This window comes from Pongo abelii, chromosome 8 (assembly GCF_028885655.2).
Source record: "Pongo abelii isolate AG06213 chromosome 8, NHGRI_mPonAbe1-v2.0_pri, whole genome shotgun sequence".
Taxonomy (NCBI): Eukaryota; Metazoa; Chordata; class Mammalia; order Primates; family Hominidae; genus Pongo; species Pongo abelii.
The window spans coordinates 88,000,133-88,072,221 of NC_071993.2; positions in this window are offsets into that span (position 1 = coordinate 88,000,133).

Consider the following 72,089-nt stretch of genomic DNA (forward strand, 5'->3'; position numbering starts at 1 on the left):
AAATAGCTGAGGTAAGAAGAAGGATAAGATGAGAAAGACCAAGATATAGAAGTATCATCAATATGAAGACTTAAATCACCAAGAATTATGAGGGGATAAGTGATAGAAAAAGTGACATTTAGCCAGGAGATAAAATGAGCAAAGAATAGAGGAAAGAACTTGAAGGTATGTACTTGGCTGATTGTATAAGTATGTCAGTTTATTCTCTTACTGAGAAAGAAAAATAAAAGTCTTAGTATCTTCTCTGCTCAATTTTGCTATGAAACTAAAACTGCTCTGAAAAAGGAAGGCTACTTAAAAAATACAGTCCATTTGTTTCCACTTACCTGAATTTATATTCATTATAATTTTTATTTCAAAAACTCTGTATCATATAGTTGATTAAATGAATCTTTTTTTTAAATTTTACTTTATGTTCTGGGATCTAGAACCAGAAATACCATATGACCCAGAAATCCCATTATTGGATATATATCCAAAGGATTACAAATCATTGTAGTATAAAGACACATGCACACATATGTTAACTGCAGCACTATTTATAATAGCAAAGACTTGGAACCAACTGAAATGAATCTTTTATCCCCAAGTGTTTGTTTGTTTATTATTATTATTATTACTTGGAAAAAATTTTTCTTTGTTGCTTGACATAGTTTACTACTTTGTAGGATTTAGAAACACAGAGAAGTAAAATAATCAATACTACATTAGCATTGCCAATAGTTTAGCACACATGATTTGGAGTAAATATTAAGTGGCAATTATGCCACAAGTAATAGAGAAAAAAAGGACTTCTTGTCTTTAGAGGTATTTCAGTGAAACTTTTTTTAGTGTACCTGAAAAACATATCAACTTATGTTGACTATAGAAAAAAAGTTGCTGGCAATGAAACCTACCTTTATAAAAAAAAATACAAGTTTGACCTCACCAATGACCATGATACATGATTAAAATAAATAAAAACTTTCATCAGTTCTGTTTAAAAAAGTTAGAGTTATTTGAAGTATTACAGTTTTTACAAATATACTTAGTATAATAACAATTCAATTTTTATTTTCAAAAACTTTTAAACATTTGGTTATATATAGTCAGACAATTATTTCTATTTTATTTACTTTTTACAGAATTTTTCAGAATTCTTAGCATAATTTGCATAACTGCATGCTAGCTTAAGTTTGATTTTCATTCTCTAGGAAATGGATACAAAGAACATCTATAAAATACTAATTTTTATTTTATAAAACATTTAGAACTTTTCTATTTTCTTTATGAGGCAAATTTTTTAATATATCATTTTCTTTAAATTTTCCTTTCAAATTCATTTTTTACATGGTTGTTTCACTAAAATAATTTTGGTTACCTCTTTAGCTATAAACCCAATTTCCTTACTGTGCCATTCTCAGAAAAACTTGAACTATTTGTCTAAGAGTTCCCTGTTTGCTACACCTCTCACCTCAGTTTTCTAACCCCCCTTGATTCATTATATATAATATGTCTTATAAAGCATATTAATGTTTTTTAAACTAAATGTTAAAATTCGCCCCACCAATCAGAATGAGGATGGAATATTTTATAGTTATTTCACTACCAATTTTTGTCAGGCTTTGCCATATCCTTAGTTCTTTAATAACAGTAAGAGAGCTCTGTTATTAGAAGTAAATATGTGTCATGCTCTAGTCTTAATAATTTATATTTACTCTTCACCAAAACTTTTTGAGATAAGGTAACTACCTACTTTTACTGAAAACTTAGTTTCAGTATCATGATCTGCTTGTATTTAAGGTATGACAGTGTTTGGGATTCAATCATGAACCCTGCCTGGTTTCAAAGTCCACCTCCTAACCACTGACCACATTTACCAAAATATGGTCTTCAGTTATGCAACAAACTTCTTTAAATACAGTTTCCTGGGTCCCAGTTTAGATCTAGTGAGTCAGACTCTGAAAAGGGGTGGGAATGGGAGTCTGAATTCTTACAATGTCTTCCAAGTAATTGTTCAACACCTGAAATTTGAGAACAATTCCATTCATTTTACCATCTTGATTCCCCCAGCCATGCATGGTTTGGTTCCATACTCTGCTTCATCCTATCTCATTTCTAAAAGTTATTCTCACCTGGAGCAAAAGTAATGAAAAACATTGACATCAAAGAAATTAGTGACAAGCCAGTGCTGAGTCTACCGTTGCTAAATCAACTTCTGTCTAGTCCCCTAGACAAAAAACAAAACAAAACAAAACAAAAAAAACCAGGAATGGGTCATTGTAAAGATTTTACAGCCTCACTTATTTGAAAGGGCTAGGCTGAAGCTCTACTATTTTTAGTCAGTTTTGATGCTATATTTAGTAAATTTTGGCCCATTTACTTTTGGATGCATTGCCACCACTTTCTGCCCACATTTGGCTAAGTGCTACCACCTGCTATTGTAAACTGAAGGTTTGAACGTTTTGTTTGTTTGTTCTTTTGGCTGAACTGACACTTCTTACCACCACATGCAGCTGAGTCTACCCTACTCAGCTCCAGTGACCCAGATCTGGATGACTTTTATCCTGTGATGTGTCAGGTGTCATTTGTTAAACACAATCCAGCATAATTATATATAATTAAGAGAGAAGGTAAATAGCAACAATAAAAATTCAGTCTAAGCCCAGTTGAATCACAGGAATCATGCTTTCTTGGGCTCTGAGACCAGTGTATTATGAGAAGTTTAAAACTCACTCATGTATTATAAGTGTAAGCAAAGGTTGTCTGATATAATTTCACATAGGACAGAAATTGCACATTTTTGCTACTTACTCTTACTTCAGATTGTCAAAGTTCCCCATAGTACAATGCTTCAGAAATTCCATAATACATCTATATGCATTTCATCCTTTTCCTAAAGCCACCATGACAATCCCATTAAAATGACTTTTGGCGGGATAAAACAAATATTTTTTTAATCTAAACGTGGTTTAAAAATATATTTTGTTGGTCAATTAGGGGTGCTATAACAAATACTATTGACTGGGTGGCTTAAACAGCAAACATTTATTCCTCATAGATCTGGAAACTGAAAGTCTGATAGGATGCCATCATGGCTGGTTTCTTGGTGATGGCCTTTCAGATTAGGTCCTCACATAGCCTTTCCTTGAAGCATGCCTGCAGAGAGAGATCTCATGTCTCTTCTTTTTATAAGGTCACTAATCCCATCATGGGGATCTATTCTCATGACCTCATCTAAACTTAATTGCCTTCCAAAGGCTACATCTCCAAATCTATCACATTGGTGATTAAGGCTCCAGCATATGAATTTTAGGGGGGACACAAACATTCAGTCTATTGTGTGTGTGTGTTTGTGTATATGGTGTGTGTATGTAATCTAAACCAAGATGTGTAGATATATACACATATATAATCTAAACTAAGATCATTTAAAAGTGAAATATAATAAATACATTTTAATTTTAAATTTTACAAAATAAAACCTGTCTATGTACTTTTACTATTGACACAGGTTTCTTTTAGTGCCACTTTGCCAGTGAAAAGTCTCTGCCGCTGGCACCTCTGCCTGGGCTTTCCTCAGGCCCACATGGCTGGCTCCACCCGCTTGGCCTGGCAGGCTTAAGTCAGCTCATGCTACACCAGAATCCTGTGCCAGCTGTGGCTCTGCGTTCAGCCGAGAGGCTGGTCTGGGCATGCTGCAACCAGCTTCTGCCTTGGGCCCTGGCATCTGGAAGAGGGGGACACAAAGGTGCCTGAAAACTAGGAGATGCCAGCAACCACAGAGGCCCAGGGAGAGTTACAGCTTTTGCTTGGGGAGCCCCAAGGTCTGAGCCCCCAGGAGATGTTGCAATTCTCACCTGTCTCTGCTGCCCACAGCTTGGTGAAGGGGGGTTGTGGTGTTCAGCAGTTTTTTCACTCCTGTAGCGTGGTGAGCGGGAACGCGTGTTACAGCTCTTTTCACACCCACCTTTTGGTGGGTTCCAAATTGTTGTCCCACAACCAAGAGGAATGAGGTGGACAGACACCAGAGAGCAAGCAAGGCAGAGAAGAATTTTATTGAGTGACAGAAAAGCTCTCGATAATGAGAGGGGACCCAAAGTGGTTAGCCTTCTGTGTGAAAGAGGGACTGAAAGCAGGTAGCCCTCTGCGAGGCTGAGTCCAGGGTTTGTATGGGCTTAGAATGGGGGAATGTGTGCTAATGAGTCTGTGGGTGGGCCTATAAAAAGCACCATTTGATTAGCTAAAAGGCATGGAGGAAGTTCTCACTCAGGTCCTGGACTCCACCCAGAACTGGTGGCTCAGTTTTCAGGCTTCAGGCTGTCTTTGGCTTGAAGGTCAGGTTTCATTGAGGACCCATCCCTATCTGCCTAGGAGTTTGTCTTTCTCCTGCCACTATCACTATTTCCAAACTAATCACATAAACCGTTTGTATAATTTTCGTCATTATATTTAAAGCTGTATGGAATACAATTAACTACACTTATTTAAAGTGTACAGTTAGATTAGTGTTCATATATCTATACACCCATGAAATCATCATCACAATCCATGAAACAAACATATCCATCTCCACCAGAAACCATTTCTTCATGTTACTTTGTACCTCCCTTGTTTTCTTGTGCCATCTCCTCAATTCAAAGGAACTTCTGAGCTTGGTGTTCCATGACCCTGAGTCACAGCCTGCAGACTATCTCCAGCAAGTAAGGTGAAGCAATCATAAGGATCACTTCATTATTATTCTCTTCCCCAGAAATCTCCATCCCACATCACCTGATGTACAATGTCTGGTAACAATTGTTTAATTTATTTGTCTAGTTTTTTAGTCATTTCTGGTGAAAGTGTAGTTCCTATTCCTCTTACCGCACATGGACTAGAAGTGGAAAACCCAGTGGCAACCACCAGATGTTCATTTAATTTGCTCCCTTTTCGTCATCTGTTGTTTATCATGTAGTCTTGTTTTGCTTCCCAATTCTTACTCTTTGCTATAGTTTGGATGTGTTGTCTCTAATATTTAGGTGTTCAAGCTTAATGGCCAATGTAAGCATATTAAGAGGTATGGCTTTGAGAGGTAATTAGATCATTAGAGCTCCTACTCTTGTGAATACATTTAAGGCTTTAGTAAAAGAATCTTCTTAAAGTGTTCAGGTTGCTTGCTCTCCTGCCTTCTACTATGTGAGGACACAGCATTCCTCTCTCCTCGCAATAAGCCAATTTAGAAGCAAAGATTAACCCTTACTAGAAAGCAAATTCTGTGAATGCCTTGATCTTGGAGTTCCTAGCTCCCAGAACTGTGAGAAATACATTTCTGCTCTTTATAAATTACCCACTCCATATTTTGTTATAGCAGCAAAAATGGACTAAGACACTCCTGTTAGGCATGTTTATTTGTTGGCATTATTGGTATTGATTCCAGAATTTTTTATGGATTTAATTGAATATATTACTAAGTATCCATAACTAAGCTAAATAGTTTAATTTTAATGATCACTTGGGAAGAGTTAATTGCATGCCTTTTATGGGAGACAATTATTCATAGGCTTCTTGTGTTTCTGCATGTCTTTCAAGCAGAGGAAATAAATGTTTTTGTTCTTAATTCTTTTTCAAAGATGTTCCCATGGAGACTGCCCATGGAAGACACAGATGATCTCTTTTTCTACAGTAAAGGGCATGTTTGCTTACAGTTTTGGATGATAGAGATGTAATCTCCCTTCAGGGCAAAGGTATAGCATGTTTATTGTTCATTATAAACATCCATGATCTTTGACTTCAGTGTTCCTCTCTGGTAATATAGCCCACTGTATAGGCACCTATTATTATTTTTTTTCATGCAGCCCTATGGGAATTAGGGGCCTAAAGAACCAGCACAAGAAAATGTTAATAATCTGACTATTGCTATTTCTGGGAGTAATAAAGTCCTTTGTCTCTAACACAGAAGCCTTAGTCTTCTGCCAACATTCTTGATATTGTGGCAGATTAAATTCTTGTTTGAACATAGGGCAAAATCTCAGATTCTGTACAGTATTGAAAAACTTCTGTAAATGATTTGTAAACCTAAGTGGACTGCAATTATTAATTGAAATGAATTTTGGTAGGTTCCGAATCATTACTCACGTGTGAAAGCTATATAAAAAGAGTGTTTTTGACCACACTGGTTCACCATAAAATATTATTTTATTTTAGCATCTCTTGAAAATGAGTAAGTGGAATGGATAAAATGTTTTGGTAACAGTCAATTCTATTTTGAATTGATTGGTACATTTAACATAAATGCATAAAGAAATACACTAAGCATGCACTGAGGAAGCTTTTGCTGCTTTCATCACAATTCTGTCCAGGACATATCAAAACATAGGAAGGGCAGAAAGAAACAGCCTCTTGAATAGAAAATTGTGTTTATTTTCTTCCTCAATTCTTTTCAGTAGGTCCTCAAACAAAATATTTTTTTTTTGAGCAAGAGAACAATGTGAACTATAATAAGATTGTGGAACTTCCCATATCTAGATATTTATGCCCAAGAAATTGTAACTACTTTGATTAAGCAACCCAGATTCAATGTAAATCACATTTATTCCTGAGTGCTTTCTAACATATTGAGCAAAGTAAAATCAGCATAAATACAAGAGACAGACAAACGAAAGTTACTTAACCAAAAACAATTTTGTGTTTTTACTTGAGGAAATGATTGAACCTTCCTGCAATTCTGCTTTCTCATCTGTAAAAAGCAAAATAATAGTATTTACTTCACAGGGTTGTTGTAAGAATTAGATGAATTAATGTATGTAAGACAGTTGGAACACAACCTTACACTTAGAAAGAGATATTATTCTTTAATTAATCATTGACTTTAGTTATAAAGGAATAGACATGATGTCAAAGGAGTTGAAAGAGAACAATAACATTTTTAATAGTGAAGGAAAGAAGGTATAGCTTCCTATGGCTGCAGTAGCAAAGTATTATACATTAGATGTCTTAGAACAAGGGAAAATTTTTGTTTCATAGTTCTAAAGGCTAGAAGTGTGAAATCAAGGGATTGATGGGCCATGCTCCCTCTAACATCTGCAGAGAAGGTTACTTCTTTGCCTCTTCCTGCTTCTGGCAATCCCAGATGTTCCTTGGTTTGTGGCAACATAATTGCAATCTCTACCTCCATCTTCAGTGGCATTCTCTCTGTGTATCTTCATCATCTTCCCTCTATGTGTCTATCTGTGTCCAAATGTTCTCTTTTCTGTAAGTAGCCCAGTCGTATTAGATTAGGGCCTATTCTAATGAGCTCATTTTAACCAGATTACCTCTGTGATGATTCCATTTTCAAATAAGGTCACCTTCTAAGGTGCTGGGGGTTACAATTTTCGTGTATCTTTTTTACATGACAGAATTCAACACATAGCAGAGAAAATTAAGTTATATATGAAAATAGTATAGATATTTTATTTAAATATATATAACATTAGATAAATAGATATGTCCTGAAAACTTTTAAAAATTATGATATTTCAGGATAATCTTGACAATACACAGAGAATACTTTGGGTCTTAGCTATAGTGATACCACCTATGTGACAGTGTAAACACAATGTACAATTTACTTCAATTGGCCAAATTTTCTTGAAATTCTGGGATTTGTGATCATGGGGATGAGGGCCAAGTATATAATAGTTTTGTATTGGATCATTTTCTTCTTAAAAGTCCATATCATGTTCTATCACATTAACGTAATTTGATTGGCATAAAATACTGCACTGTGCAGCTGGAGCATTCTGAATGGGTTTGTACAGAGCCTGACTTGTAGGTAATATCCATTGAGTCAATAGGTTTTAAAGCTGTTGCATTTTAATATTATATTTCTAAGTAATGCTTTGTTATAATTCATATGATCTTGATTAGTAATATATAAGAATAATTACTTTTTTATATCAAATTAATTTGATATGAAAAGTATCTATTAACTCAGCTATGAAAAAAGAACTAAAGATGTACATTAGACTTTTGCTTTCATTACTTTAAATACCTTTGTATTTAAATATTATTATTGTTTCATTTTTTATTTGCAATCATAGGCTGATAACACAATTAGAATGTCAAAAATATTGTCACAAAACTATGCCCTCTAGGTGGAATAGAACTCTTCTCTGGTATTTAATTCCAAATTCTTCTTTGTCAGTACTGCATGAATTCGGGAAAACAGCTGACACCAGATAATCAATACTTTTGATCAAGCATTCTGGCAAACAGAAATATTAAAAGGATTAATGAAAGTACTTTGTTACCTCAAAATCTGGGCCTTTTGTAGGACAAATGCCAAAACACTTCAGATATCTTATGATAAACCAAATCAGAGAACTACGGATATTTAGGGTATTACTTCTCTACATTTTCTTGGAGTGAGATTTCTCTTAGAACTCCAGAGATTGAATTCAGTCAGCTAAAAATGAGTAGAAAAGAATACATGAAGATGAATATATTAGAAGTTGTGGGTGGAATATTCCGTCTTTCACATAATTTAAACTTAAGAGAAAATTGATTTTCAAGTTAGGCTCTAAGGTATCATTTATGGTTAAATTATTTTTAATACAGTCAGATTCTTCTAGGGTGGGACAAAATCTCACTGAGCTGGGTCATCTCTATTGTATCATCAAAATTATACAGCAATCTCAAATATGCAAAGCACATTGCTTTACTAAGATAAATTAGATTAGAAGATATTCTGTAAGTTCTGCAAATATGTAGGAATAAGTAGGAGAAAGAGGTAAACCGAGTGGAATAAGGGCCTAAGGAAAATTATGGAAATGGGGGTTAACTTTTATGATGGTAGCTACAACATCTAAAGCTCATGGAAAAAAGGGATGTATGGGGCATGAACTTGATTTAGAAATACTACAATATTTATTTATGTATAAGAATAAAGTAATTATAACCCATATTATGAACACTCAGTATGTGTCAGACACTGTGAGAAATATTTGGTAGATAGATCTTTAACTTTAAACAACTTACTGAGTTGATAGCATTATTTCCAGTGCAACGACGAGGAACATAGGACATCATATATTGAATAACTTGGCATAGCTGAGAAGCTTCAATTTAACATGACGGTAGAAGTTGTTCAGGCAGCAGAGAACAGTCAGTCAAGTCATCCATTGTTCCTAGTGAGAAGTTCATATATAGCATGAAGCCATAAGGTTGCAGGGCATAAGGGAGCCAGAATCCAGCAACCCACAGAATTAGCCTGAAAAGAAATAGGAAGAAGATGAGGATTTCCACTAATTATATTGAAGCTATAAGCATGAATTCTGTCCTAATACTGAGTTAGAGTGTTAGACACAAAAACAGGGGTCATTTAGTAGTTAAAAATAATAATGCCAGTTACATTTTATGAATTACTATACAAGCAGAACTATGCTACACAATTTGCATTCATGCTTGTATACATTTAGCAAATTACTTTTCTAAGTTATACACACAGTGACTATTTCAACTGGGATACAGACCCAAGTTTACCTGATTTCAAAGACTATTTGATTTCCATTATATTTTATTAATTTACTTCTAACAGTGAGGTATAAGACCACTCATGGTTCCTAAATGTTGAGGTTGGTTGAAAGGAATGGCATGAGTGACTTCAACTGGCAACATGATTACTTTATGGAATATAAGGAGTATTCTACACGTCAAAAGGTGAGGGAAAGTGCTTCTATTCTTTTGAGAAGTAAACTATTTTATTTTTATTTATTTTAATTTTAAATTTTGAATTATTTATTTTTTAATTTTTTATTTTCTAACTTTTATTTTAGGTTCAGGGATATGTGTGCAGATATAAGTAAATTGTGTGTCACAGGGTTTTGGTGTACAGATTATTTTGTCACCCAGATAATACGCAAAGTATCCAATAGGTAGTTTTTTGATCCTCTCCCTCCTCCCAACTTCCACTTCCAGTAGGTCCTGGTATATGTTGTTCCCTTCTTTGTGTCTATGTGTACTCAATGATTTGCTCCCACTTATAAGTAAGAACATAGGATACTTAGTTTTCTGTTCCTGCATTAGTTTGCTTAGGAGTATGGCCTCCACTTCTATCCATGCTGCTGCAAAGGACATGATCTCATTCTTTTTTATGGCTGCATAATATTCCATGGTGTATATGTGCCACATTTACTTTATCCAGTCTACCATTAACGGGCATTTAGTTTGCTTCCATGACTTTTCTATTGTGAATAGTGTGGCACTGAAGATATGCATACATGTGTCTTTGTGGTAGAATGATTTATATTCCTTTGCTTATATACCAAATAATAAGATTGCTAGGTCAAATGGTACTCTTGTTTCAATTTCTTTGAGCAATTGCCACACTACTTTCCACAATGGCTGAACTAATTTACATTTAAGCCAGCAGAGTATAACCATTTCCTTTTCTCTTCAACCTTGCCAGCACCTGTTATTTTTGGACTTTTTAATCATGGCCATTCTGACTGGTGTGAGATGGTATCTCATTTTGGTTTTGATGTGCATTTCTCTAATGATTAGTGATGTTGAGCATTTTTTCATATGCTTATTGGCCACATGTATGTCTTCTTTTGAAAAGTGGCCATTCATGTCCTATGTCCACTTTTTAATGGGGTTGTTTTTTGCTTCTTAATTATTTTAAGTTCCTTACAGATTCTGGATATTAGATCTTTGTTAAATGCATACTTTGCAAATATTTTCTCCCATTCTATAGGTTGTCTTTTTACTCTGTTTTTGGTCTGTTTGGCTGTGAAGAAGATCTTTAGTTTAGTTAGATCTCGTTTGTCATTTTTTGTTTTTGTTGCAATTGCTTTTGGTATCTTCATCATGAAATTTTTGCCAGGGTCTATATCCAGAATGTTACTTACTAGGTTATCTTCCAGGGCTTTTATAATTATAAATATTGTATTTAAATCCTTAGTTCATCTTGTGTTGATTTTTGTATATGATATGAAGAAGAAGTCCAGCTTCGGCCTTCAGCATATGGCTAGCTAGTTATTCCAGCATCATTTATTAAAAAGTTAGAGTGACGGGTTGATCCATGCAGCAAACCACCGAGGCACACGTTTACCTACATAACAATCCTGCACATCTGCACATGTACCCCATAACTTAAAATAAAAGTTAAAAGAAAAACAAAAAACAAACAAATAACAACAACAAAGTGAGTCCATTCTTGTTAGTTTTTGTCAAACTTGTTAAAGATCAGATAGTTGTAGGTCTGTAGCTTTATTTCTTCATTCTCTATTCTGTTCTATTGGTTGAACCAAACAGTACAATGCTATTTTGGTTACTGTAGCCTGGTAGTATAGTTTGAAGGTAGGTAATACCCTATGTCCAACTTTGTTATTCCTGCTTAGGAATGCCTTGGCTATTGGAGTTCTTTTCTGTTTCTATATGAATTTTTAAATAGTTTTTTCTATTTTTGTGAACAATGTCATTGGTAGTTTGATAGGGATAGCATTGAATTTGTAAATTGCTTTGGACAGTATGGCCATTTTAACTATATTGAATCTTCCTACTAATGAGCATGGAATATTTTTCCATTTGTTTGTGTCATCTCTGATTTCTTTGAGCAATGTTTTGTAATTCTCATTGTAGAGTTCTTTCATCTCTCTGGTTAGCCATATTCTTAGGTATTTTCTTCTTTTTGTGCTTATTGTGAATGTTAATTTGTCTCTCAGCTTGAGTGGTGTTGGAATATAGAAATGCTACTAATTTTTGTACGTTGATTTTGTATCCTGAAATTATGCTGAAGTTGTTTATCAGATTTAAGGGATGTTGGGCAGGGACTATAAGTCTTTCTAGAAATTGAATCATTTAGTCTTCCCACAGAGATAGTTTGACTTCCTCTCTTCCTATTTGGATGTCTTTTATTTCTTTCTCTTGCCTAATTGCTCTGGCTAGGACTTCCAGTATTATGTTGGATAGGAGCAAGATACATAGTCTTCAGATTCTCCAAGGTGGAAATGAAAGAAAAAATGTTAAAGGCAGCTAGAGAAAATGGGGCAGGCCATCTACAAAGGGACCCCCATCAGGCTAATAGCAGATCTTTCAGCAGAAACCCTACAAACCAGAAGAGATTGGGGCCTATATTTAGGATTCTTAAATATAAGAAATTCCACCAAAGAATTTCATATCCAGCCAAACTAAGATTCATAAGTGAAGAAGAAATAAGATCCTTTTTAGACAAGCAAATGCTAAGGGAATTCATTACCACTAGACCTGCCTTACAAGAGGTCCTTAAGGGAGTGCTAACTGTGTAACTATGGAGAGAAAAGACCATTGCCAGCCACCACAAAAATACCCATAAATGCATAGACCTCTGACAGTTTAAAGCAACCATACAATCAGGTCTGCATAATAACCAGCTAATAACTTAATGACAGGATCAAACCTACATGTATCAATATTGACCTTGAATGTAAATGGCATAAATGCCCCAATTAAAAGGCACAGAGTGTCAAGTTGGATAAAGAGTCAAGAACCAACTCTTTGCTGTCTACAAGAGATCCATATTACAAGCAATGGCACCCATAGTCTCAAAGTAAGGGAATGGAGAAAACTCTACCAGGCAAATAGGAACCAAAAAAAAAAAGCAAGGTTTGCTATTCTAATTTCAGGCAAAATAGACTTTAAACCAATGACAGTCAAAAACTACAAAGAAGGGCACTATATCATGGTAAAGGGTTCAATTCAGCAAGATCTAACTATCCTAGATATATATGCACCCAATCAGGGAGCACTCAGATTCATAAAGCAAGTTCTTAGAGATCTATGAATAAACTTAGACAACAGACAATAATATTGGGAGACTTCCAACACCCCACTGACAGTATTAGACAAAGGCAGAAAACTAATAAAAATATTCAGGACATGAACTCGACATTTGAGCAAATGGGTGTAACAGACATCTACAGAACTCTCCATCCCCCCTCCCAAAATAGAATATACTTTCTCTTCATTTGCACAATGCACATATTCTAAAATCCAACACACAACTGACCACAAAACAATCCTAAGCAAACTTTAAAAAATAACTGAAATCATACCAAACACACTCTTGGACTACAGTACAGTAAAAATAGAAATCAATACTCAGAAAATTGTTCCAAACCATACAATTACATGGCAATTAAGCAACTTGCTCCCAAATGACTTTTGAGTAAACAGTGAAGGTATGGCAGAAATCAAGAAATTATTTGAAACTAATGGGATCAAAAATACAACATACCAGAATCTCTGGGACACAGCTAAAGCGTTGTTAAAAGGGATATTATTAGTGCTAAAAGTCCACATCAAAAAGATACAGAGATCTAAATTAACAACCTCCTAACATCACAACTAGCTAGAGAAACTAGAGAAACATGAGCAAACCAACCCAAAAGCTAGGAGAAGAGAAGAAACAACCAGAGTCAGAGCTGAGCTGAAGGAAATTGAGATGAGAAGTAAACAATTTAAATAGAAAAATGAACAGTAAGTCAGTAAATAAATACATTCTGATATAGTCAGACAATTAATTTCTTTTCTTTTTTTTTTTTTAAAAACACAGAGCTATACCATGTTCATAGCAGCCAAATAGGTGGATGCAACCCAAATGCCAATTGTTAAATCCAGAATTTATAAAGGGACATGGATATGTTACTATTTTATTTCTTCACCCTTTTTGTCTATCACAGTCACACTAAAACTCTGCTTTCAGCCAGCACTATAAGGTAGATTTTGTGTATGAAAAGGAACAGTAGACATTAATTAGAATTCTGGGCATGGGCATTGTGGCTTATGCCTGTAAGCCCAACACTTTGGGAGGCCAAGGCGGGCAGATCACCTGAGGTTAGGAGTTCAAGACCAGACTGGCCAACATGACGGAACCCCATCTCTACTAAAAATACAAAAAAATTAGTCAGGCATGGTGGAAGTTGCCTGTAATCTCAGGTATTTGGGAGGCTGAGGCAAGAGAATCACTTGAACCCGGGAGTTGAAGGTTACAGTGAGCCGAGATTGCGCCATTACACTCCAGCCTGGGTGACAGAGGGAGACTTCATCTAAAAAAAAAAAAAAAAAAAAAAAAATTCTGAATTAAAGAATTCTGAATTTGTTTTTAGATGCAGCCAGTTATGTTGGCAAAACCCCAACTCTCTGAGACCTAGTTCCTTTGTCAAATGAAAATAGATATCAATGTCCACAGCATAAATTCATTGAAGTACTGCAGTATGTTACAATATCATAATTTTCATCATTTTTATTAACAACTCTCCTTTCTCTCTACCTTACATATCTTTGCCTTTGGGTGTGGAAAGACTTACTGTCTCCTCTAGGACACCATAACTTATTCCAAATATGTTCAATAAAGTTTAAATTCTTATGTTATTTTAAGACTCTCATGCCCATGCTCCAACTACTCAGTACCTCATTGAGATATTTGTTTTCAAATCAAAGGAGGATTTCAATATTTTACATAACCCCTTACTGATGACAAAATTTGCCTTTCTCTGTTTAATGGGTTTAATGAAATCAAAACTCTAATTTTACTTTGGCCTAAACAAGATTAAGTACTTTTAATTTATGTCAATAGTAACATTTTGCATGTCAAATAGGAATTAATACCAGCTTGATTAGCCTTGACGGTGTCCAAATTTTATCTAGCATCCCCATTTTTCAGTATTCTGTGGTTATTGATCATTTGGCAGAAGCCTCTGGAGTGAAACAAGAAAGGAAACAGGGGCTGACCTAACAAATATTGTGATTTTTCTTGTTTATTTGGGAGAGTTTTCGTGGATTCTGCACATGTTAAAGGCCAGTTCTAAAAATGATAGCTGGTCTCTTACTCTGTTTTTTTTTAATTTTTTAATTTTTATTTTTAATTATTTATTTATTTATTTATTTGAGACAGAGTCTTGCTTTTTCACCCAGGCTGGAGGCACACTGAAACCTCCACCTCCCAGTTTCACACGATTCTTCTGCCTCAACCTCCTGAGTAGCTGAGATTACCAGTGTGTGCCACCACACCTGGTTAATTTTTTTATTTTTATTTTTAATAGAGACAGGTTTCACTCTGTTGGCCAGGCTGGTCTCAAATTCTTGGCCACAAGTGATCCACCTGCTTCGGCCTCCCAAAGTACTAGAATTACAGAAGTGAGCCACCATGCCCCCTCTTCTTTGATCATTCAAAACACATCCTTATGTTGTACTTCTAATTGTTGGCCAGTGAGGATGGATCAAAAGTTGATTGTTGCTCAGATTTTATGGAATAGTGATATCTTGCATTAATGTTCACTTTGAAAATTGATTAGCATCACTGGCTTCCACAGGGAGTTAGGATAAAGCCTTATGAACAGGAAAGATTGTAGGGAAATCATACACCCCCTACTCTCTTTCATTTTTTGAGGCCTCTCTTAATATGTCTTTGGTCTCAGAAAAAAAGCTCTTAACAGGTTACAAAGAGCAAACTAGTAGACCAACAAAGATGAAGATTAGGCCATTCTCGTCATGCAGAAAGGCAGATGCTAAGTTTTTATTATTTCATTCCATATGTTTCCTAAACATATGATAAATTATATCTTATACATAAATTTTACCTTCATCAGACTATAAGATTTTCAAGATTAGGATCCTTTTCTAGTACTTTTAAATAATTTTCTCATAAATTAGCATAATTTTGTACACATACACAATTTTGTTAACAGATTTTAGAGTGCTGAAGGTTTTGATAATGCACCAGGCACCCTTTAAAGACTTTCAAATTTTGAAAATACAATTATATTCCCATTTTTACATGAGGAAACTGAGAATCAGAAAAATTATTTAGTACTTTCAATGTTATACATCAAGTGAATATTGAATTCAAAATGTAAAGTTATGTCCATTTGACTCTAAAAGTCATTCTATTAATCAATATGATGAAGCTTTGATAACCCTATTTAATAAATATTTATTAATTGTTAGTTGATGCATTACCAAGCACATTTTAAACTTATTTTTGGCTCCCATGAAAGACTCAAAAATATGATTTTAGAAAATTATAATTTAAGTAATACTCATGCCTATCAGATCACCTTACACTGAATTTCTTTTCAGCATGCTGTATCCTTTAGGAATGTATTTCGAACGCTATAATCTTTAGCCCTGGTTTTCAACAAGTGACCCACATTTTGAAAATGTTCAGTCAATGTGTTTGGGGCAATAACATTTTACTTATTTAGAGATTATGTCCTTGTAACCTCAAACTTATGAAAAATAAGAAATGATTAAAAAGAAACTCAAATTTGCCAGAATAATTCTTTTAGTTTTAACATTTGTGAAATTGATTAAGAGTGAGCATGAAGACCAATATTACGTAACTGTTTAGCATTTTGCTGAATCACCAAATGTAAAAAAAGAGCAATATGCAAAGTAAGAGGCAGAGCAAAAGAAAAAATCCAGGCACAGCTCACATCTGCAACTCAGTGCTGCACTGTTTTTCTTTATTTACTAAGTATGGAAAAAATGATCTAGCGTATAGCCTATCACATTAGATATACTAACATTTATCACAGTGGTGACGAATAATAAGAATCACAATTGTATTAAGATCTGTTCCCTGAAAACATCAAGAATCTACTATAATGTGTTCTCCATTGAAAGTAACTTAAAATTTTTAAAGAAGTTGACATTAAATATTTTACCTTCAATTACATAGAAAATTCACACTGCTGATTAACTCATTATTCACAAATGAAAGACAATCAATAAATAGACTATACTTTTAGATAGCCATTTATACATAGCAATCTCTGTCTTTAAAAATTTCAATAACTTTTCTAGGAATAATAAAATATATGAATTCTGGATTTATCTGAAGATAAAATTATAGGCACATATATGTGTAAATACATAATATAGACATATACAAACATACACATGTAAATACATAAATAAAATAAATTCATAATAAATATTCTGAAAAAATTTTACAACTCAAACTGAGCTGATTATCCTCTTTTCTAAAGAGGATATGATATGTCTCTAAAGACTACAAGAAATCTGGTGTCCAGATGCATGCTTCCGATGGCTAAATGTAAAACCTCCCTTTGACAGCTGGTGACTGCAAATGAGTTTAGGAAGCAGATGATGGCAATAAGTTAACTGAGAACAGAAATCCTCATAATAACCAGCTACCCTAACTGCCCATATCAGACTCTATCACCCACTGGGCTTCCAAGCATGACAAAAACTTCTTTCAAGAAATTTCATTTTTTGAATTCAAACTAAATGCCATGCAATTTATTGGATTTTTTTGGAATTAGGCTTCATCTGAAAGTATGAGAACACCTAGTGTTTCTCACAAAGATATCACTGTGGCTGCTAGATGACTATGAAATGTAGCTCAGAAAGGACATTATGAAACGTAACTCAGAAAGGAAACCTACACTCTTTCTCAGATACTCCAGGCTACACACATTTGACAGTAGCACTTACTTATATTATACAAAGTACACTTTGATTTGGTTTTCCTTGAGTTGTTTCATTTTTGAGTTAGTTATGAATAGACTGTGGGTGAGTGTATGTGTATGTGTCTTAATATGTGCTGCAAGTAGGGCCATCTGGGGATTGTGGAGCTGCTAGAAGTTCACTTAATATGCCTTCCTCTGAGTTCAGAATTAGTAGGCAATATTGATATGGGAAGTTGAGTACACATCTAGAATCTAGATCTATAATGTAGAATCTAGAATCTAGATCTAGAATCTACAATCTAGGCAACAAGCTGAATGCCTAATAGACTGCCTTTAGTAACTAGCTACACTTCCATTTTTCTGCCATCACTTCCATCTATAAATGAGAAAATGTTTTATCTTCTATAAAATGAGTATATTGGACTCAAAGGTACCTAGTTTAAATAAGTAATGAACCACCTCAAAGTAGGTATTCCATTCTAGTTTAGAAGAGTAACAAGTAAGAGTCAGGTAAAGCATAGGCACCATGAGGACAAGAATATATTCATTTACTTTTCATGTTCCCCTCAGCACTGGTTAACATGACCTGCATATTTTCTTGGGAGGTTCATTCATACCTGTTGGCCTGTTAATCCAGTGCTGGAGATATAATTGATGAATAGACATAAAAAGTCTACCTATGACTTTCTTTTATGTGTTACATCTACAACAAACTAAACTGAACTCTCTTAAATATACAAGCTTTAACCACAAGAAATGTTGAGAGTGGAAAAATAAAAAGATGCCAAGACACAATAGTGATAATTTGAAAATAATCTTAGCCACTATCTAAGAATATATTTTTAGATACTATCTAAATATATTGATCTACTATACTATCTACATATATTTTTAATGTATTTTACCCTAGTCGCCCAGGAAAGTACTTCACACAATAAAAGATGCTCAAGACATTTTTGTTGGCTTGATTTTTTTTTAATTTAAGCAGTTGATAATGGCAATTGTATTAATGAGGTCAGTTATTGAAGCAATACTTACCTCATAAAAGTTTATATAATCTACATGTGGATAACTATTTAATCTTTTTGGAATTAGGCTTCATTGGAAAGTATCTTGTCATTTGTAGATGCTATTGGTGTCCTCCAGTCTTGCATTATTATGTATGCAACACAGCCTAGAGGACAGAGGACTGGAAAAACAGCAAGAATTATGTTAACTGTAAAAGAGCACTACCAACTTCCCTGCATAGCTTTGATGTACAAAGTTGTCATTCTTCCAACCTACTAACAGAAGCAGCAGTACATATAGGTAGAACAAGTATAAAAAATGCCTATAGGGATAACAGAATGCAGCAATGTAAGAACTTCTCACTCATAGATGGGAATTGAACAATGAGAACACATGGACACAGGAAGGGGAACATCACACTCTGGGGACTATTGTGGGGTGGGAGGAGGGGGAAGGGATAGCATTAGGAGATATACCTAATGCTAAATGGCGAGTTAATGGGTGCAGCACACCAGCATGGCACATGTATACATATGTAACTAACATGCACATTGTGCACATGTACCCTAAAACTTAAATTATAATAATAATAATAATAAAAAGAACTCTTTTCTAAAGAGCCTGTAAGCTGGTACACTCAATAGAAAACTCTTGGAATTTTTTGGTAGAATCATAAATGTACAAAACATCTTAAATAGATTAAATGTATAAAATAGTAAGGTAAATCTGCATGGCAGTATTTCATAAGTATAGGTCTAACTCTGACTTGTTCCTTGAACAGAGACTCCTTAATAAGTACTACATATATTAAGAAATGAAAACAGGAAAAATGTCATGTATGCATATTTTTTAATTATAAAGAGTGACAGTTGATATTACAGTAATTATTCAGATATCTACAAAATTCTGGGGTACCTTGGGAAAACTTAAAAGCAGGAGTAAGCTGGATTTCATTACATTTCTGAATTAAGTGTATTTTGTTAAATGCTAATATTTTGATGACTAGCACACCATAGGAATGTTGAATGTGGAAAATGTTTATTGATGATCTTATCTGAATAAGACAATGTGCTAGGTGATTTGGGGAAAAAAGATAAAAGATACATCCAAGTTTCTTATAACGTATTATTAGTGGAGCTAACAGAAAACACAACTATTTTATAGATTCCCTTACTAGTAATAATTTGAAATATTGTTACTTTTAAATAAAATTTCAAAGTTGGATATTGATAAATCTCATTTTTGGGTGATAAAAAAGAATTTTAGATAATTTTCTTAAACAGAGAATTAGTCTCAAAAAGTGAAAACTAATCTTCACTGACTTCCTATTGCTTTTAGAATTAATTATAGATTTTCCTACTTGTTCCTAAAAGCATTATACATCATGACCCAAATCTATTTACTTTCTACCATTATTTCTCAGTACTGCATATGCAAATGCCTAATAAAATAGAATTTATATTTCTATTCCCTAACCACAATCTGTGCCTTCCTGACTTAGTACCTTGGTTTATGTCCTATAATATCATTCACGCTACTAAAAAATTTATCTCTCTTTTAAGGCTTAAGTCAATGTCCATCAGCTGCATTAATATTATTTTGGTTTCTTTTCAGAGTCATATTGATACTTTGCTTTAATCTCTCTTTCAAAGTACCAATTATGCAAAATGAAAACACCTGGCATGATACAAAGCCCTATATAAATACTGGTTTTTCTTATTTCCTCTCTTTTTTTCTGACTCTTGAAATATTTGATAAAGTAGATCACAAGGTATCAAACCGTTGCTTGGCAGTAGGCATCCTCAAAGAACTCTGTCAGCATCAAATGACATACAGGGATAAGTAAACTGATGTTCACAGTATAGAAGAAAAAGGACTATGAGAGTAGTAGGAGAAGGAGCGAACATATTGAAACATAAAACATAGACTTGTGAAACAAAAATGTCTTCCCAAATTCAAGTACTGAAGTATACCTGAAAAAAATAATGAGTTTGAAGGAATGATAGAAGATGAGTCTAAAAAGAATAAAAGAAAATTATGAACTGTTATGTGTGATAAACAAATATCTATGAATCTTATTCTGAAAGCTATAATTAACATGGAAAGGTTATAAGCAGAAGATTAGATGTGCATCACAGAAGGACTATTGTGGGATCAGTGTGAGTCATAGTTGAAGACCAGACCCTCTTCTATAGGAAGATCATGTGATTAGGTTAGCCCTACTCATATAATTTCCTCATTTTAAGATTAATTGGCAAATGACCTTAATTACATCTGGAAAATCATTTTTGCCAAGTGCTATAACATAATCAAGGGAGAAATGCCAGGGTGTGCAAATCACGAGAGACATTTTAGAATTTTGCCTGCCACAAAAAAGGGATGTTAATTGCCATACATAGTTACCATACATAGTTTAATTTAGATGTAAAGAAAATGAAAATTAACCAACCAGTGATTTCCAAAGATACTTTTTACTGTAAAAGTATGTTCTCATTGTAGTTACAACAGGTTCTCTCATTTGCTATGGATCCACCTTTAGGTGCAGCATATACATATCTAAATAAAACACATTATAATGTTTTTTATGTATTTATTCTTGAAGACTGCTATCATTTGGGATGACAATATATACATTTTTATTTTTATTATTTCTGCCAGTAAAATTATGGACTTTCTTTTCAACTAATATGAAGTCTTTAATAGTTAAAAGTAATAAAAAAATTCTATTTTTTATAACCTATTTTATTAGTAGTTCTAAATATGAGTATTACATATTCAAACATTTAAAGATAACTTGTGGCTTAATTTATGTGACAGGTAAGATCTGGAATACATGGATTTATTTTATATGGAATATGCAATATATTTTGTTTTCTAAGTACCCTAATGCCTCGAAGTATACCTTATCAAGACCAGACAAGTGCTCAGAATAAATATTACTTAGTACAAAGGTATTATTATGTTATTCATAATAATAGCTTTGCATTTTCAAAACTAATTCTATATACATATGTATACTGATCCTACAGTCATATCATTAAATCAGTTTACTTTTTTCCCAGTTTTTTCAGTCCATTTAGATCAGAGCTATGCAGGGATACCATATCACATAATTTAGACAATATATTTGCATAGTCATGTCATATTATTTTATTTGGAATTGCATGAGATGTTTTCACAGTCAAGTGAATTGTTGGATTAGTAACTTGAGCTCACTCTAAATCAGAGAGTTGAGGATCATATTTAGAGAGTAATGAGTTTAAAACACAATCTTTGTTTGTATAACTAGCCACCCTTTTATAAAAGAACTAACCAAGTAAAGTTGATCCTATTAATCAATCAACAATAGCAATAGGAAAAATCAATTTCTGAAGCTGGCTCAGTTGCTCTTTTTTGATCAACATAGTTTTAACCCTGTTTCTTTTACTTCCTTAACCCTACCTATTTTACCACACACACACATTATATTGCTTATAACAATTAACTTAAGAATAGAACTAGGAACTTTGAAGAACAGTCACTAATACATGCTACACTGGATATAAGAGGCTTTTTAAATTTGTTTGTTTATTGAGCAAATATTGACTACATATTTTCTGTAAATCATTATGGGCAAGTATGGCAATATTTAGAATTAGTTTGCAGAACCCCCACTTAAAATAGACAAATAAACTCAGGTTTTTGTGACCTAGAAAATCTGAAAACAAAACGCATTATATTGGAAAGACATGTATTTCATAAAACGAACAATGTAGAAATGAACATAAATCCATTATATTTAACAATAGAACTAAATAGTCATTCAGTTACTTAACCCTTTGTAAAATCATTATAGAAGCATAATTTAAAGAAACACAGTTCCTACCTTAGAAGCAAAGAATGCCTAGTGAACTTCAACCAGTCTCTTAATTCATGTCTTCCAAAATTGGAACCCTACATATCAGTGGTCCCCAATCTTTTTGGCACCAGGTTTTGTGGGAGATAGTTTTTCCACAGAGTCGGAGGTAGTTTCGGGATGAAACTATTTCACCTCAGATCATCAGGCATTAGTTAGATTCTGATAAGGACAGTGCAACCTAGATGCCTCTCATGCACAGTTCCCAATAGGATTCTTGCTCCTATGAGAATCTAATGCCCAGCTGATCTGACCAGAGGCAGAGCTCAGGCGGTAATGCTACTAACCTGCAGCTCACCTCCTGCTGTGCAGCCCACTTCCTAACAGGCCACAGAAAGCTGCCAGTCTGCAGCATGGTACCAGTCTGCGGCCCAGGGGTTGGGGACACCTACTATATATTGTAAGGAAATTTGAAGATTTTTTAAATCAATATTCCTAATTTGGTTATAAAAATGTGTATGCTTGGGAAATGTTTTCAAACAATGCTAAATAGAGAAGGAGTTTTATTGAAAACTGAGGCAATCCAAAAGACTTTAATTTCTTTTGTAAACTTAAGAAGAAAAAAGTACCAGTATCGTCCATATAACATTCCTCAGAGTATAAAAGCCTATAGGGAGGTAGCTTGGGACAAAGAAAGAAACATGGCACAGGCAGTACAAGCTAAACTCCAACAACTAGGAGCTGTGTGAACTTTGGCAAGTTACCTCTCCTCTCTGAACCACAACTCATTCATCTATTAAAAAGACTGATTTTTTAAATAGATATATATTTATTAAATATGTTGGAGTTTTAAAGGTCAGGATTTATATAATGATCCAGTGAAGTACTTATAGAAGAGGAAGTAAAAATCAGAGTCCTCTTTGGTGTCAAAAATTACTTCCGTATAATTTCACGTAACTAATGGAGACTCTATCTGAGCTCAAAAGACACAAAGAGCAAGTCCTCAATAATTTGAAGACAGCTGTGATCTTCAAATCCATTGTGTATTTTCACCCCCAACCTGTACCTCTTGCATTTATTTAACATTTGAATTGTTTTAAGATATTCGACAATTAACTCTCTTAATTACATTTCTTTAGTTTGTCTCAGAATAAGAGCTAAAAGTGAACATCATCCTTAAGACATGATTTGACTAGTAAAATTTGAGGAGTCTACCTTTCTGTTCTTAGAACAGAACACTTTCATTAAAGATAGAGGACAGGAGTGGTGAAGATACTTTATCTATCAATGTGACTCACATTGAGTTTGTCCACATCAAATCTTCACATTCTTTTCAAATGTGCTGTTTTTTATGAAATGTTTCAATCTATTCACATTTTCTGTATCATATTTAGAGTTGTATAATTAACCTAGTCTTCAATACCAGTATGTATAGAATAATTTTTACTAATGATGCATATTGCACTTCAGATAAAAACAACATCAAGTAAAGCAAAGAAGAATTAACTTATGTGATTCAACATAACGATCCTATTCAAGAAGAGAATGATAGACATATTAAAATAAGATAGTGCTTTGATTTTTACATAAAAACTCAAGTACTTCAGACAGATAATTTGTTCATAGGTAACACTGATGTATATAAACAACAAAAACTACAAGCCCCTGGATATTGATGGCATTATCTTGAATACAAAACTATTTCTATGGAAACAGAGTTAAAATTGTTCCAAAAATGTTATGCTGACTTTTAGTCAGCTCAAATAAGCTCTTGTGACCAATTGATTTAGAAACAAATTGCAAGATAGTCTTCCAATTGAGAGTAATTTAACAGACTTCATAATTAAGGTAGATGTGTCTCTCATTTGTGTCAACATTGGACACTTAAGTTTAAATTTAATTTAAAATTTCTCCATTATTTCTAAGCAGTCAATGATTTTGATCTACTGTTGCTATTAAAATACATGACATTAACTCTAAAGAGGTTTTTATAAATTACTAAAAAAATAATATTACTAAGGGGAAAATATTAAGGCCCTAAATCTGAGAAATGGAGTAAAATTAATGAGTAGATGATGTCTTTTAGTATAGTATTTTTACCTAACATTTTATTCCTAACAATCATAAACAAATAATATGGGACCAGACTTATTAACTGTCAGTGATTATCTTGGAAAATATGAAACAATATGATAAAGTTAAGCTTAAACCCTGGAGTTTGATGTTCGGATTCCAAACCTGCTGTAGCATTATTAGCCACATAAGTGATTGAATTCATCTGTGCCTTAGCTTTCTCACTGGTAAAATATGAATTATAGTAATCACTATGTTATATGATTAAAGTAATAAGGGATAGATGAGATTGTGGTTTTAATATTACTCAGTACAGCATTTGACACCTTAATAATGATGGCTATGGGAGAAAATAAAATCTCTCAAAATGAGAAAAAATAATTTTTACATCCTTAATCACCCACTCAATAACAAGTAATACCACAGGACAAATAAATCACTGGGGAACACTGTTGGCATCCTGAAGGCAAAGTTAAAGAAACAGATGGCAGAACAGATCCCACAGTAGTTAGCCTTATATGGACTCTGAGAGTTAGGGAGCTGTGGTGCTTGCCTATGCTGTAGAGTTCTAGGCTAGCCCAAGGCAGAGAGGCCTTATGCAAATATTAGCCTTGACACAGCAACAGTGGTGATTTATTTTGAAACCTGTAGATTTATTGCATTGCGGAAGACAAGCTCCCAAGGCTAAGGATGAGAAATTCTTGTCTATTTTCTTTTTTTTTTCCAAGTAAAAAATACCTCCCTAGAAGCCCAGAAATCAGTCTAATTGCCAGCCTATAGTATCACCTAGTTATGTTACCTATTTACTTCATATTTTACTGTTTACACATATCTTTGATACTGTTTCATTTTATATTTATGATAAATAATTGTAAGAATTTTACAAAGAAATAGTTATTATCTCCAATCTTTAGAGAAAGAAAATGAAGTTTAAGATGTCTTATTTATTCCAGATAGCGAATAAGTAATAGGGCCAAGATAAGACCTTCTAATCCCGTTTTATTTAACGATTTCTCATAACGGCTGAAGCTAGTCAAGTAATGCACTGACTAGCTTTAGCAGGAGCAGGAAAATAATTTAACTTATTGTATTATTATATTAAAAGACATTGGTGGGGTAGAATATAAAGAATATTGCGTAGTAACTTAGTGAAGGATGACTAGGGCAGGAAATTAGGAAATAATAGAAACTACGTATCTTAATGTCTGCAAATTCCCATTGGCCTACTGAGTTATTGATAATAGCAAGAGCAGACTTGGCATCTAGAAGTACTAAAGATATACTAGAATAGGGCATATCTCAGGTGGTGTGTATTCCAAAACAAATTACTTCCATTATATTTTCTTCAGGTCCAGTATTTACAGCATTTTCATATGTTATTTTAAATTCAGGAGTTTAGTTATTTTATTGAGTCAATAGCTCATAAAGGCTATTATATGACCTTATAACATATCTGGTAGAAATGTGACTTTCTTTCTTTTTTTTTTTACGTTTAAAAAGAAAGGAAAAACTGAAAATATTCTAGTATTTTGTTTGTGCTGGTGCTCAGCTGGGGTTTAGCGAGGTGGCCTTTTTATAGGCTGTAGTAAACTTTCCACGCTGTCCAAGTGGATTCATGTTTCTCTCAATTACAAAGGGCAATTATAATATACTTATATGGGTGTTGGAATCTGATGCTCCATAAATGTAAAATCTCATACTTTCATGAGACTGATTGAAATTTCAGTGCTTACTGAGAAAGTACCACCTAGATTGCCCTCTCATTGCTTGGATCATATGGGCAAGGCAAGCCATCCATCAACACAGACTGGCACAGAGGAAACGATATTGTTTCTGATGTGAAGGCTACCACTGCATGCCAGCGTTGGCTTATGAAATTAGCCAAAGGAATAGGAGTCTACAATGAAATACAACAGTTTTTTTTGCTATGACATTATAGACATTTGTTTAATGTCTGTTAAATGATGTTTACTCCAGTCTACTAAGGCTCATCATTAGCTCTTCAAGATGACCTAGTCACCTTCCTTATAAGGGGAAAATGAGAGGTCAAATGTACAGTGAACATTTAACCACCAGAAGCTAGGAGAGGGGCATGAAACAGATTTTCCTCACACCTTTCAGAAGGAACCAACCCTGCCAATTCCTCAGTCTTAGAATTCTAACCTTCAGAAGTATAAGAATAAATTTCTGTTGTTTAAGCTACCCAGTTTGTGGACTTCTTTACTGCAGCACTAGCAAATTACACACTGACCAAGAAATTAAAAAAAAAGGAAGTAATATGACAATTACCCAAAAATGTGAGCCAAAGACCACTTAAAAATTCTAGAAATTTAAGGCAGGCAGCACTTCCCCGTACTGTATAATTAGGAATTTTAATTGTCTTTATTTTTATCATTTGTTGAAAGATGTTATGTTATTGTGTTAACTTTAAAAAAACAGCATAAATATATATTTCATTTAGTATAATACCTAAGGTTATACACTTCTAGAGTAAAACTATAAGAACATGGATGAGCTGTACTGATACCTACTTGTGTTAACTATATGCACATTGTTTTCCAACAGATCTTTAGAAATTTTTCATCTCAGAAATGTGAAATTCTATATTTGTTGAATAATAACTCACTTTGGTACTTTTATTATCTTTTATATAGTTATGGTAAGAAAATAATCACATATTAAATATGTTTTTTTTTACTTTTAGAAGACAAAATATATTTTTTATTAACAATATATATGTATGGAGCCAGATAGGATCCCATGTGGGATAGTGGTAGTAGAAATGGTTCATGAATTGATGGTGTTAGACCTATGACTTCATAAACAGTTATGAATAATAACTAGGTTTTTCTTCTTAAGAGTATGTCATGGAACTTACCCATCACTATAGGTTTTATTATTTTCCCGTTGAGTGTCCCAGAGTTACACAGAGTGCCAATAAGACCTCTCTTCTTTTATGACACTGAGATACATAGGAAACAACTGGAGGATAAATTCCATTTGTGGCTAATGGGATGTTCAAGATTTCTCTTTTGAAGATAAGAATGTTATTTATGAGATCCATAAATCAGAGCTCAAATCTGCTCATTTTTTAGGGGAATGTTAACAGAAAGAATTAGGTAACTCATTTAGGATACATGCCTTTCTTCTCAGGTGGCCCAAGGTCTAAATTCTGCATAATTGTTGTACAAAAGGCCTGTTACTTCACAAAACAAATTCGTATTTTTCCTGTTAATCCTAAAAGCAAAAGATCCTGCACAGACACAAACAATTCAAAGAAAAAGAATGCGAGTATGGCTTCATAGGCCTTAGAATAAAGGAGATTCATTCTCTACAGTGTCAGACCAAATGTGTCATGCCTTCTTTTAATGGTTCTGTTCCAACCACTCCCTCTCAGGCAAATACAATGATAGCCCATTTATAGGAGCTCACCTTGCAAAATAATTGACTTTTCTAATTGGAATCAAGGAAGAACTTACGATATACATATACATAGATATACATTGTCTTCTTTCTGGTGATGCTTGGGTTTTGTTTTTGTTTTTGTTTTTTTTTGTTTTGTTTTTAACAGAGTCTCAGTCTGTTGCCCAGGCTGCAGTGCAATGGCATGATCTTGGCTCACTGCAACCTCCGCCTCCTGGGTTCAAGCAATTCTCCTGCCTTGGCTTCCCAAGTAGCTGGGATTACAGGCGCCAGCCACCACACCTGGCTATTTTTTGTATTTTTAGTAGAGACAGCGTTTCGGCATGTTGGCCAGGCTGGTCTTGAACTCCTGACCTTTGGTATCCACACGTGTCAGCCTCCCAAAGTACTGGGATTACAGGTGTGAGCCAACACACCCGGCCTGGTGATGGTCACTTTTTAAGGAACTAGAAATAATGTTATTGGAACTATCCTGATAATCATATTCATTCTTTCCAGTGCCACCAAATACTGTTTCTGTCTTCATTATTGAAAAAGGCATTGTTGAAAAAAATTCAAAGTAAATATTTTATTATTTAAAAATACTTCATTACTGATGTAATATGAGAAAAAAATCTCCAAACCTTTTTTCTTAAAATAGAAGTAATATTTATAGACATTAAAAACTAAAAATTATAACCATTTACAAGAAAGTAGATGACGTTTTGAAACATTTGTAGAGAGATTTAAAGATTTTTATAAGTGTTACCTGGAAACTTTATGGGAAGTATTTGCTAAAGCAAATGTAGTTCCCTGGCTGTTGAATTGTTGCAATTTTAATTTTAAATTCAGGTAATGGTTATAAGAAGATTTTTTTACCTAACTAACATAGAGTATTTTAATTTACAAATTTCAAATATTTAAACTTTTGTTTTATGTATAAGTTTGGTATTATAAGAAAGGCTAACTTTGAAAAACATAATTTTACTTCAGTAAATAGCAATGTTAAAACTAAAATTTACTGGACACATCATAATAATGCTTATAATAGCCCATAAGCCTTACAATAAGACACTGGAAATTATGACTCTGAGGTTGTTAGTGTTAAAAAGAAAGGAAAAGAAAAGCTCTAATAAATCAGAGAGATTCAGAAAAAATAAATATAGTGTGTGGAATGCCTAAAAGAATTCAAAATAATGATATTTAAAAAGCTCAGTAAGATACAGAATAAAAGATAAACAATTCAAATAAATCGGAAAAAGAATTCAGGATATGAATGGGAAATTTGTCAAAGAGATGTCATGAAAAACTAAAAAAGAAAATTTGAAACTAAAGAATTCATTGGAAGAAATTAAAAATACACTTGAAAACTTCAACAACATACTAGATCAAGCATAAGAAATAATCTCAGACCTTCAGAACTGGTCTTTTGAAATTGCTCAGTCAGAAAAAAATAAAGAAAAAAATAACAAAGCCTACATTAAATATGAGATATTATAAAGCGAACAAATATTTATGGTGTCTCAGAGGCAAAGAAACAATTAAAGGGATAGAAAACTTGTATTACAAAATAATAGCAGAAAACTTCACAAGTCTAGCATGAGATTTAGACATCCAGATACAGAAAGGGCAGATATCTCCAAATAGATAAAATTCAAGAATGTCTACTTCACGGCACTATATAATCAAACTGTCAAAAATCAATGACAGATAATTCTAAAAGCAGCAAGAAAAAGTGTCTAATCACTGATAAAGAAACTCCCATCAGATGAACGGCAGATTTCTCAGCAGAAAAGCTACAGGCCAGGTAAGAATAAAATAATATATTTCAAGTACTAACATTTTAGAACATCTAGTTAAGAATACTATGCCCAACAAAGTTATTCTTTATGAATGGAGGGAAAATAAAGTATTTCCCAGACATGTAAAAGCTGAGTAAATTCATACTAGACTAATAGCACAAGAAATGCTTAAATGAGTTGTAACCTAGGAGGAAAAAGATGCTATCTAATACCATGGCAACACACAAATGTATAAAACCGACTGATGGAGAAAACATACAAATAAGGAAGAAAAATAACTCAAATGTCCCCACTACAGGAAACCACCAAACAACAATAACAAACAATAAGAGAGAGAAAAAAACAAAGGCTATACAAAACAACCTGAAATCAATTAATAAAATGACAGTAATAAGCCATTACATATCAACAACAACGTTGAATGTAAATGGAATAAAATTTCCCCTTAAAAGTTATAGACTTGCTGAATGGATTTTAAAAAAATGACCCAACTATATGATTCCTATAAGAAACCTATCTCACTTGTAAAGAAACACATAGACTGAAAGTAAAGGGGTGGAAAAAGACATTTCATGCAACAGAAAACAAGAACAAGCAGGAGTAGCTATACATATAAGACAGACTTTAAGTCAAAACAGTAAATAAAGATAAAGAATGTCATGATATAATGATAAAGAGATCAACTTAGCAAGAAGATATAACAATTCTAAATGTATATGCACCTAATACTGAAGCACCTACATATATAAGGCAGATATTATTAGACCTCAAGGGAGACTCCAATATAATAATACTTGAATACTTCAGCACTTCACTCTCAGCATTAGACAAACCATCTAGACAGAAAATTAAGAAAGAAACACTGGATTTAAACTGCACATTAGACCAAATAGACCTAGGAGATATTTACAGAACTTTCTTTTCAAGACCTCAGAACACACATTCTTCTCCTTAGCATCTGGGACATTTTCCAGAACATATGTGAGAGAGTTCAATACCAAGAGGAACTTTGGAAACTTATCAAATACATAAACATCAAACAACATGCTTCTGAATGACTATTGGGTTAAGGAAGAAATTAAGAAGGAAATATTCCTTGAAACTGAAAATGGAAACACAAAATACAAAATATGAAAACTTACTGGACACTGCAAAGGCAATGCCAATATGGGAGTGCACAGCAATAAATGTCTACATCATAAAAGTAGAAAGATTTCAAAGAAACAATCTAAGTGCATCTCAAGGAACTACAAAAGCACAAACTCGAAATTAGTAGTAGGAAACAACAAAGTTCAGGGAAGTACAAAATAAAGTAGAGACTAAAAAATTAATACAAAGGATCAAGAAAATAAAAAGGTTTTTTTAAGATAAAATCAATAAACCACTAGCTAGTCTAATGAGGAAAAAAAGAGAAAAGACCCAAATAAAATTAGAAATGAAAAAGGAGACATTACAACGGGTATCATAGAAATACAAAAGCTCATTAGAGACTAATTTGAACAAGTATATACTAAAAAACTGGAAATCCCAGAGGAAATGGATAAGTTCCTGGTCACATTCAATCTACCAAGAAGGAATCTAAAAGAAATAGAAAGCTTGAACGTACCAAAATAAGTAACAAGTTTGAACAGCAGTAAAATGTCTCCCAACAAAGAGAAGCCCAGGACTTTATGGCCTCACTGCCTAATCCTACCAAACTTTAACAGAAGAATTTATGTGAATTCTCAAACTATTCCAATAAGTAGAAGAAGACAGAATTCTTCCAAATAATTCTATGATGCTAGCATTGCCCTGATACCAAAATCAGACAAGAACACAACAAAAAAGGAGAACTGCAGGCCAACATTTATAATGAGGATAGACAGAAAAGTTCTCAACAAAATAGTAGGAAACCAAATACAACAGTATACCAAGAAATCATTTATTGTGATAAAGTAGGATTTATTCCAGGGATGAAAGATTAGTTCAACATACACAAATTAATAAACATAATAGAATGAAAGACAGTCATCAATAGAATGAAAGACACAAAACTGTCATCTCAATAGATGCAGAAAAATCATTTCATAACATTCAACATTCTTTTATGATAAAAATGCTCAAGTATCTCGGCGTAGAAAAAAAATCTCAATATAATAAAGGCCATATATGATAAACATACAGCTAACATTATACTGAATTGGAAAAAGCTTAAAGCCTTTCGTCTAAGAACTAGAACAAGATAAGAATGCCATTACTATTGAACATAGTAATGGAAGTCAGAACAATCAAGCAAGAGAAATAAATAAAAAGCATCCAAATTGGAAAACAGGAAATCAAGGTGTCCTTCTTTGCAGATGACCTGATCTTATATCTAGGAAAGTCTAGACTCCACTAGAAAACTTTTACAACTGAAAAACAAATTTAGTAAAGTCACAGGATACAAAATCAACGTGCGAAAATCAGTACCATTTCTATACACCAATGACAAACTAGCTGAAAAAAACAAAACAAAAAAAAAGGTAGTACCATTTGCAATAGCTACAACTAAATAAAATACCTAGAAAAAGATTTTACCAAGGACGTAAAATATCTTTACAAGGAAAACTATAAATCACTAATGAAAGAAACTGGAGATGACACAAAAAGTGAAAAGACATACCATGCTCATATATCAGAATAATTAATGTAGTAAAAAAATCATACTTCTCAAAGAAATCTACAGATTCAATGCAATTGCTATCAAAATACCAATGCCATTCTTCACAGAATTAGAACAAACAAAACAATCCTAAAATGAAAAAGAAGAGCATAAATAGCCAAGTCAATCCTGAGCAAAAGGAAAGCTAGAGGCATCACACTATCTGACTTCAAAATATATTGCAATGGTATAGAAACCAAAATTGGTATAAAAACAGACACAAACTAATGGAACAAAATAGAAAACCCGGAAATAAACGAGTTTTAAAAGCCAACTAATTTACAACTAAGGCACCAAAGACATACACTGGGAAAAGGACACTCTCTTCAATAAATATTACTTGGATCCCAGCACCTCGGGACGCTGAAGCAGGCAAATCACTTGAGGTCATGAGTTCAAGACCTGCCTGGCCAACACATTGAAAACCCATCTCTACTAAAAGTACAAAAATTAAGCCGGGCGTGGTGGCAGGTGCCTGTAATCCTAGCTACTCGGGAGGCTAAGGCAGAGGTTTCAGTGAGCCAAGATTGTGCCACTGCACTCCAGCCTGGGTGACAGAGCAAGACTCCATCTGAAAAAAATAAATGTTACTTGGAAAACTGGATACTCATATGCATAAGAATGAAATTAGACTCCTACATTTCACCTATGCAAAAACCATATCAAACTGGCTTAAAGACTGAGATATATCACCTGTTAACATTAAAACTACTAGAAGAAAACATAGGGAAAACACTCCAGGACATGGGTCTAAGCAAACATTTTATAGCTAAGATGCCCTAGAACACAGACAAACAAACAAAAATAGGCAATTAAAACTATATTAAACTAAAAAGTTACTGCACTAGAAAGGAAATAACCAAGATAGTAAAGAGATGACCTGTTGAATGGCAGAAAATGTTTGCAAAATACTCATCACCAAAAAACTAATATCCAGAATATACAAAAAACTCAAACAACTCACCAGAAAAATGTCAAACAATCCCATTAAAGGGTCTGCTGGTGATCTAAATAGGTATTTCTGAAAAGAATATATACAAATGTCCAACAGGTATATGGAGGATGCTCAACGTCAGGAATCATCAAAAAATGGCAAATCAAAACCACAATTTGATATCGTCTTACTCCAGTTAGCATGACCACTACTAAGCATTGCAACAGGAATTGGGCTTTCCCTTCATCTAGTGGTTTATTGTCTGTATTTTCTTGAAATTATGTCCTTAATTATTGAAGAACTTTAAGCTTCACATTGTGTATTCTGAGCTAAAGCAATAGCATTCAGAGTAAAACACAGGTTGGAGGCTTAGCAGATTCATCACACCCTGCAAAGTCTTTAGGTTATTTCTAAGTCAAGACAGGCCCTCACTCCAGAGTCAAAGCTCATAACTTAGACTGAAGTGAAAGGGACTCACTTATGTCTCTCATTGGTGAGTACTGGGCAATTTAAGGCAGGATGCAAAAGTGAAGTAAAACAGGCGGACAAAGTATTAGATGACAGATTGGAGAAATGAAGTCAGTGGATTAAATGAACATGAAGGAAGTGAGCAAGGAACAATACAGGTGGAATTGGCAGTTTGGATTACTTGATACCTCAGCCATGGTCTTCCTGCCCAGAAGATTGTATGCTAGGATTCTACAACATTTTAGACATCTCCTAATAAGCACTAAGCAACCATTTGAAATAGAAAATAAATTCTAAATCACTGGATAGCGTTGCTCACAAAGCATGTTAAATGAGGCTTTATTGTTAAGAATCAGTTCCAAGATATGAAAGACATTGAGTGGAGATTATTTTTTGCCACGTTCTCACATATACAGTCACAGTCTGAATTCTCAGTTGCATAAAATCTCCTGGAAAAATTATCATCACATTTTATATAAAAATGATTAGCTGCAGAAGACTAAATCTTAATAGCATATTCTCTTTATACAAGTACAGTCCCTGTGACCCTGTTAAATTTTGAAGGAAAATTATTTAAATAAAATTTGGGATTTATCTTTTAGCAAACGTGGGAAATGACAGAAAAACAAAATAATTATATGTGTTTCCTTCAGTGTAAGAACAAAAAATGCTGTAAATATAAACTATAATGACTTCATATTTGGTCATAAATCCCAAGAAATTTGGAAGCACTATTTGAACAAAATTTTCTGTATCTCTCTTTTATCTTACATGAGTCGGCCCTACTTTTGCTATACAGAGTTTATAAAATTTATATATAGTAGCTGTTCACTGAATGGCGTAAGATGAACAGTATGAATAAATCCAACAAATACATTAATTCAATACATTAGCACAAAATCAATAAGAAATGCAAATTTAAAATATTATAGGTGGCATGTTTCTGACCATTCTGCTGTAAGCGATCAATGAAAGTCAGTTGAGTATCTAAAAATAACAACTAGGGTAATACAAGACCAACCTAAAACAAAAATGTCTTAATTCATCAGCTATAAATCACTATACATTTTTAAAGCAGATTTTGAAAAAGAGTACTAGAAATGGTAAAATTCCATAAACAAATATATATATTTATATATAGTTTTACATATGTATATATAAAAAATGGAAAAATATCAGGGAAATAAGAAAATCAGAAAATCTTAGGTATTGAGTAAAATATTTAGAAGAAGACCATTTATCTGGAAAATGATGATTTATCTGATAAATCCACTTCTGCAATTTAATTTGGATATAGAAACAGAAAAATATATATATATACATATATGAATTAACAACAAAAAATAAGCCAGGATATGATTCATTAGTTTTATAAATTTTAATGATGTAAAGAAGTTAATAATTTGATAATCTTTTGTTATTATGGAAGCTGTGAAAATTATATAACTTCACTCTACTAATATGAACATTGAAAGCTAGTCATTTCTTCTCTAATGCTTTGCTCATATAAAAACATATATGTATATTCAATTTTTTCTGATAGTTTTTCAAAATGGCACATAAGTAAATGTTACTTCTTCTGTGCAAGAAAATTTGTCTAACTCTTTGTCATAGGAATTTTCCAAAAATATTACACCCTTTTTAGACATGTATGACAATGATGCCCTATGTTTATTATTATATTTATGACTCATTATTATATACATATGCAATTTTGTAACAGTAATGAGTTAAGCAATACCCTGAGAGTAATGTGAGCCATACCGATTAATAACATGCTAAGCAATCTCAAATTACGTAGGAATTCTTGTGTCAAAGTTATGTAGAACTTCAGTTTCTTGATTTGCTCTAATAAGTTACTTCATACATTTTTCAATTTCTTTGCTGTTGTATTGAGCTATCTCTCTTTAATTTAGTGAAATTTGAAAATTCGAATATTGAAGTTTAAGAACATTGTATGTAAAGTAAAAGCTAGTCAGTATCCTGTGAAACTTCTATGTTTTACTTGGGGAAAAAAAATTCATTTGCATTTTCCCAGAGGATATTGTCATATAGGGTTGAAGTCTTCTTAGTAAAATAATTTCCTAGGTTTTAGAAGAATTACACACATTTAGTGTGTTAGATAATGGAAATACCAGTACACACTTACAGATAGGCATTTCAATATTATCCAATTTATCTTATAAAACCATTTTTTAAAATTGCTCAGCCATATAGCGTGACAATCTAAGCCTGCTGAATATTTATGACAAGATTTTAATTACATATTCAAATAAAAACAGATTCAATGAATTTATCTCCTAGTAATAAAGAATGTTACCTGCACTTTTACTGTAGGTGAATACAAGAATTTCTAATTAATTTAAACAATTTTATTATGTTGAATGTTAGACTAGGGTAAAAAATAATGATACATGACTTAGTAAATGTCATCATGTGCCAATATTTCATTATTTCATTAATATTTTTACAAAATAGTGTTGAAATATTTTTCTTCAAAATATAGCATATAATCCATTAAACAGGAATATATTTGTCTAATATAAAATATTTTCAGCAAACATATTTCCAGAAAGTATTAAAGGAAGTCACATAAAAAGTCACATAAAATATTTCCTTACAATTATTACAGATGATTTGAAAGATATGTGTATGTTTAATAATAAATATAGTATATTTATATATATACACATATATATATAAAATCCAGACAACCATGAAATAATTAATTCTGCTCAGCAATAAATAAGAATAATGTACTGACATAACAAAATAAATGTCTCTCAAGTACATTACTCTGAGTGAAGAATTTCGGATACAAAACACCAAATGCAGTTTGATTCATTTTATATAAATTCTAGAAAGGGCAAAAACAAAGTGCTAGAAAGCAGGGGCCATAGGGCAGGGGTAAAGGGCTGACTGAAATGACAGAACTCTTTGGATGATGGAAATGTTCTACACCAATCATATAAATTAGTCAAATTAAACTTGACAAAAAGTCTTTGAACTGAATTTTCACTTCTATATTCAACACACAGTGTAGCAATTAGAAAGCTAAGTGAGATCATATAAATAAATAAACCTTGACATCATATACTACAACAAGCATATATCCAGCTTCTTTGTCGTATATATTGCCTTAAATAACTGGTATTGATAAACCATACCAGAGTGTACAATGCACATCATACCCAAAACTAAAGCAATACTCAAGTAAAACAAGAAAGACCTTTTCTTTATGTCACCATTGTATGGAAAGAAATTTAAAGTTTCTGAATTATGCTATTTCCTGAATATGGCAGGTTTTAATTTTACCGGTGGCACTTTGGGGAAGACTAAAGGGCAGATAGAACTTTTTTAGCAAAGATACTGTAAAATTTTATTTCAAAAAGGGTGTGATACTATGCTATTAAAATAATTTGTTTCCTGTTTCATCATGGTTACTTGATTGCTTAAGAATTGACAGATAAAATATACTAGGGCTATCCAGTAATGTAAGCAGATCTCTAATAAACAAATCATACTGAAAAGCAAAAGGTTAATGTAAAGCATAAATAAGAAGGCAAAATAACACAAAATGTCAATTGGAGTCTAATAATTGTATAAAAGTTATCAAGCAAGTAGGTGCCCATGAATACTTACCATATGTGCTTGCATTGATTAATGCCAAGATAAATAAAACACATACTTTTTAGTCTAAAAAGCAAACGGCTCTCAAACTTCACAGACTGAATCTCATAAAGCAGTTTTTAAATATTCTAACATAGCTAAAACTATAGGAAAGAAAACACACTATAGAAATTCTGATTACTAAGATAGAAAGATAACTAGCTGGTACATACAAATTAATGTGAGTATTGAGAAGAGAAGCAGTAAGATTTGCAACAGCCTAATAAATGTATCGGCCAGGTAGTCAAAAACAATGAAATATTGATAACACTGCTTCTCAAAAGTTTAACAGATTATTAAACTAAAAACAATAAATAATTTAGGAGTGTATCATTTTCTAAAATGGACTGATCCCTGAAATTGCTTATTGAATAACACAAAATCTTTAAACTTGTTACACGAAGCAACTAAATCAACTACCTCCGAAAAATCTGCTTTTTGCATCTTAATTCTATTTCTGTTACAGTTTTTCTAAAATATGCTTTCACATTATGGGTAAAGCAAATTGCAGCAAAACATGTTTTCTTTTTTGGTGAGAAGAAAATACAGATAAAAAATACTCCCAAACAATAAAAGTTCGAACAAAATAATCTCTACTTACATAAGCATTCCAAAGAAATTGAAGATGTAGAGGTCTAAGTAGGTATTTTGGGGAAAGATATATAACACAGGACTTACATTGCTCAATTGTTGAGTATTTTCATAAGCAGAACGTTTTGTAATTACCGACAGAGCTGATACGTGGTGCTGAGTCCTTGGAATTAAATATGCCTTTTAGTTCCCAAGCTGATTTTTGATTGATGTATAATGTTGAAGTTAAAGGACATACTCTGTGTCAATAACCATTAAGATTGTAATAAGATAAGAAAGAAAATCTATACAGTCAATTACTGTAATATAATTTCATTGTTAATGCTAGATTGCCTGAAAAATCATTGAACGAACAACAAGAGGCACAGCAAATTTTCTTTATGGCATATGCTATGTGATCTCTTATCTGTTGTATTGGAGCTGTTATACTTTATACATTAATAGAGTTGCTCTTTCTAGAAAATAAGACAGTCAACAATAACATGACAAAAGCTCAACATCACTGATCATTAGAGAAATGCAAATCAAAACCATAATGAGATACCATCTCACACCAGTCAGAATGACTATTATTAAAAAGTCAAAAAATAACAGATGCTGGCGAGGTTGTGAAGAAAAAGGAATGCTGATGTTGGTGGGAGTGTAAATTAGTTCAGTCATTATGGAAGACAGTGTGACAGTGTGGTGATTCTTCAAAGACCTAAAGATAGAAATACTGGCCGGGCACTGTGGCTCACACCTGTAATCCAAGCACTTTGGGAGGCCGAGGTGGGTGGATCACCTGAGGTCAGGAGTTCAAGACCAGCCTGGCCAACATGGTGAAACCGTGTCTCAACTAAAAATACAAAAAAAATTAGCTGGGCATGGTGGCAGGTGCCTGTAATCTCATCTACTTTGGGAGGCAGAGGCAGGATAATCGCTTGAACCTGGGAGGCAGAGGTTGCAGTGAGTTGAGATTGCGCCATTGCACTCCAGCCTGGGCAACAAGAGCAAAACTCTATCTCAAACAACAACAATAACAACAACAACAAGAAATACCATTTGACCCAGCAATCTCATTACTGGATATATGCCCAAAGGAATATAAATCATTCTATTGTAAAGACAAATGCACACACGTTTATTGCCATACTATTCACAATAGCAAAGACATAGAGTTAACCTAAATGTCTACCAATGATACACTGGGTAAAGAAAATCTGGTACATATACACAATGGAATGCAAGGCAACCATAAAAAAACAACAAGATCATGTCCTTTGCAGGGATATGGATGGAGATGGAGGCCATTACCCTTAGCAAGCTAACACAATAACAGAAAACCAAGTGCTGCATGTTCTCACTTATAAGTAGGAGCTAAATGATGAGAACACATGGACACATGGAGGGGAATAACACAATGGGTCCTATCAGAGGGCAGAGGGTGGAAGGACGGAGAGAATCACAAAAAATAACTAATGGATACTAGGCTTAATATGTAGGTGATGAAATGATCTGTAAAACAAACTCCCATGACACAAGTTTGCCTGTGTAACAAACCTGCATGTGTACTCCTGAACTTAAAATATAAGTTAGAAAAAAAAATCTGTAAATGAACAAAAATCTACCAAACAAATCAGTTACTTGCTCCACAAATTGCTCTCCACCTGTTTTCTGACAAGAATGTCTATTTTCAAAGAAAACTAACATTACTGCTTTAGTAATATTTCATAAGCTAGCTCAAATATGGAAATTGTCTGTCATTTTTATGTGAGCATATTAGTTTTCTAGGCATGCTGTAATAAAATACTCCAAATTGAATGACAAAGAAAAACAAAAATTTATCAATATTTTCTCACAGTTCTGGAAATACTTTAATCCTGAAATCAAGGTATCAGCAGGGTCATGGTTTCTCTGAAACCCATAGGTGAGAACTCTCTCATTTCTTTCTGGCCTCTGGTGATTTGCTAGAGATCCTTTGTTTCTTAGCTTACAGCTTCAGAACTCAATTTCTGCCTCGTTTGTCACATGGTGTTGTCCCTTTATGTGCTGTGTCCCTGTGTTTCTTCTCATTTTCTTATTAGGGCATCAAACATATTGCATTAAGTAGTCACCCTACTCCAGTTATATCTCATTTTTACTTAGCTAGTTATATCTGCAATGACCCTACTTCCAAATAAGATTGCACTGTGAGGTACTGGTGTCTGGAATATCAGTATATTTTTTATTTTTGGAGAAGGACACAATTCAAGTCTAATAGTCAGAATTCTATAGTCATTCATGGCATTCATGGCATTTTTGTGGACATCCTTTACAACAATTCATTAAATACTAGTTTGCATGCTCTATGAAAGTGGACATAGTACTTATTCATTTTTGCATTTCTAGTTCTTAGCATAGTAAGTTCAAAATGCATATTGCTATGTGAATGTAGGACCCGGATTGGGAAACATTCTGAAATGTAAATAAGATGCCTTTTTATTTCATCTTTTATTACTGCTCTCTTGCCTTTCTATCATTCATAAACATGAAATAAACATGATAGTGTATATAGAGTGCTTAGCAAGATGCCTAACAATCAGTAAGCATCTAATAAATAAACCAACTAGTATGATCATAACTTCACTCTGATTTATTGTTCATCCCCTCACTCTAAATCCAAATCTTTCTACTACAATTACTCAGCCAAAGTTTGCCTTCTATTGGTCGCAATCTCATATCAAATTATAGGAGATGATAGCAGGTGAAACTAGAATTTAGAGACAAGGAATATGCTTTTGCAACATACTAAAAAATATACCACATGATCTAGGTGTCTTTTGAAGATATCACTTTTCCCTGAAACATGATATATCTCCTGGCTGGTATACTGCTATAGTGCACTAAGAGAGACACATGTACCTCTGTGGTACTTTATGTGATAAATGAAAGTGTAAACTACTAGAAGAACACATTTGATAAATCAATTACTTCAAAAGGAGAAATTAAACTAAAGATATTACTAAGTTATATTTCAACTAACCCCTAAAATATGAGAATACAAGTGAGGTAGTGGTGTTTCTGAACAAAATCACAAAGGTATGAAAGTTTATTGTGCCATTAGGGAAACATTAATGAACACAAGGGCCCACATATAGGGTCTGTTAAGGGTAGAGTATGTATAGATACTACTGCTAAAGATAATAGATGCATGTTGCACTGATGTCAAATGTTAAACTGAGAATATTCGTTCAAGATTTCAAAGCCTACTTGATGAGATCTGATTTTAGAAAGATAGTTTGTGGGGATAATTTATTTCAGTAGAGGAGAATGTTTGCAGAACTGTCGTAATAGTGCAGCAATAAGGTAAGTAGGGTCAAAACCACAATAATAACAATGGGAGTGAATACAGAACTATAGAACTTAGAGCTATGTCCTAGGCAATGTAAATAGAACAACACAGCTTTAAATGCCTTAGGACCAAAATCTCATTTGATATTAAGTTGGTGCAACAGCAATTGCGGTTTTTGTCGCTACTTTTAATAGCAAAAACCGCAATTACTTTTGCACCAACCTATAATTATTGACATTATCAGTCCGGCTTTTGGCAAATATTGAAATGTCTATACCTTCTTTGGGGATTTCCAATGAAATTTAACAAATTAGTGGTTCTGAGAATTTCTTCAAGAAAAAAATGGTTAACTTATTTTTGTCCAGGATTTTGTAAAATTAATTTGGTTTTGAGGTCCTTTTCATGTATCACCATGATGTAAAAATATTTCATGTAAAAATATTTATTAGATGTAGCATAAGCATAAGCATATTTTGAGCATAAGAATAAGCATAAGCATATTTTGAGTTAAAGACAAAAAAACGCAGGTGATGAAATCTATCCTATAACTTCAGGATATGTATAAGTAAAATTAAATGCAGTGATTTAAATCAATAATGGTGTAAATTAATATTTTTCATTGGAAATCTTATTTCACTTTGGAAAGTGACAAAAATATATGCAATTCTTACTCTCGGGCATAGTTGTCACTTGAAAAATCAAAATTAATTGCCTTATTGCATCTATGAAGAAAATAAAATCATATCATTAACATGTCTCAGGACTATCATATTGTTAATATTGCAGTATCTTCTAGTTATCCCCATAACACATAGGAAAATTAGTTTGTGTAACACAATATTAAATTAACAATATTAAATTAAATGATAAATGATTAACAGCATTTATCATTTTTTGACTATAAAGAGATCCTCCCCTAAGCAAGCCTTTTGAAATTCAAAGACTCATTAAAATATGTCTACTCCATTATTGATTTTGTAAAATTAGGAGTTGTATTACATTGTCAGCATAAAATTTAATTACTAAGTTTAGTTTGAAATTGCAAAACCAATGACATTTGAGAGACATTTAGGAAAATGAGAAATAGCAATATTAATTATTTTACAAAAATTTAAAGTTTGTTTGTATTTTAAAAAACATCTTCTATCATAGAGGTTCTACTCTTGGCTAGTTAATTTCCCCCAGTCTCTACTACTTCATTGCCTCCAATCACAGATTTTTTTCACAAAAACGTAGGTGTGAAAATTTATCAAATTCTCATAGTGTTGGGAAAGTACTGCTTATAACTCAGTACACTACAAAGCAAGGCATTCTTTTCATACGTATTTATTTTCCACTGGTTATCCTTGAACAGGAAAATATTGCTTGTTTGCCTGCTAAAATTTATATTAAAAAGTCACATAATATTTACTACCTTTCTGAGGTCCTCTAAAAATTCTGCAGTTTGTAATTATTAGGAACTGAAATCTGCATAAATCCTTGCCCTATATTCTATTGATGAGTAACCAGTAGTTATTGCATGTTTTCAACATTAGAAAAAATATTGCTTTGGGCCATATTATTAATAAAATATATTTATTTAATAAATTAAACGGAATTAATTTATCAGATGAAAGATAGAATTCATGCCAAACTGCTTTCTGTCTCTATTCATTGTTAAACTCTGTTTTTAAAGCAATACTTTTGTTTTTTTCTCTTCCCTCTCTCTAGCCCTCTATTCCCTTATCACTACCTCCCTCCCTTCCCTCTATTTTTGCTTTTTAACACATTATTAACTACCGTTTGTGAGGGCATAATAAAGCAGGAACTTTCATGCTTCTTATGGAGAGCAAAATGTGAATGTGAATTCAAAATTTCAGAGTTCCTAAGCGCTGATGTGGTGAGTATATTTCTGGAAATGCACCTGTATTAATTTCCTAGGGGTACCATAACAAAATACCACAGAATTAATGGCTTAAAAACTAAAAATTTATTTTCTCATGTTTCTTGAGGCTAGTACAGTCTCAAAGTATCAGAAGTTTTGGTTTCTTCTTTAATATATGAATTTTGGAAAACATAATTTTGTCCATAATAACATCAAAATAATCAGAGAAGTTGGGTACCTTTTATGTAAACCAAATATTTTGCAGCATTATTATTTAAAGTGGAAACTTGACAATGAACTAAGTGCCTAGAAATATATAAGAGTTATAGAAATTATGTAATATCCATAGAAATTTAAAATTGTAATTAAAGGAAGATTCAGAAACTGTTTTACTGACATGTAATACAATATATTGTCAAGTGAAAATAGCCATTTACAAAAATATATATTCAATATTTTCCAGATTTGTGTCATCTAAACAAATAAATATGCCAACAAAATCTATCATTTAAAATTATTATTTCTAGTTGAGATATTTATGAACATTTTTTCTCTTTATCCTTTTGTCATTTGAAAACATTGTACCACTTAAAATTTAAAAATGCCTTTAAATATGCCTTCACTTTCATATTTCAAATTAATAAGAACATCTAAAAACTTTATGTATGCCCAAATATAGAAACATTATTTTAATAAACTATATAAATTGGACAATTCCATAAAATATTTACTCCTTCAAAACTGAACTCATTTAATCACTACATAAAAGTAAAAAATCAATATGAAGAAATGTAACTCATCTGACACTTCCAGGCTAAATTAAAACTTTTAAATGCCAAGACTAGTTTTGAAGCTATGGTCATTGTGTATGTGACCTTCATTATCTTCACACCACACCTCTTTTAAGAGATAACCAATGTCAGCAGAAAGTTAAAGGTGCTAGTGAAAGACCACCAGAGAACAGGATGGTCAAGTTAAAAGCAAGGCTGTCCTTACCATCTTCCAGTTAGTAGAAAACATATTACAGTCTCAAACTGGTCATAAGAAAGTAGAACAGGAATGTGAGACAGGGCATAGGGTAGAACTTAGTCAACATTTCTTAGTTCTTGGGAAGAGTGACTAAGAATAAATAAGTCCCAAAGAAATGTATTCTGTGGTTCTGGGTTTATAAAATAGGAATGATTTAGGCCAGGAGCTTGTTAATTCTTTTTTACATAGGGGGTCAAAAATATGTTAACAATTTAAATTGTACATGAAGAATTATTATTTATTGCATCAAAATTGCCTTCAACTGAAGAGAAGGGCAGAACTTAGGGCAAGAAACATGCTTTAATTTCTAGACTCTCTTTTCTTGTACTAGTGTGTATTGCTTGCTATTGATCCTGAAACAACAATAAAAGTAATGATTTCCAGACCACACAATGCTTTATGAGTCACAAATATACAGAGTAGACATAAAGTCTGAAAACATAGATTATATTCTTTTTATTTTTACAGAGTGAAGTTTTTCTGGGCAATAATTTATATATTTACCTTTTTCCCTCTGAATTGATAGACAAATTGTAATAGTGTTCTTATAAAAATAAAGTGACCTCATGAACAATGGGAAGAAAATCAATACATTGCATCAACGGGACAGAGACTTAAAATCAAAGCTCTCTATTGAAAGATATAAAATTCCATAAATGCTTTAGAAATTTCTCTTAGTGTTGTACTGCCTGATATTGCTATTGATTTTCTAAAAAAGAGCTTCAGAAACCCAAGTTACTTGAAGTATACTTCTCCAATTTTCCTAAGCTCATGAAAGATTTCTTTTGTGTTCTTTAAACTAAAACCTAGAATTATCGCTTATTGACCTCCTACTCTATACTTATAGCCTTCTTGTGAAGGGGACCTGACCCTCTTGACAAAAGCAAGAGGCAGAGACAAGAACTTAAGCAATAAAACTTCTCCAATATTTGCTCTGACGCTTTGACAGTTCACAAAGACCAAGTACTGAGTAATTTCTATATTTTTTTCAGACCATATTCCTTTTCATATAATAAGATGGACAAAAGGAATAATTGTGCTAACAAAGACCCACAAGACTTTGTTTTCTTTATATTGTAAGCAGTAAATCTTTATTACATCCAAAAATATCTTTTATATATATATTTTTTATTATACTTTAAGTTCTAGGGTACATGTGCACAACGTGCAGGTTTGTTACATATGTATACATGTGCCATGTTGGTGTGCTGCATCCATTAACTTGTCATTTACATTAGGTATATCTCCTAATGCTATCACTCCCTCCTCCCCCAACCCCACAACAGGCCCCAATGCGTGATGTTCCCCTTCCTGTGTCCAAGTGTTCTCATTGTTTATTATTATTATTTCTTACATCCAAAAATATCTTAAGAAAACAAACTCAAAGCAATATTTTATTTACAAGCTGTGTTCATCCTATTGGGATTACATTTTTTGCCCTCACAATTTCCTCCCAAAATCCTGTCTAAACTTTTGATAAAAGATGACATTTTTATTTTACATATGATCAGTCAATAATTATTACTGTTTAGTTAATTGCCCTGATACTTATTTTATTCTATTATCATTTATATGGGCAAAGGACATTTTATCCAAAAGAACCCTTGTTCTAATATGTGTTTAGCTAATTTGAATCTTGAGGCCACAAGTATATAATTTAATTTGGTTTTATCTTCCAATAACCAATGTAACATTTTCTCCTTTTAATGCTAATTTGAATAACTCAGCCAAATACTTAAAATACCAATAAATACTAATCTTTACCTGTATTTCTTACCCCTTCCAAATGTTATTTAAAAAATAAAATTGTAGTGAATAAAAGTATAAATGTAAAGATGCATTTCATTATATATTCCCATTATTTTATCTCTAATAATATGAATTACCTCATTTATACATCTAACATCCCATCAGAACTACCTCCAGGTAAAATGAGATGCAAGGAAAGGTTCATCATTTGTGAACACATGCCAGTTTGCCAATTCTGTACCTCTTTTTTTATATCTTCTTTTTACTGAGTCAAATTATAAAAATATTTTCTTCCTGCAGAAGTCCCGCTGTTAAAAGAATATTAATATCTCTCATTTTCTCTGAAATGACACTCCCTTATCTAAATCAATATGCATTCCTTTCTTCTTACAATAATATGTTTGCTCAGAATATTATACTGTCAGTTTTCATCTCCCCTTTCCAAAGTTTAGCTAGTTTTCAGTTGATTTATTCAAGTGGACTTACAGGCTAAGGTAATAATGACTACTTTATTAACATCTTACTTCCATCAACCATGTCCACATTTTTACTTGGGACAGTTGAGGATATTTAATCCAAAAGCTGAACACTTGAATGATAAGAATTGAAACCATGAACTTCCAACAAAATGGCAGGCTTGATTACTATGGGCACTTTTTTCCATTCCTAACAGAAAATTCTTGATATAATATAAAACTTCTAATTTTTTAAATAACATTTTTATTTTAGAATAGCTAGAGATTCACAGAAAAATTACAAACCCTGGCATCCATTCACCTTTTGTCCATTGTTATAGTTTTGCCTTTTCCAGCATGTCAAACCATTGTAATTATCCAATATGTAGCCCTTTCAAACTGACTTTTTCATACAGAAATATGCATTTAAAATTCAAACATGTCTTTTATGGATTCATATTTCACTTCATTTTATCACTTAATAATATCAGCTCTACAGATGCATCATACTTTTTTTATTCATTCACTTATTGAAGGAAATCTTGGTGGCTTCCTCATTTGCCCGTATGAATAAAGCTGCTATAAGTATTTACATGCAGCTTTTGTTGTAAATGTAAGTTTTCAAATCAGTTGGTGAAAATCATGGAGCATGCAGCCATAAAAAAGAATGGGTTCATATCCTTTGCAGTGACATGGATGAAGCTGGAAACCATAATCCTCAGCAAACTAGCACAGGAACAGAAAACCAAACACCACAGGTTCTCACTCACAAGTGGGAATTGAACTATGAGAACACATGGGCACAGGGAGGGGAACATCACACTCTGGGGCCTGTCAGGGGCCGGGGAAAAGGAGAAGGAGAGCATTTAGGACAAATATCTAATGCATGCAGGGCTTAAAACCTGGATGATGGGTTGATAGTTGCAGCAAACCAATGTGGCACATGTATACCTTTGTAACAAATCTGCGCATTCAGCACATGTATCTCAGAACTTAAAGTAAAATTTAAAAAAATCATGGAGCATGATTGCTGGATTATCTGATAAGACTATGTCTAGCTTTGTAAGACATTAACAAATGGTATTCAAAAATGGCTGTACCATTTTGCATTGCCATCAGCAATTAATTGAAATTTCTTTTGGTCCACATTCTTGCTAGTGATTGGTATTGTCAATTTTAAAATGTTCATTCTAATAGGCATAGTGGTAACTTATTGTTTTGACTTGAGATTCCTTAATTATAGATGAGGTTGAGCTTAATTTTTTATATCCCTATTTGCAATACAAAAATCTTCATTGCTGAGGTCAGATCTCTTGCCCATTAACATTTTTTCTTATTGTGTGTTTTAATAGTTGTATATTTTGTATTCAAGTTTTTTACCAGATGTAAGTATAGAAAACACTTTTTTCTCAGTCTGTGGCTTGTCTTTCAATCTCTTAACAGTGTCTTTTCAAAGTATAATTTTAAAAAAATTTATAAAGTCTACTTTCTATTTTTTTCTTTCATGAATCACACTTTTGGTGCTATATAATTAAACTCACAGTTACATAAATTTTCTCCCATGTTTTCTTTTACAAGTTATAGCTTTGTGTCTTCCATTTAGATCTACAATACATTTTGAGTTAATTTTTGCAAAACGTGTAAGGCTTGTGTCTAGGTTTATTTTTCTGCAGACAGAGGTTCAATTGTTCTAGCACCAATTGTTCGAAAGACTCATTTTTATTGAATTGCCTTTGCTTCATTGTCAGATATTCTTTATATATTGTGTGGGTCGTGTCTGGGCTTTATGGTAAATCCTTAAATCAGATGAGTCCTCCATCCTTGTTCTCGCTCATCAGTATTGTGTTGGCACGTCGAGTCTTTTACTTTTCCATATAAACTTTAGAATCAGATTGTAACAACAAACGCAAGTCCCTGAGCTGATTCCTCAAAGAGCTACCAGACAAGTCAAAACACAACCAAAGTTCCTTGAGACCAAGGTCTGTATTGCTCCCTGCAGCATTGGCAAGCCACACCAAGAACCGGGGCCGCCATTCTCACAGCCACTGCAGAGATGTGGAGTGTGAGATGTTTTGCTGTTTTATTGCTGCGTGAACATTTTATTTACCTTCTGAAAGTGTTCCTAGACCCAATACTCACAAGGAGTTTCATTCATAGCTGCCATTCCCATTCCATGCTCTACTTAGAAAATATTTCCTCTTATGTCTTACTCCCCATAAAAACATCAGCTAATTGATGTTTTTATTATAACTTCTTCACATTTATATGGCAAATTTTTAACATACTATATGTTATAATTGACTCAATAAGTAAATATTTATTGAATAATTGGCCAAGAAATAAAGGTCATGTAATAATTTTCTCATTTTATTTTATCTCATTTCTGCTTTCTTTAGGAAACATCTTTCAGTAATTCTTAAGAGATGACATGCTTTAAAGCATATATTATGGTAAATAATTAGAATCACTTAAAGGACCAGCATACTTAGGTATCATGTTATCAGACTAAAGCCTGAAAATTATTGAAGACTTATTAAATAATATTATGCCTAGTGCAGATAGAGTGAAATAAAATTTTTGTTTTAATTTGGAAAAGTTATCCTGGAAAAAGTATAAATTCAGTGATTATGTAGTGCAGAAACTGACACTGATTGAGAGCAAAAGCTTTCTTTTATTCCTCTAGAACAGGAGATAAAATATGAGAGAATAAGTAGTTTGGCTCTTGTCAGACACACCAAGAGCCATCTAAAGTAATATCATGTTTATGCAGTTCTGATTGCTGACAAACAGTGGTTATGATAAAGAAGAAAATGTTGTCCATGCAGGTGCAAAATTTATAAAAGGACGACCTGTAGCAAAGCTTTGTGAGCTGTCAAAAGGAAGGAGAAAAATTGAAAGAAAAAAGCAAACAACTTCACTGACAGTTCATATTGCAGCCTATGATATTTGTGGAAGCATGAATTGGGGATATGTTGAGATGTACTTCTGTGAGGAACAGAAACAACAAAAATCCTTATTTTTAACTTAAGATGCTAGTCTAAGGGATTTTTAACAAAACACTTTTTTTTTTTATCATTTCACTGACCTTTCTGTGAGATTTTTAGATTGCGTATGCCATGTTTCAGAAAGACAAAGTAATAGCTCATAATGCTAGTGATAGATTTACAGAAAGGGGAAATAGTGCTGTCCAGTTAGTGCAAGGTGAGAAGAAAGATAACTGTCTCCATTATTTTTGAGAAAAAGACTATATATATATATATATGATCTAATTCTATAGCACTGGAAAGTGTCAGAAAACTTATGTGGAAAAACTAAAGTCCATAACTTTACAGACTTGTGTTTCCCTACATATGTTCTTCATTGTTTGCCTTATATTAAGATTTGGTTTGCTATTTATTGACTAACCTCATTTAGATGTTCTGGCTTTGTCTAATTATTGTCACAGAGCGTATAAAAGTATTTTGTGTGTCTTTGAGAGTTACAGCAAAAATTAGACATATTTCTCTTATAAGTGTTTGATAGAATTGTTGCCTAGGTTGTTAGTCTTTATTTTTTTCCTCTCAATTGTCAAGCCACCCTTTTATAAGCACATGTTTCTCTTCCCCCAAGGAAAATAAATACTTAATGTTTTCTTAGGTTGTGTTCACTGCATTTTTCAAGGTAAAGACATTTTCTTCCACCTAAATATTATTTTAATAAGACCCATACTCTAATTCTCTAAGCCCTTATATTCTCTTGCTTTCTCCAAGTGAATGCAGTCATAAACTGGGGGAAAAATTAGCTTGCTTTGCTTTTCTATCTGCAATGATAGAACAGGATTTTTGCTCTGGCAGGTGATTTTACAGCTTAAGGCTTTCCTTTCAATATTTCTGTATGTTTTCCTCTGGAGTCATAGCATATGAACTTGCCCAAGTTCACTACTTTTGGAAGGTTTCTTGATAAGCTTTGAGAAACTCTGATTCCACCTGTAAGAAATAGCTGCCAGGAGCAAATAATTCATTCTGGCTTTAACAACATCCAGTCTCTGTTGCGAGATATAACTTTAGTTTTTCAACTTTACCAGCTTCACTACTAAGAGCTCTCAAAGGAGCTGTTTCTTGCAGAAAAAAATTGACTATAGTTTAATTTCTTATAGAAAAATCTTTCCTGTGTGTATGTGTGTGTGCATGTGTGTATATGTATATATGTATGTGAAATTAGAAGGACATTTATTTATTTAAACTTACTATTCTCTAAATTCTCAAGAAAGGCATTTCTTTTATTCCTAAGCTTTCCTCACTCTTAATAACAAACTATAAAATTTTAGGGGAATGTATTACTTAATTTTACAGAATTGGGGTAATGTAATTTCAGGGAATGAGAGTCTGAAGAAGACTGAAAAATGAATCGTGAAATAGCACTGGGACAAAGTTTTAATGTTGGAATTCAAAGAAGTAGAATATTGACTTAAGGGTGAATATGACACAGATATAGATCTAGGAAATGATTTTAAGACCATCCTATGATTTCTTTAGTGTAAAGAAGTAAAAATAAATATTTCGAGATCTATTGTCCTTATGTGTAATGAACTATTCAGTAACCAGTGAATCAAGTTCTTGATGCAGATCAATAAATATTTAGTGATTAAATGATTTGTAATCACCAGTATTAAGAGTAATGAGGGAGTAATGAAAAGTATAAGATATAATTCCTGCTTTCAGTGAATATGTTACATAGTTGCAAACACTGGCCACAAATCTAAAATAAAAGATAAATGATAATAATAAAATAGTTCCCATGTTTTAAATTATTCAAAATGCTAGGTACTATTCCAAACTATATGCACACACACACATCCACGCACGCACACACACACACACTCTCAATTCCCATAAAAGTGTAGTTAACACGATCTACATTTTTTAGACAAAGCAACCTAGGAAGCGTGACTTTAAGTAATTTACCCAACAGTGCACAACTGATATGTGTGGAGCTGAGATTTTTGGCACCATCAATACAGTTTTGCAGTTGGTGGTCTAAACTATGTGATTGTTCAGTACCTGAAAATTGTGAGAGCACAAATAATGATTAAGTATGAGGATTAAGCAGAAAAAGATATAATAACTATGATTAAACCTAAGAAAATCTGAGTTATAAACAATTCCATTTTTGTGTAGGTGTGTGTCTTAGACTCACTGCTCCTGAGTGTCTTTGTCATAAAACTTATGAATAACATTTACTGAACACTCACTATGTTCCAGTCAGTCTGCTGATCATTTTAAATGTATTATCTATGTCATCCTTTTATCAAGAAATCAGATAGAAGTTATTCTTTGTTCCACTTTGGAAATGAGAGAATTGAAGCTTTGAGAATTTAACTATTTGCCTCAGGTCACATAATTAGTATATTCCCAAGCAGTCTGACCCATATCCTCTCTTAACCTATAATGCCATGGACTGTGATGAAAGACTACAAGAAAAAGTTTCCAAATCTGAGTACTATTGTTAATTTATTCAATGATACACACTTTGTGATTTGCATTGGTGTATAAATGGAGGGATTTCAGTGTAGGCTGTGAAACAGAATGACTTTCCAGAAAAAAGTAAGCCTGACTCAACCCTAAACAAACATGCTGTTAACTCACTTTTTAATACATTTCATGGACTTGGAGGATAAGAGTACAAATTTAACCCAGCTCTACTCAAGTGCTGTCATAAACTCAGGCTGATTGAGTGCTTCTGAACTGTTTTGGCCAGGTCCCAGAAACTGAAAATGATTAAGTTTTATTGGCAGATGTGAGTGCAAACTGACTTAGAAAATGAAAAACAAAACAAACAAACTAACACGAAATGAACAAAAATACTCTTCTCTGGGTCTACAATTTTATGGTCTGTTTTGTGTCTCCCTCCTTCTCTATTTTTATTTCTCTGAATTATCTTTTCTGCCTTCTGTTTTATTATTGAATTACTTTTTTAGTATTTCATTTTATCTATTGGATTTGGTAAATCTGCATTTCTTTGTAAATTGTGATTACACTGTGTTTATATATGCATATATAACTTTTCAAAGTTTATTTACAGTTAGTATTACTGTAATTTAACAAGATTTTAACAAGAGAAAATAAGCACATTTTAACAAGAGCAAATAAGCATATTATATTAACCCAGAATTTCACAAGAGAAAATAAGCATATTAAATTAACCCAGAAATGTACAATTTCTGTTGCTTTTTCTTTATTTTGGGGGGCTCACATTTGTCTCTGTTATATCTCCCTTCTAGCTGAAGATCTGCCTTTACATTTATTTCAGAACAGTTATACTGGCAACTTTCTTACTCTTTTTTCATATGAGAATGCACTTTTTCATTTATTTCTGAAGGATATTTTTACTGGATATGGAATTCTGTCTTGACAGTCCTTTTCTTTCAGCACTTTGAAATATCTTTCAACTGCCTGTTGGCCTCCATGATTTCTGATGAGAAGCCTCAAGATTTTTGAATAGTTGTTTACCTATATGTAATGTGCTTTTGTCTTTTATTGTTTTCAAGGTATTTGTCTTTATTTTTGGTGTTCTGTGATTTGATTATGATGCATTTTTCTATGGTTCTCTTTGAGTCTGTCCTGTTTGAAGTTTGCTAAAGTTTTTCATTTTAAAATATATGTTTTTCACCAAATTTGGGAGGTTTTCAGTCATTATTTAAATACTGTTTGCGTATTAATACTTTTGTCTTCTTTTTTTCAAGGAATCTAATAATAACATTGTGTCAAAACCTTAGAAGTTCTACTTATTTCATAGTCTTTGCTGATTATTTCTCAGGTTAAACAATTTCTACAGATTTTAACATTACCGATTCTTTTCTCTGTTGACTCTATTCTGCTATTGAACCCAATCAGTGACTAGTTTTGTTTATTTTGTTTCTGGGTTATTTTATTTTCAGTTTTAAAGCATTTAGCATTTTTTTTCTAGCTTCTGTTTTTTGACAAACTTTTAGCTCCCCAGTTAATTCAAGAGAATGTTTGCTATTACTTCATGGAACTTGGTTTTAATAGCTGTTTTGATGTCTTTGATAATTCCAACATATCTGTCATTTCAGAGTTGGTATCTGGGTAGTGCGTAAAATAGAGATTTAATTTTCTTTACTTCTACTTGTATAGTCAATGGTTTCTCCAATATGTGCTTTTTGAATGGCTTCTTGTTTCCTAACTCCTCTGCCATTAATACTCTTACAAATATAGCTTTGTTATGTAGCTAATTATATGCTTATGTTAGATTTTGCACTTTGTATTATATTTGTCTACATGATTAATAAAATGTGTTGTTCATGACTTAGTGAGCAACAGAATTGTATAATTGTGTGTGTATGTTTGTGTGTGTGTGTCCGCATGTATGTATGTCTTAGTCTGTTTTGTGCTGCTATAAGAGAATACCCAAAACTGGGTAGTTTATAAACAATATAAATGTATTTATCATAGTTCCGCTATCTGAGAAGTCCAAGATTGAGGGATTGGCATCTGGTGAGGGCCATCTTGCTGCATCATATCATGGAGGGAGATGAAAGGGCAAGAATTGGGTAGAGAGAGCAAAAGAGGGCCAAACTTGTTCTTTAATAATAGACCCACTCCCATGATAAAGGCATTAGTCTGTTCATGAGGGCAGAGTCTTCATGGCCTAATCACCTGTTAAAGGCCTCATTACATTTCAACATGAGTTTAAGAGATAAAAAGCATTTAAATCATAGCAGTATTTGACATTTTATATACAAAATAAATATTATTACAGTTCTATTATAAGTGATTAATAAGTTATGTGTATATATATAATTGAATAATAATATAATTTATCTAGCGGGGCATGTGCCTCTCTCTATTTTTTGTGTAGGATGTTCTTGTCTATTAGTTGCCTCATTTATTCTTCCATATAAATATTAGAATGAGATTATCTTTTGTTTACAAAAAATAAACCTGACTGTAGAATTCGACTTAATCTTTACAACACATAGGGTATAATTGGCATCTCTGCAATAATATACTCTTAAAATATAAAGCATAGTCATTATTTCCTTTTTAAAGTCTGTCAATAAATATGTATACATTTCTTACCTTTATGTATTTTTTACATAGATCTCACATATATCTTAGCAGAATTATTTAAAATTAGAAAAATATATAGTGGAAATGGTATTTTTATGTGTTCCTTAGTGTTGTTGGTTTCCAATTATTTCCTTTTTAATAGAAAATTGTTGATATCTCCAAAAGACTCTAAACATAGCTTAGTCTTTTAAAATATAACAATAAAATAAATCTCCATAGAAAAAAGTTTTTACTGAAGAATGAATTTTCATTAATAGTATTATTGTATCTATCTTTGCTTCTCATTTATTTCATTCCTTTGTTTCACATAAATAAGTAGGAATTTCTGGAGTTTTATAATTCAAATTTTCTGGTTACTTTTCTAACCATATTACAAATAATTATTTATATTATATTGTTTAAGTTTTTAGCTTTATAAAATACACTCTATATTACTTAGCCATCTGGGAATTTTATATTTATCTACAATTATTTTTCTTACTCATCTAAGATGCATATATTCATAGCTTATTCATTTTCACTGTGTTATAAGATGCTAAATTATTCAATCTTTTGTTAAGTAGTAGTTTTGCAGAAATTAATACATGATTGCAAAATTAATACATCTGTACTTTGTAAAAGCAAAGAAAAACTTAAAAATGACTCTCAGTAGAGACTGTGGGACTTTTTATTCTTAATATCATCTATTAATATTTTATATTAGTGTTCCTACATAGTTGCTAAATCTAGAAATATTATGCTAACTTTTTTTGGATATACTGCAGGAAAAGTACACTTTAGATAATATAATTTTCCTGCTAGAAGGAATTTATTGTCATCTATTCAATACCCTTCTTTTTTTTAATTTTATTATTATTATACTTATTTTAGGGTATATGTGCACAATGTGCAGATTAGTTACATATGTATACATGTGCCATGCTGGTGTGCTGCACCCATTAACTCGTCATTTAGCATTAGGTATATCTCCCAATGCTATCCCTCCCCCCTCCCCCCACCCCACAACAGTCCTCAGAGTGTGATGTTCCCCTTCCTGTGTCCATGTGTTCTCATTGTTCAATTCCCACCTATGAGTGAGAACATGCGGTGTTTGGTTTTTTGTCCTTGCGATAGTTTACTGAGAATGATGATTTCCAGTTTCATCCATGTCCCTACAAAGGACATGAACTCATCATTTTTGATGGCTGCATAGTATTCCATGGTGTATATGTGCCACATTTTCTTAATCCAGTCTATCATTGTTGGATATTTGGGTTGGTTCCAAGTCTCTGCTATTTTGAATAGTGCCACAATAAACATACATGTGCATGTGTCTTTATAGCTGCATGATTTATAGTCCTTTGGGTATATACCCAGTAATGGGATGGCTGGGTCAAATGGTATTTCTAGTTCTAGATCCCTGAGGAATCGCCACACTGACTTCCACAATGGTTGAACTAGTTTACAGTCCCACCAACAGTGTAAAAGTGTTCCTATTTCTCCACATCCTCTCCGGCACCTGTTGTTTCCTGACTTTTTAATGATCGCCATTCTAACTGGTGTGAGATGGTATCTCATTGTGGTTTTGATTTGCATTTCTCTGATGGTCAGTGATGATGAGCATTTTTTCATGTGTCTTTTGGCTGCATAAATGTCTTCTTTTGAGAAGTGTCTGTTCATATCCTTCACCCACTTTTTGATGGGGTTGTTTGTTTTCTTCTTGTACATTTGTTTGAGTTCATTATAGATTGTGGATATTAGCCCTTTGTCAGATGAGTAGGTTGCAGAAATTTTCTCCCATTTTGTAGGTTGCCTGTTCACTCTGATGGTAGTTTCTTTTGCTGTGCAGAAGCTCTTTAGTTTAATTAGATCCCATTCGTCAATTTTGGCTTTTGTTGCCATTGCTTTTGGTGTTTTAGACATGAAGTCCTTGCCCACGCCTATGTCCTGAATGGTAATGCCTAGGTTTTCTTCTAGGGTTTTTATGGTTTTAGGTCTAATGTTTAAGTCTTTAATCCATCTTGAATGAATTTTTGTGTAAGGTGTAAGGAAGGGATCCAGTTTCAGCTTTCTACATATGGCTAGCCAGTTTCCTAGCACCAAACAACTCTACGCAAATAAACTAGAAAATCTAGAAGAAATGGCTAAATTCCTCGACACATACACTCTCCCAAGACTAAACCAGGAAGAAGTTGAATCTCTGAATAGATAAATAACAGGAGCTGAAATTGTGGCAATAATCAATAGCTTACCAACCAAAAAGAGTCCAGGACCAGATGGATTCACAGCTGAAATCTACCAGAGGTATAAGGAGGAACTGGTACCATTCCTTCTGAAACTATTCCAATCAATAGAAAAAGAGGGAATCCTCCTTAACTCATTTTATGAGGCCAGTATCATCCTGATACCAAAGCCGGGCAGAGACACAACAAAAAAAGAGAATTTTAGACCAATATCCTTGATGAACATTGATGCAAAAATCCTTAATAAAATACTGGCAAACTGAATCCAGCAGCACATCAAAAAGCTTATCCACCATGATCAAATGGGCTTCATCCCTGGGATGCAAGGCTGGTTCAATATACGCAAATCAATAAATGTAATCCAGCATATATACAGAACCAAAGACAAAAACCACATGGTTATCTCACTAGATGCAGAAAAGGCCTTTGACAAAATTCAACAGCCCTTCATGCTAAAAACTCTCAATAAATTAGGTATTGCTGGGATGTATCTCAAAATAATAAGAGCTATCTATGACAAACCCACAGCCAATATCATACTGAATGGGCAAAAACTGGAAGCATTCCCTTTGAAAACTGGCACAAGACAGGGATGCCCTCTCTCACCACTTCTATTCAACATAGTGTTGGAAGTTCTGGCCAGTGCAATCAGGCAGGAGAAGGAAATCAAGGGTATTCAATTAGGAAAAGAGAAAGTCAAATTGTCCCTGTTTGCAGATGACATGATTGTATATCTAGAAAACCCCATTGTCTCAGCCCAAAATCTCCTTAAGCTGATAAGCAACTTCAGCAACGTCTCAGGATACAAAATCAATGTACAAAAATCACAAGCATTCTTATACACCAACAACAGACAAACAGAGAGCCAAATCATGAGTGAACTCCCATTCACAATTGCTTCAAAGAGAATAAAATACCTAGGAATCCAACTTACAAGAGATGTGAAGGACCTCTTCAAGGAGAACTACAAACCACTGCTCAATGAAATAAAAGAGGATACACACAAATGGAAGAACATTCCATGCTCATGGGTAGGAAGAATCAATATCATGAAAATGGCCATACTGCCCAAGGTAATTTATAGATTCAATGCCATCCCCATCAAGCTACCAATGATTTTCTTCACAGAATTGGAAAAAACTACTTTAAAGTTAATATAGAACCAAAAAAAAGCCCACATCAACAAGTCAATCCTAAGGCAAAAGAACAAAACTGGAGGCATCACGCTACCTGACTTTAAACTATACTACAAGTCTACAGTAACCAAAACAGCATGGTACTGGGACCAAAACAGAGATATAGATCAATGGAACAGAACAGAGCCCTCAGAAATAATGCCACATATCTACAACTATCTGATCTTTGACAAACCTGAGAAAAACAAGCAATGGGGAAAGGACTCCCTATTCAATACCCTTCTTTTACAGTTGAGAGAATTCATTTTCCAGAGAGGTTAGCTCACTTGGTGAAAATTAAAGTTTGTCAACAAGTTTTCCAATGTAGTGGTTTAGTGTTTAAAATGTAATGAGTACTTTTCACAAATTTATTCTGAGTGGAGTATAATTCTGTAAGGGACATTCATCTTGGAAAGCCTCTAATGGCTTTGTTTATAGAGGTTATCAATAAAAATATAGTTTTATTTTATTTTATTCTCTTCTCTGTACTACAGCATACACTATGCATCCAGAAGCCATTGTTAAATTCAGGAAAGAGAATGGTATACACCCAATATTTTAAGGAAGATAGGTGTCATCACATTTGATCATGTCTTCTCACCTATATTCTGTAAATATTTTTTTAATTTGTAATACCAGCAAGATATATGCTATCTCCTTTTTAGATATAATATTTATTACTCAACTATAAATATGAAACTCTATATATACATGACATGGTTATGCTCTGTGTCCCCTCCCAAATCTCATCTTGAATTGTAATCCCCAGGTGTTGAGGGAGGAACCTGGTGGAAGGTAATTGGATAATAGTGGCAATTCCTCCCATCCTATTCTCATGATAGTGAGTGAGTTCTCACAAGATCTGAAGGTTTTATAATTGTTTGACAAGTTCCTCCTTTGATGGCTCTTCTCTCTCTTGCCACGATGTGAAGAAGGTACTTGCTTCCTCTTGGCCTTCTGCCATGATTGTAAGTTTCCTGCCTCCCCAGCCAAGTAGAACTGTTAGTCAATTAAATCTCCTTCCTTTATATATTATCCAGTCTTGAGTATTTTGTTACAGCAGTATTAGAATTGACTAATACAATACATATGTATTTGGCTATCATATTTTCAAAGATTTAAAGGAGTGATAGCGTGTGCTGGCAAAAATTTTGGAAAAGTGACATTTTATTCCCTGAGGGACTGTAAAATAAATAATATTTTTAATGAAATTCAACAGTGTATATCAATGTTTTAGATCTTCATTTCTTTGATGTAAGAATTCCACTTCTAGGGCATGTGTGCAAATGTGCAAATGTTTATGTAGTAGCACATTCATTAAAGCATTGGAACTAAAGTTAAAATTGAAAAAAAGTACATTTATAGACCCTAAATATGTAAATTATACTATATTAATAAAATAATTTTAATAATTAAAAATAAAGTTGATTTTTACATATTACAGAGAAAAGTTATTGTTAAATAGAAACAAATTACAGAGTAGTATGTGAATTTTTTTTTTTTTTTTGAGATGGAGTTTTGCTCTTTTTGCCCATGCTGGAGTGCAATGGAGCAATCTTGGCTCACGACAACCTCCACCTCCCGGGTTCAAGTGATTCTCCTGCCTTAGCCTCCCAAATAGCTGGGATTACAGACATGCACCACCATGCCTGGCTAATTTTTGTATTTTTAGTAGAGATGAGGATTCTCCATGTTGGTCAGGCTAGTCTCAAACTCCCAACTTCAGGTGATCTACCTGCCTCAGCCTCCCTAAGTGCTGGGATTACAGGCATGAGCCACCGTGACTGGCTGTATGTGAATATTTCTTTCCGATTTATTTATTTGTTTTTCTTTTCTATTTATATTGAATATATAAGCATTGAAATTCTCTAAGGATGTAAATTTAAATATTTCTAGGATACATCTTGAGGAAGTGATTCTGGGAGGATGAATAACTTCATATTTAAAAATGTATACCTGAATTTTCTGAATTACATATTATTATATATATGTATATGTTAATTGGGCAACAAAAAAGATGAAATATTTCGTGTGTGTGTGTGTGTGTGTGTTAATTGGGCAACAACAAAAGATGATATATTTCCTTTTTGGCAAAAATATTTTTAAATTTTTGAATTTTTTTTCAGGCTCATTATTTCTATCTTTTTGTAGTGCAGTGTCCTGAAGGGTAAAGATTTCTGTTAAATAAAATATTAATTCAGATCTACTAGTGTCAACGTCTGCCTTATTTCCATTGTGCTGCTTTAGGAATGTGGACCAAGATTTCTAAATTTTATGCAATAGGAATTCATATAAATTTAACATGAAAACTTTTTTTTTAATTTAGCTAAAAAGCACACAATATGTTGATATTCATGTAATTCATGTTAATAATTGCTCAGAATCGGTAGTGGCGTATCACTGCTCATAATTTCTTCCTATATTCATTCTTACTCCCATTGTTTGCAGAGTCAAACCTTCAATCTGATTGTGATGTAAGAACGTGGGTGTTAATGAGTTGATTAGCTTGGATATCAGAAGCAAGGCATTTATAAGAAGAATAAAATGCAGTATTTCACTAGGCTATTGGTCAGGTGTAAAAATAGAGATTACTAGTAAAATGGACAAAAATAAACAAAATAATTGAGAAAGTGTAATTTTCAGAATGGTATCCAAGAACAAAAATATCCAGCAGAATAAAGAATGAAATACTTTTCTGTAGTTGCACAGTTGAAGCAGCTTCCCAACTGAAAACGCTCTGTAATCAGGTCCCATCCTACTGATGTGAACTCTCTTCTTCACCAAAATTTAGACAAGCTCCCCTGAACTCATTTTTTTCTAGGCCTTGACCTTGGCCTGCTACTTATTCTTGGCCTGCTGAGCCCAGTTTTTAACAATCTTTATCCAGAATCTTTCCACCCTTGATTTCTGATCAAGTTCCTCATCTCCACCTTTGATACTTAAGTCTTTGGCCTGCCTTTAGCAAGAATTCTGTTAAGAGAGTTTAGTAAATAACTCCCTACACTTGATGTCTAATCAAGTCCCTCTTCATAATTTTCTATCCAGAGATCCCTTCACTCCATTAATTATCAATCCCTAGCTGTGTTTGCTGTGTTTGAAATTGATCTCAGAGTTCTATACTGAACTCTGTTTCCCCTATAGGAATAGTTCAAATAAAATGTCTTACCATTTTTCATATGTGTCCAGTCCAAAGTTTTCCTTTTAAACTACCTTCCAGAACTCATAGATTTCCCCAAATAAATAACATGATATCTCCTGCATGGAAGTTGCCATGTCATTCTTATTCTTATTTTTGCTCATAGTTTCACTCAAATGTATTCTTTATAACCTAAATATAACAAATGTATTCTTTATAACCTAAATATAGGTTCCTTCTAAAGCCATTCAAAAGAATTTCAGCAAGTTCTCCAGCTCAAACAGCTATTTTCCCCCCTCAAATTATCTACTTACCTTATATCATTACTGTTCTGAATGAATCTGGAAACTCAATATTTCCATTCTTATATTAGCTAAACCCACAAGTGCATTAAACAACAGCCTGCAGCATCTTCCCAACTTTTGGGAATTTCTTCAGATTCTACTTTGCACTCATAGCTTTGATAGTTTCCTTTGTCCAGATTATAGCCTTTTCTTCAACTCTCTTATCTCATGCCTAAAAGTGACATAAAAGGTGTAAATAAATTGTGTCTCCAAATAAAACTATCATTAGCCATAAACAAAAAAAAAAAGAAAAAAATTAAAAAATGAAAACACTTTAAATAGCATGGGTATTTCTACTCACTCTTCCACTCAAAGCATTTATGCCCTAGAGTGTAACTCTAACTTTTAAATCCAGCATACCTCTTAAGCTCACATTAAATGTCATGTAGAAAGATTAAACTGTATGAATGCTGGAGAGAGAAAACACACTGGCCATGTTAGATTTATTAATAGATGGTATAGAGTATTGGTCTGTAGAGTACTAATTTTCTAAAGTGGTTTAAGAATAATTTTGACATTTTCAAATATTGCCTTTTCAAAATAAATTTAGAATTTGGCCCCACAGATGCTGTGATGTTTTACCTAAATTATTCCTCTGCCCAGCGTTGGAAGATATTTGAACTAAATTGTTTATTACCTCTAGTTTTGAAATATTTCTTTCCAGACTCCACAAATGGATGAATCGCTTTCTCCACTTACTGCTTCCCAAAGGCAAGTGGTCATCGAAGAGCTCAAATCAGATGCAGCCTCGACCTCCTGTGCTCAAGCCTTCCTCCCACCTCATCTTCCTGGGTAGCTGGACTACAGGCATGTACCACCACACCTGGTTAATATTTTTTAATTTTTTGTAGAGACGAAGTCTTACTATGTTGGCCCTGAACTCCTGGGCTCAAGTGCTCCTTCTCCCTTAGCCTCCCAAAGTCCTAGTATTACAGGCATGAGCCACAGTCCTTGGCTGGAGCACAACTCTTCTTAGTTTAACTTTATTATCTCACGTTTTGTGATTTAATTTTTATACCTCCTGTTCTCAACCTGCAGTGATTTTACAAATGAGACATTTGGCAAATATCTGGAGATATTTTACGCTCTCAGAACAGGGTGAGAGAGCAGGGGCTACTGGCATCTAATGAGCAGATATCAAGGATGTTGCTAAATATTGCAGTATGCACTGGACAGCCAACCATAATACTTACCTCACCTAAAATGTAAATAATGCTGAGGTTGAGGAAAATATGGTTTTTGTAGATCATTTTGTTCCCTGGGGGAATTGTAAGCTCTTGACAGATGAAGCAAATACTTCCAGTTTCATTTGGAAGCCATTCATTTTATGAACAGCTATGTATTGGGGTCTTCGTATCTATTAGAAAATTTACTAAGTGCCAATCACAAAATTGTGTACATTCTAATGAGGTGTGCAAGGGATCTGTAAATGCTAGTTCAGTGAATGCCTTATTTATCACTTCTTAACCTATACATAGCACAAGACATGGCACAAAACTTTTCTGTTTAAATTTGAGGTTTTATTCAATATTAATGGAGGAAAAAATATAGCACTCAAAATGTCAAGGGTGAGGGAAGTTTCTGTGGTAAATGCATTGAGGTTGCTATAGCTATCAATGGTTGATTCTGATTTCAATATCAAATACATAACTGTTTCTAGTATATTTCTGCAAATAACTCATTCTTACTCCATTCTGAGTGGAATTATAAGGAATGAAATTCATAATTTTGTGGCAGAAAATTCACTCTATTTGGGGGGAAAAATGTTATGACTATTCTAATCTGATGAGTGACTTGGGATACCGAAAATTCATTGTTCTTGGAGCAATATGTATTGGAGCATATTTACAACAAATTATTTACATCATCAGGTAGCTCAGGCTTAGTATATAAAACAGCTTACAAAGATCAAAAAAAAGCATAAATAGTGTTTCTCAATACAATTACAGGCAATATTTTGGAGCTATTTCCATAAGAGACATGTGACTTATATATTATATCAGCAGGATGACCAACTTGTTCCAACTCATCCAAGAGCTTCCTGGTTTTAGCACTGAAAGTTCCATGTCCTGGATATCTGTTAGTTCAAATAAACTGGAGTGGTGGGTAATCGATGTGGAGTGTTATTTCAACACTGGTAACTAAATTCTGCACAGCTATGAGTTTTGAAATATTTAGTGTAAGTACACCTTTTGCCCTTGATTAAATGCTCTGGTAGCAGTCTGCAGTTTTATTAAGTTTATATAAGAAATGTCTTACATGTTCATTCACATACATAAAGAAACATATTGTGAACAGTTCTGTTGAATAAAGTATTTACAAGTCCGTTCTTCAGAGTTCCACATGTGGTATTGTTTCAGTGATGCTTGACATATAGTTCTTTAGTTAGATATTCTATTTCCTTAGTTATTTGATTAAAATTATATGAGGATTGACCTTGACTAAGATAGTTTTGTCCTTTACCAAGAATGGAGCTGCTGAAATACTGGATGTAAAATCTAAGAATTTGCAAAGAGAACATTTATTTCAATTTCTTTATGTTAATGTATGAGAGTGCCTGGAAAATACCAGAAATCAGATGATAGCATAAAGTCCCTGGCACACATAAAGAAAACATTCCATACATGCTAGGGGCCATTTATGTCATAATATTCCTTTCCACAAATGCATAAATAATTTCACAAACTTTTATGTAGAACAGATTTACTGAATCAATGGGGGTTTATCTTTGTTACAATATCATTTCTGCAACTTGTCTATTCTAGCAAAACATTTTGTTTGAGCAGAAAGAAATTTTGCAAAAATCAAAATAGATAGAACTGTTCATTATTTCAAACCTCTGGACAACTCAAAAACCATTTATTTAGTTTCAGAAATCATAATTTTTAGACATACTTATATACGATTTGAGTTATGAGATAAAATATCTCTTCCAGAAATGCTCTTGTGGCATATGTAATTCAAGCAGAGTTATTACATATCCCCTCAGGTAGAATATATATATTCAGAATATATATATTATATATACCCTCAGGTAGAATATATAAATTGAAAATTCACTGGCTGCCAAAAATCCTGGATTTTCGGATGTAATATGGACATATGTAATATGGACAACAAAGTTCTTACTCTATGTACCTGGCCCTGTTCAACTCCTATGAAGACTTAACCTCTTGCTGGGCAATACTGGTTGAGCCATATATAAAAGCAATAACCTTAGTAGTTCACATTCATGCAACTTTCTTCAAAGCTGCTTTCATTTCCTTACCTTTTACCTTCTCCAGTCCTTTGCAATCACTCCTCATTAACCATCCTTTTTTCTCTTAACCCATGATATAATTTGGATGTGTGTCCCCTCCAAATCTCAAGTTGAAATGTGACCTTCAATATTGGAAGTGGGCCTAGTGAGAGGTACTTGGGTTAGTGGAGTGGATCCCTTTTGAATGGCTTGGTGCCATCCCTATAGTAATGAGTGAATTCTCACTCTGGTAGTTCACATGACAGCTGTTTGTTTAAAAGAACCTGGAACCTGCACTCACCACGGTCCCTCTCTCAACATGTGACATGTTGGCTCCCCATAATGTTCTGTCATGATTGTAAGCTTTCTGAGGCCCCCAACAAAAGTATTCATAGATACCCACACTATGCAAAAAAGTAAGGAGGAGGGACTCCTCCTTGACTCATACCACAAAGTCAGTATCATCCTAATACCAAAACTGGCAAATATACCACAAACAAAGACAACTACAGGCAAATATTTCTAACGAACATAGATGGAAAATGTTTACCTAAATACTAGCAAACCTAATCTAATAGCACATCAAAAAGATAATTTATCACAATAAAATGAGCTTTACTCTTGAGATGCAAGGATAGTTCAATACTTGCAAATCAGTAAATATTATTAATCATACAAAGAGAATAAAAACAAAAACCATATGAACATTTTAATAGATGCTGAAAAAGCTTTCAAGAAAATCCAACATTGTTTTATGATAAAAACCCTCAACAACTATGTATCAAAGGCACATATCTCAAAATAATAAAAACCATCTATGACAAGCTCACATCCAACATCACACTCAATAGAAAAGCGTTGGAAGCATTCTCCCTAAGAACTGTAATAAGATGAAGGTATCCACTCCCACTACTCCTATTCAACATAGTATTGGAACTCTTAGAGCAATCAGACAAGAGAAATAGATAAAAGGCACACAAATTTAAATTAAAAAAAAGTGGAAGTGAAATTATCTCTGCTCACTGATTATATTATTTTATACTGAGAAAACCCTAAAGACCCCTCCAAAAGACATAGGTTTAATAAATGACTTCATTTGAGTCTCAGGATACAAAATTAATGTACAGAAATCAGTAGCATTTCCATACACCGGTAATGTTCAAGTAGAAAACCAAATAAAAAACACAATGCAATTTACAATAGCCATTCAAAAAAAAAAAAAAACTAGGAATACATCTAACTAGGGAGGTAAGATGTCTCTAGAAAAAGAATTACAAAAAGCTGATGAAAGAAATGATAGGTGTCATACACAAACAGAAAAACATTCTATGGTCATTAATTTGAAGAATTAATATAGATAAAATGTCCATATTCCCCAAAGCAATCTACAAATTTGATGCCATTCCTATCAAATTACCAATGTCATGTTTAAAATGATGAAAAAAATCAGTTCTAAATTCATATGGAACCAAAATAGTGTCCGAATAGTCAAAGCAATCCTAGGTAAAAAGACAAAGTCAGAGGCATCACATTACTTGTCTTCAAACTATACTATAAGGCTATTACCAAAATAGTATAGTACTGGTACAAAAATAGACACATAGACAAATGGAACAGAATAGAAAACCCAGAAATAAAGCCACATGTCTACAACCAACTTATCTTTTACAAAGTTGACAAAAAGAATAAATTAGGAAAGGCTAGCCTATTTAATAAATGCTGCTGGGATAGCTGTCTAGCCATACATAGAAGAATAAAACCGGATGGCTATATTTCACTATATACAATAATTACCTCAAGATAGATTAAACTTTTAAACATAAGGCCACAAACTATAAGAATCCTAGAAGAAAACCTAAGAAAAAGTCTTCTGGACATTGGCCTCTGCAAATAATTTATGGCTAAGACCTCCAAAAACAAATGCAACAAACCAAAATTTGACAATGTGGGCTTAATTAAACTTAAGAGCTTCTGCACAGTGAAAGAAATATCAACAGTGTAAACCAACAACTTACAAAATGGGAAAAATATTTGCAAACTATACATCTGACAAAGGACTAATACCAACAATCTATAAGGAAATTAAATAATTCAAAAAGAAAAAAATGCAAATAACCACATTAAAAAGTGTGCAAAGGACATGAAAAGATACTTCTCACAAGAAGACATCCCAGTAACCAACAAACATATGGAAAAGAAATCATTCTACCAAAAAGACACATGCACTGGTATGTTCACCACAGGACTAGTTGCAATAGCAAAGACATGATATCAACGTAGGTGCCCATCAACAGTGGATTAGATAGAGAAAATGTGGAACATATACAGCATATAATGCTATGTAGCTGTGAAAAAGAATTAAATCGGGTCCTTGCAGCAACATGGATATAATTGCAGACCATTACGTTAAGCAAATTAATGCAGAAACAAAAAACCAAATACCTCCTCTTCTAACTTCTAAGTGGGATTCAAACAATAGTTACAAATAGACATAAATGTGGAAACAACAGACACAAAGGAATCCAAAAGCAGTGAGGAAGCACAAGGAGCAAGGGTTGAAAAATGCCTGTTTCATACTATGTTCATTATTTGGGTGAGGGGTTCAATAGAAGTGCAAACGTCAGCATTACATAATATATCCATGTAACAAAACTGCACATATATCTTCTGAATCTATTTTAAAAAATCCTGCATTTTAACTTCCTTTGGGAAGTTTATGTGACTGTCATTTGTCAGTGTAATGACAAGGGCATTAGTAATGTCAAAGATCATTCTCAGTATTAAATGATTATATCTACATTTGCTTTTTGCTGCAGGGAAAAATTGGCTGTTTTACTATTAATATATTTATTTTTAAATAACAAATTTGTTTAGTGTAGAAAAAAAATCTGTGTTTAAAATGAATATTCATGATTTTAGCCCTCTTTATTAATGCATGCTTTTATTTACCTAAGTTAGTTATGTTTGGCTCAGTGTACAATTATATTTATGCCTAATTTTGGGAAGCTTGGGCTATTTGCACGTGGATATAAAATCAATTTATGAACTGTTGGCTATAAAAGTACAAAAAAGACAACTTATTACATATTTCCATAGATGCTAGAAAATCTATACTACATACGTAAAATTGAATGAGGAAATTTGCTATAACCAAGAGGATGTAAAATGTTTTTACCTTAACCAAACATGGCATCAACCATAACTGTTTAAAAACATAAAACATCCTCTTAAAAGCTCTTTCCCAAATTGATTTCCATGGGTTTCTTTCTTGTGTGATAGTATGTATTTCAAGATACAATGAACCACATCATTCAAAGTAAAATTCAACTTCAATTAATGACATTTCCTCCCTTCGAGTCCTAAACTTGTAATGCCTACATTGAATTATATACAATATTTGAATTATGTTATTCTTTCCTGTATTGAAATCTTATATTTATGGAGTTAACTGTCTCAGGGTTCTTGTGATTCATTATGGAATTTTCTCTTATTTAGCTTCTGTAGTCTAACAAAAATTCAATCAGGTATGGTATTCAGTTGAATTCCTTGATTCTAGAAATCAAATTTTAAGGGTAACTTGTTTTAAGAGCCATTTTGAAAGTGCCCGGAGGGAGCAGCCAAGATGGCCATGGAAGGAACAGCCAAGATGACTGAATAGAAACAGCTTCGTTCTGCGGCTCCAACTGAGAAGAATGAAAACAGAGAGTGAATTCTGCTTCTTCAATGTAAATATCAAGGTTCTGTCATTGGGACTGTCTAGGAAGTTGGAGAGACCCCCAGAGAGTGAGAAAAAGCAGGGTGGAGTGAGGGCCCACCAGAGCTGCATTGGGCAAAGGGATCTCCCTCCCCCAGACGAGAGAGACAGTGAGGTATTGTGCTACCCTACCCTGAAAACTACGCATTTCCAAAGGGTCTTTGCAACCCATGAAAGAGGAGGTCCCCTCGTGAGCCCATGTCACCAGTGCCTTGGGTCCCAAGCACAGATGTATGCAGACTCATGGTGGCTGCTCGAGCGTGCAGAAGCTCAGGCAGGCACTGAAACACAGAAGTTTTTGCATACTCTGGCTCAGGGAACTGCGGTGAGGCAGGAGATCTGTCCACTCCTGTGGGAAGCGGGCTGAAGCTAGGAAGTCAAGTGGCCTCTGTCAGTGGGCCCCACTCCCACTGAACCCCACAAGATAAAACCCACTGGCTTGGAATCTCCATTGGCCAGCTCGGCAAGCTGGAGACTGCCTAAGAAGACTGAGTTCTCAGGAGGAGGAGCGGCCATCATCTCTGTGGCTTCAGTTGACCATTTTCCCCTGCTGCAGGTGCCAGTGAGACTGGGCAATTTGGACCAGGAGCAATTCTACACAGTGCAGCACAGTGGCTGTGACAGTTTGTGGCCCGACTGCTTATTTAAGCGGGACCCTGACCCATTCCTCCTCCCCAGGTGGGGCCTCCTTGCAGGATTTTCAGCATCCCCAGCCAGGGATTTATGGACAGATCTCTGATCTCCTGGAGAGGAGAGGTGGCTGTAGTACTGTGGATCAGCAGATCTTAGTCTTTTCTGCCTACCAGCTCTGGAGAGTCAGGGCAGCCTGAACGAGGAGGATTCCCCCCAGTGCAGCAAAAGTGTCCCACCAAGGGGCAGCCAGACTGCTTATTTAAGTGGGTCCATGATCCCATTTCTCTTTACTGGGTGAGACCTTCCCAACAGAGGTCTCCAGACACCTCATACAGGAGCCTTCTGGGCAGCATCAGGTTGGTACCCCTCTGGGACAGAGCTCCCAGAGGAAGAAGCAGGCTGCCATCTTTGTTGTTCTGCAGCCTCCACTGGTTATACCTTCAGGGTTAGGAGGGACGCAGGGAAATAGGGTCTGGAGTGGACCTCCAGCAAACCACTGTCAGCCCTACAGAAGAGAGGCCTGATTGCTAAAAGAAAAACAAACCAAAAGCAACAACAACAACCAACACCCCACAAAAACCCCATCCAAAGGTCAGCAGCCTTAATGTTCAAAGGTAGATAAACCAATGAAGATGAGAAAGAATCAATGCAAAAAAGCTAGAAACTCAAAAACCTCTTCTCCTCCAAATGAGTGCAACACATCTTCAGCAAGGTCACAGAACTAGGATGAGGCAGAGAAGGATGAATTGACAGAATTAGGCTATAGAAGATGGGTAATAATGAACAAATGAACATTGCTGAGCTAAAGGAGTATGTTCTAACCCATTGCAAAGAAGCTAAGAACCATAACAAAACACTACAGGAGCTACCAGAATAACCATTTTAGATAGAAACATAAATTACCTGATGAAGCTAAAAAAACACAACATGAGAACTTCACAGTGTAAACACAAGTATCGAATAGACTGAGCAGAACAAAGGATATCAGAGCTTGAGGACTATCTGGGTGAAATAAGGCAGGCAGACAATATTAGAGAAAAAATAATGAAAAGGAATGAACAGAACCTTTGAGAACTGTGGAATTATGTTAAAGGACCAAACCTATAATTGATTTGGGTACTTGAAAGAGATGGGGAGAATGGAACCAAGTTGGAAAACACACTTTAGGATATCATCCAGAAGAACTTCCCCAACGTAGAAAGACAGGCCAACATTCAAATTCCGGAAATACAGAGGACACCACTAAGATACTCCATGAGAAGATCAACCCCAAGAAACATAATCATCAGATTCTCTAAGGTCGAAATGAAGGAAAAAATGTTAAGGGCAGACAGAGAGAAAGTCCATGTCACCTATAAAGGGAAACCCATCAGACTAACAACTGTGGGAACCCTACAAGCTAGAAGAGATCAGGGGACAATATTCAACATTCTTAAAGAAAAGAATTTCCAATCTAAAATTTCACATTTGGCCAAACTAAGCTTTATAAGTGAAGGAGAAATAAAATCTTCTAGACAAGCAAATGCTGAGGGAATTCGTCACCACCAGGCTTGCCTTGCAAGAGCTCCTGAAGGAAGCACGAAATATGGAAAGGAAAAACCATTACTAGCCACTACAAAAACACACTGAAGTACACAGACCAATGACACTATGGAGCAACTACATAAACAAGACTGCAAAATAACCAGTTAGCATCATGATGACAAGATCAAATTCACACGTAACAATATTAACCTTAAATGTAAATGAGCTAAATGCTTTAATTAAAAAACACAGAATGGCAAGCTGGATAAGGAGTCAAGATTAGTGTGCTGTATTCAAGAGACCCATGATCCAATGCAAAGGCACATATAGACTCAAAATAAAGGGATGAAGGAAAATTTACCAAGCAAATGGAAAATAGAAAAAATTGCAGGGGTTACAATCCTAGTTTATGATAAAACAGACTTTAAACAAACAAAGATTTTTAAAAAGGACAAAGAAAGGCACTACATAATGGTAAAGGGGTCAAGTCAACAAGAACTAACAATCTTAAATATATATTGCACCCAATACAGGAGCACCCAGATTCATAAAACAAGTTCTTAGAGATCTAAAAAGAGACTTAGACTCCTACACAATGGTAACGGGAGACTTTAAAACCCCACTGTCAATATTAGACAGATCATCGAGACAGAAAATTAACAAACATATTTAGGACTTGAACTGAGCTGTGGATCAAGTGGACCTGATAGATATCTACAGAACTCTCCACCCCAAAACAACAGAATATACATTCTTCTCAGCACCACATGGCACTTAATCTAAAACTGATCACATAATTGGAAGTAAATCACTCCCCAGCAAATAAAAAATAATTGAAATCATAACAAATACTCTCTCAGATCACAGCACAATCAAATTAGAACTCAAGATTAAGAAAGTCACTCAAAACCACACAACTACGTGGATTGAAAAACCTGTTCCTGGATGACTTCTGGGTAAGTAATGAATGAAATTAAGGCAGAAATAAAGAAGTTCTATGAAACTAATGAGACCAAGGAGACAATGTATCAGAATCTCTGGGACACAACTAAAGCAGTGTTAAGAGGAAAATTTATAGCACTAGATGCCCACATCGAACAGCTAGAGAGATCTCAAATCGACATCGTAACATCACAACTAAAGGAACTAGATAGCCAAGAGCAAACAAACCCCAAAGCAAGCAGAAGACAAGAAGTAACCAAGTTCAGAATGGAACTGAAGGAGATAGAGGCATGAAAAACCTTTCAATAAATCAATGAATTCAGCAGCTGGTTTTCTGAAAGTTAGTAAAATAGACCACTAGCTAGACTAATACAAAAAAAGAGAGAAGAATCAAATAGACACAATAAAAAATGACAAAGGGGATATCTGACTCCACAGAAATACAAACAACCATCAGAGAATACTATAAATACTTCTTTGGAAACAAACTAGAAAATCTAGAAGAAACAGACAAATTCCTGGACATCTACACCTTCCCAAGACTAGAACAGAAATAAGTTGAATCCCTGAATAGACCAATAACAAGTTCTGAAATTGAAGAAGTAATAAATTGCCTCCTAACCAAAAAAAGCCTAGGACCAGATGGATTTATAGCTGACCAGAGGTACAAAGAAGAGCAGATACCCTTTCTTCAGAAGCAATTCTAAACAATTGAAAAGGAGGGACTTGTCCCTGACTCCTTTTTTGAGGCCAGCATCATTCTGATACCAAA